The 63404-nt window shown below is 34.3% G+C and overlaps 9 protein-coding genes and 1 non-coding gene across 12 annotated transcripts in view; 2 read left to right on the forward strand and 8 right to left on the reverse strand.

Moving 5' to 3' along the window:
- Positions 1–7777, reverse strand: part of LOC120218713 (receptor-like protein 19) — a 13089-nt gene extending 5312 nt beyond the window's left edge. Inside the window, exon 1 of the mRNA XM_039215617.1 lies at positions 7631–7777. The gene's annotated coding sequence lies outside the window, so the exon portion shown is untranslated. The remainder of the gene's footprint in view (positions 1–7630) is intronic.
- Positions 7778–11981: 4204 nt separating this feature from the next.
- Positions 11982–13053, forward strand: LOC120218732. The gene is made up of 3 exons (XM_039215637.1): positions 11982–12176; positions 12246–12483; positions 13018–13053. The coding sequence occupies exons 1-3, from the start codon at positions 12007–12009 to the stop codon at positions 13051–13053; spliced, it is 444 nt and encodes a 147-aa protein (XP_039071568.1). The 5' UTR covers positions 11982–12006.
- Positions 13054–14146: 1093 nt separating this feature from the next.
- LOC120114223 lies at positions 14147–15483 on the reverse strand. The gene is made up of 3 exons (XM_039135194.1): positions 15334–15483; positions 14964–15150; positions 14147–14859 (listed from the first exon to the last, which is right to left on the reverse strand). Exons 1-3 carry the CDS (start codon positions 15466–15468, stop codon positions 14246–14248), a joined length of 936 nt encoding a protein of 311 aa, XP_038991125.1. The 5' UTR covers positions 15469–15483; the 3' UTR covers positions 14147–14245.
- A 968-nt stretch (positions 15484–16451) lies between these two features.
- LOC120114233 lies at positions 16452–17848 on the reverse strand. The gene is made up of 2 exons (XM_039135202.1): positions 17629–17848; positions 16452–17255 (listed from the first exon to the last, which is right to left on the reverse strand). The coding sequence occupies exons 1-2, from the start codon at positions 17777–17779 to the stop codon at positions 16681–16683; spliced, it is 726 nt and encodes a 241-aa protein (XP_038991133.1). The 5' UTR covers positions 17780–17848; the 3' UTR covers positions 16452–16680.
- Positions 17849–28226: 10378 nt separating this feature from the next.
- On the reverse strand, positions 28227–30911 carry LOC120218742 (pathogenesis-related thaumatin-like protein 3.5). The gene is made up of 3 exons (XM_039215644.1): positions 30425–30911; positions 28909–29191; positions 28227–28368 (listed from the first exon to the last, which is right to left on the reverse strand). The coding sequence occupies exons 1-3, from the start codon at positions 30909–30911 to the stop codon at positions 28227–28229; spliced, it is 912 nt and encodes a 303-aa protein (XP_039071575.1).
- Positions 30912–32645: 1734 nt separating this feature from the next.
- LOC120114251 (actin-related protein 2/3 complex subunit 4-like) lies at positions 32646–40518 on the reverse strand. 2 transcript variants are annotated; one of them, XM_039135221.1, is made up of 9 exons: positions 40235–40516; positions 39827–39892; positions 39164–39216; positions 37964–37991; positions 37138–37212; positions 36497–36601; positions 35824–35913; positions 35217–35252; positions 32646–33028 (listed from the first exon to the last, which is right to left on the reverse strand). In XM_039135221.1, the coding sequence occupies exons 1-9, from the start codon at positions 40235–40237 to the stop codon at positions 32810–32812; spliced, it is 675 nt and encodes a 224-aa protein (XP_038991152.1). In that variant the 5' UTR covers positions 40238–40516; the 3' UTR covers positions 32646–32809. The 2 variants fall into 2 exon arrangements, with proteins under 2 accessions (XP_038991152.1, XP_038991158.1); XM_039135227.1 differs by lacking the exon at positions 32646–33028 and having other exon boundaries at positions 35002–35252; positions 40235–40518.
- On the reverse strand, positions 40471–40563 carry TRNAY-GUA. Its single transcript has 2 exons — positions 40527–40563; positions 40471–40506 (listed from the first exon to the last, which is right to left on the reverse strand). It is a non-coding gene; the product is annotated as a tRNA-Tyr (tRNA).
- Positions 40564–42234: 1671 nt separating this feature from the next.
- Positions 42235–46325, reverse strand: LOC120114242 (uncharacterized protein At4g04980-like). Its single transcript, XM_039135209.1, has 5 exons — positions 46105–46325; positions 45854–46019; positions 44994–45161; positions 43795–43944; positions 42235–42416 (listed from the first exon to the last, which is right to left on the reverse strand). The coding sequence occupies exons 1-5, from the start codon at positions 46248–46250 to the stop codon at positions 42237–42239; spliced, it is 810 nt and encodes a 269-aa protein (XP_038991140.1). The 5' UTR covers positions 46251–46325; the 3' UTR covers positions 42235–42236.
- A 2671-nt stretch (positions 46326–48996) lies between these two features.
- LOC120114267 (O-fucosyltransferase 1-like) lies at positions 48997–53869 on the forward strand. The gene is made up of 9 exons (XM_039135234.1): positions 48997–49143; positions 49243–49405; positions 50406–50484; positions 50585–50655; positions 50892–50980; positions 51716–51839; positions 51944–52227; positions 52771–52900; positions 53002–53869. The coding sequence occupies exons 1-9, from the start codon at positions 49136–49138 to the stop codon at positions 53617–53619; spliced, it is 1566 nt and encodes a 521-aa protein (XP_038991165.1). The 5' UTR covers positions 48997–49135; the 3' UTR covers positions 53620–53869.
- A 1978-nt stretch (positions 53870–55847) lies between these two features.
- LOC120114276 (protein PHR1-LIKE 3-like) lies at positions 55848–58898 on the reverse strand. Of its 2 annotated transcripts, none has more exons than XM_039135249.1 (6): positions 58563–58898; positions 57180–57256; positions 56864–56922; positions 56682–56780; positions 56526–56595; positions 55848–56421 (listed from the first exon to the last, which is right to left on the reverse strand). In XM_039135249.1, exons 1-6 carry the CDS (start codon positions 58750–58752, stop codon positions 55984–55986), a joined length of 933 nt encoding a protein of 310 aa, XP_038991180.1. In that variant the 5' UTR covers positions 58753–58898; the 3' UTR covers positions 55848–55983. The 2 variants fall into 2 exon arrangements, with proteins under 2 accessions (XP_038991180.1, XP_038991175.1); XM_039135244.1 differs by having other exon boundaries at positions 55849–56421; positions 56682–56751; positions 56868–56922; positions 58563–58897.
- Positions 58899–63404: the final 4506 nt, after the last annotated feature.

The following is a 63404-nucleotide window of genomic DNA, read 5'->3' on the forward strand; positions in this document are numbered from 1 at the left end:
ATCAAATTGTAATGTTTTTATCTGGCAAGTTGACTTTATTTTGGTGACATGGATCTTATTTTAAAATATCAGATTTTATAATGATAACTCTTTTGCTAATACTGCTCGGTTTATTGTGATATTGAATTTGAAGACATGTTTTAAATTAAATTATTATTTATTGGTACTATATTTACGAGTTGGATTTTGATAGTATAATTTGTTTATAATTTCATGTTATTTATAATGTGATTTTATATTGATGGAATAACGGTTTCGAAAAATGTTTAATAATCATAATGTGATCTACTAGATTTAGTCGAAACGCATAGGCCGGGTCTAGGGGGTTACATTTATTGGTATCAGAGCTTTTGGTTTTTAACCCTCGGATTGTGTATGAGTCCACATTGAAAATACAGTTTTGAAATATTTTACAAAACGAGTTACTAAGGCCATGTCACAAAGTTATTAAGATTTTAACTATGTTCGAGACTCCAAGTACTTATCTAACCTTAAGTTTATCTTCTGTAGTAATCTCGAGATCTACCAAAATGAGTGCTAGACGTGGTCGTCGAACTAGTCGTGGACGAGGTCGAGTAGCTAGATTTGCAGATCCGATTGATGAGATACGAGTAGATCCCCCACCTCCAATAGGTGATCCTGCTCCTACGACACCAACGAATATGCCACCTACCGATGGTATTGGCATGACTACACCGATCATAGGAGCGACCGATATTGAGTCAGAGTCTACTGGAGTTGCATTGGATGAGAATTTTAGTAGACAGTTTCTGCAGTTAATACAGGGAGCAGTTAGAGCTACTGGTGTTGTATCTGAGGTTCCTATTTCACAGACGTTGATTGCCAATGGAGTTAGAACTTTTGGGGGACAGATTGGTGGAGCTCCTACTGAAGCTGAGGATTGGCTCCAGGATACAGAGAGACGCATGGATCAGTTGGGTTTGGACTCAACTAAGAGATATCTGGGTGTTGTAGCAATGTTAGATGGTAATGCCTACACTTGGTGGGAGTCAGTGACCAGTAGTGTTCCTGCCGATCGTTTGACCTGGAATTTCTTTAAGGATCACTTTCGGAGTCGTTTTCTGGGAGAGCGCTACTTAGCTCAGAGACGACAACAGTTTCAAGACCTGGTTCAGGGAGACATGACTGTTTCTGAATATGAGATCGAGTTCCTGAAATTGCTGAAGTATGGATTCAGTATGGTACCTACGGAGAGAGATCGATGTCGTAAATTTTCCCTTGGACTCAGATACGAGCTGCGTAGGCAAGTTGTAACCCATCAGGATGAGATATTTGATGTGCTTGTGGGCAGAGCCAAAGATGCGGAAGAGGTGGAGGTTTTAGCTTCTGGTAGAGAGCGTGTTGATCAAGATCGATCTAAGAAATTTTCAGGCCCGATGGAGTCATCAGCACAGTCCGGAAAGAGGACTCGTACTTCAGCCCCTCAGAGAAGCAATACACGTTTCAGGCCTGCAGCATCCTCACCTTTAGCTGTCAGTCGAGGCGGTTCCTCGTCGTATTATAATGGGCCTCTTTGTGAGTATTGTGGTAAACAGCACTCAGGAGAGTGTCGTAAGAAGATGGGTCTTTACTATCAGTGTGGATCTAGTGGTCATTATCGGAGGGATTGTCCTCAGTTAGTTTCGTTTGAGCAGACCACTACCCAAACTCCTGTGCGTTCGCAGACTACAGTACAGACCCCAATTAGAGATCGTAGTCAATGAAAGACTCGAGGATCAGCATCCAAGACAGTCAGTAGAGCCCGACCTCAGCAAAATTGAGGGCCAACAGCTTCTGAGGCTAGACAGCCAGCTTTGGTTTATGCAACTAGACGTCGTGATGACAGAGATGAGCCTGAGGTTATTGCAGGTACATTTACTATTTATTCTACCCCATACTTTGCATTATTGGACAATGGTTCCACTCACTCCTATGTATCAAGCTCAGTATCTCGAAACCTTCAGATTCCGATCGAGAACACTGAAAATACTGTTACAGTTACAAGTCTAGTAGGACAAGCGGTATTACTGAATAAAGTATTCCGGCGTTGTCCTCTCGAGGTTCAGGGAGAAATTTTTCTCGCTGATCTTATGGAGCTTCCTTTAGAGGAGTTCGATCTAATTCTTGGAATGTATTGGTTGAATAAACACAAGGTAAAGTTGGATTGCGAATACAAGCGGGCTACTCTGAAAAATTCAGATGGTCAGACTATTGTGTTAATTGGTGAACGGCGTGGTTATCTCTCCAATATAGTTTCAGCGATGGAAATTGATCGTATGATCCGGAAGGGATATGAGACCTTCATTGCTTGTATTTTGAACACCAAGGGTGCATTGTCCACGATCGAGGAGATTTGTACAGTTAGCGAGTTTCCTGATGTTTTTCATGAGGAGTTGCCTGGGTTACCTCCTGATAGAGAGGTAGAGTTCGAGATTGAGACTTATCCGAGATCGTCACCTATTTCTATGGCACCTTATCGTATGGCTCCAAGGGAACTTAAAGAGTTGAAAGTCCAATTGTAAGAATTATTCGATCGAGGATTTATCCGACATAGTACTTCACCATGGGGAGCTCCAGTTATGTTCGTGAAAAAGAAGGATGGGTCGCTAAGATTATGTATTGACTATCGGAAATTGAACAAGATGACGGTCAAGAATAAATACCCACTACCCAGGATTGATGATTTATTTGATCAATTGCGAGGAGCTACTGTATTCTCTAAGATTGATCTTTGTTCGGGGTATTATCAATTGAAAGTTAAAGGATCAGATATTGCAAAAACGGCTATTCGCACTAGATATGGTCATTATGAATTCTTAGTGATGCCTTTTGGTTTGACGAACGCTCCTGCAGCTTTCATGGATTTGATGAATCGGGTGTTCCGACCATATTTGGATCAATTTGTGGTGGTCTTCATTGACGATATTCTGATCTATTCTCGTACTGAGGCAGAGCATGACGAGCATTTGAAGATCGTTCTGCGAACTTTGAGAGAGCATCGTCTATATGCCAAACTAAGCAAGTGTGAATTTTGGCTTCAAGAAGTGTCGTTTCTGGGGCATATTATTTCAGCGCGAGGTGTTCAGGTCGATCCCAGCAAGATAGAGGCTATTATGAATTGGAAACGACCTAAGAACGTATCTGAGATCTGCAGTTTCTTGGGCTTGGCTGGTTATTATCGACGTTTTGTTGAGGGCTTCTCGATCATTGCTTCTCCTTTGACAAAGTTGTTAAGGAAGAATGTGCCGTTTGACTGGGGCGAGGCACAACAGGAGAGCTTTGAGAAATTAAAGGCGGTTTTGACTCAAGCACCGGTGTTGATTCAACCAGAGTCCGGGAAGGATTTTACAGTGTATAGTGATGCTTCACACTCAGGACTTGGCTGTGTTTTAATGCAGGAAGGTAAAGTGGTGGCTTATGCATCCCGTCAGCTGCGACCTCATGAGTGTAATTATCCTACTCACGATTTGGAGTTAGCAGCAGTGATTTTTGCCTTGAAGATTTGGAGACACTATCTTTATGGAGAGAAGTGTTATATTTTCACGGATCATAAGAGCTTAAAGTATCTCCTGACCCAGAAGGAGCTTAATTTGAGACAACGGCGCTGGCTAGAGCTTCTGAAGGATTATGATTGTGTGATTGATTATCACCCTGGTAAAGCTAACATTGTAGCGGATGCTTTGAGTCGAAAGACGGTATCGGAGTTGAGATCTTTAATGGCCAGGATGAATTTATATGATGATGGCACTTTGTTAGCAGAATTGCAAGTTAAGCCGACCTTGGTTGATGAGATCAAGGCTAAGCAGCCCTTTGATAGGTCCTTGCTTCCCATCTTTGAGCAAGTAGAGCAGGGGACAAGCTCAGATTACGCCCTTGACCGGGATGAAGTTCTATGCTTCAAAGGTCAGTATTGTGTGCCTGATGATGCTGATTTGAGACAGACTATCCTTACTGAGTCTCATAGTAGTCCATATGCTATGCACCCCGGTGGAGATAAGATGTATCGGAATTTGAGAGAGAGGTATCATTGGATCGGCATGAAGAAGGACATCTCAAATTTTGTAGCGAGGTGTTTGACTTGTCAACAAGTTAAGGCAGAACATCAACATCCATCAGGTTTGTTACAGCCTATTAAGATTCCTGAATGGAAATGGGAGCGTATTACTATGGATTTTGTTACTAGCTTGCCTATGACTCCTTCGAAAAAAGATTCAGTTTGGGTGATTGTTGACAGACTTACAAAGTCAGCTCACTTCATTCCTGTGCGAGTAAATTATACTTTGGACAAGCTGGCAAGATTGTATACTTCAGAGATTGTCAGATTGCATGGTGTTCCATTGTCTATTATTTCTGATCGAGATCCGAGATTTACTTCGAGATTTTGGAAGGCGCTACATACGGCTTTGGGAACAAGATTGGATTATAGCACATCCTTTCACCCACAAACTGATGGTCAATCTGAGAGAGTGATTCGGATACTTGAGGATATGTTGCGGGGTTGCGTAATCGATTTTCATGGTAGCTGGGAGAAATTTTTGCCTTTGGCTGAATTTGCTTACAATAACAGTTATCAGACCAGCATTCGTATGGCACCCTATGAAGCACTCTATGGGCGTAAATGTCGCACTCCGATCTGTTGGACTGAGTTGCGTGATAGGAAAACGTTGGGACCTGAGTTAGTGCGAGAGACGGAGGACACAGTCAGATTGATACGTGACCGTTTGAAAGAGGCATTTGATAGGCAGAAGTCTTATGCAGATCAGAGAAGGAAAGATATACAATTTGAGGTTGGTGATAAGGTCTTCCTAAAAGTTTCACCGTGGAAGAAAGTATTGAGATTCGGGCGTAAGGGTAAATTGAGTCCACGATTTATTGGGCCGTATCGTATTCTGAAGAAAGTTGGACCTGTTGCTTATCAGCTTGAGTTGCCTTCCCACCTCAGTCGTATTCATGATGTTTTTCATGTGTCTATGTTAAGGCGATACCGTCCAGATCCAGGTCACATTATTCAGGTTGAAGAAGTAGAGCTGAGACCGGATTTGTCATATGAGGAGGAGCCCATTCAGATTTTAGAAAGAAATGAAAGAGTTCTTCGGAATAGGCGAATTCCAATGGTCAAAGTTCAGTGGAGTAATCGAGGCCCCTCAGAAGCTACTTGGGAGACATTGGAGTCAATGGAGGCTCAGTTTCCTCAACTATTCTCATAAGGTAAATTTCGAGGACGAAATTTCTTGTAGAGGGGGAGAATTGTAACAACCCGAATATTTACAAAATAATATTTAATTGAAATTGGACGTTAATTGTGAAAAATGGTGAAATTTAATGACTGAACTAAAATTTATGAAAAGTTATAGGCCATTTTATAAGTTGAAGGAAATTCAGGGACCAAACCCTGAATTCCTCCAAGGAGTGTAGGCTTATAATTTAAGCGTGGTTTCTCATTGTAAATCAGAAAACACAATTGAGAATTTGCTCCATTTTTCCTTCTCTCGTACCCTTACTTCCAAGTCCGATTCCGACGCCGTTCGACGTCCAATCGTAAAATTGAAACCACCGTTGTGTTCATCATCAAGCGAGGAACAAACCCTTCAAATTAATTGAAGTGAAACGCTGCCAAACGTCGGGAATTTTCAGTCAAAGCATCGTTGTTTTTTTTAGCTCTATCGCCGGGAAAAACTTAAATTCACCGCCGATCGTTGTTCCGTTTACGACACCTCCTGCACCATCGTGTTCCTTGTGTCGTTGCGAGTCCGCCGGTGTCAACCTTGTTCGCCGTCGACGGCGGCGCGTGAGGAGGTGGAGCAGTCAAAGATTCGGCCGAGTTGAAATACGAGCTCTCCGCCGTTCAAAAATTTGAACCGATCGTTGTAAGTATCTCGAAATCGCTCAAAATAATTTTTAGAAATTTTTCCGGGAATTTTCCGACACCGTGGCACTGTTCACGCGCCGCACGCGCCGCCGTAGGGAGAGTGAGCTACTGGAAAACCGGTTTGACCAGTTTTGAACCGGTTTGACCGGTTCGAACCGGTTTGACCGGTCTGAACCGGGTTGACCCGACCCGACCGTTGACCGTTGACCATTGACTGTTGACCGTGACCGTTGACCGTTGACTTTCTTTGACTAAAACTTAAAATGGCTTTGTCCGACCCTTAAACGACCGTAAATCTTTTCCGAGTATACCTATCCTGATAGTTTTCGACGTGCCAAATCCATTTCCGCAGTTCGTTTCGCCAAATTCAAACCCGAAGGTCTCCAAATCTACGGTCAAAGTGGTTGACTTTGACTTTGACCAAGAATCTAAATTTCTGAAAAGTCATACTTTATATTTTTCGATGTCCTGATTCCGTTTCCGCAATCCGTTTGGCCAAATTCAGACTCAAAATACCCCAAATTGATAGTCAAACTCGAAAAATGCTTATATACTTAAGAAGACTAGCTTTGAACAATTAAATAGGATTTGGGACTGATAGATTATTATTGTTTGAAGGTACAAGAGACTATCCGGATCGTTCGACAGCTCGACCCAGCTCTTCTAGATCAGTTAAACCACGTGTGCCAGTATTCACCCGTTCGAAAATTGTAGCAGAGCGTGGTGAAACCAGCAATCAGTAAATTTGTTATTTGAACCTATTGTCGAGGTGTGTTCCCTACTTATTATTGAACTGTTTTATTGGTTTTAATATGTGGTACACCGAATTCATTGGCTATTGTTTTATGGATGCACCAATTTAATGTGACAATTTATGGAATATGGCTGCTATCTAATTTTTGTTTTGAAATGGTATATGATTACCATGTTTTTGGATTTATGGAATTTATGTCACGGTGCAATTGAATTTTGGAATTGAAATACGATGGAATAGCTATGATCAAGCTAACTGGGCCTAATGTGACTCTTGAGGGCCCCAAGATGTTTCATTAGGTCGGCTTTCCTTTGCTGTGTGCTTAGGGTAAGCTATATGGACTTATTGACTTGGGCTTAAGGATACAAGCTTCATAGCCTATCCTTAAGTCGGCTTTCTTTTTGCTATGTGCATAAAGTAAGCTATATGGAAAATACTTTTGGGAACTACTGATGGTGTACCAGAAAAGGGTTTAAACTATGATTTTCAAAAAGTTAAACTCTTTTACGAATTTGTGAGATTACTGGACTATGATTTGTACCTATTGTGATTTTATGGAAATGTTGGGACACACTGAGCCTAGCTCACCTTTTGAAAATGTTTTCCCCTTTCAGATACTATTGGTTAGATACCTTGGTTCGAGCACTTGGAGGATCAACATATCTCTTGAAGTAAATCAAATTGTAATGTTTTTATCTGGCAAGTTGACTTTATTTTGGTGACATGGATCTTATTTTAAAATATCGGATTTTATAATGATAACTCTTTTGCTAATACTGCTCAGTTTATTGTGATATTGAATTTGAAGACATGTTTTAAATTAAATTATTATTTATTGGTACTATATTTACGAGTTGGATTTTGATAGTATAATTTGTTTATAATTTCATGTTATTTATAATGTGATTTTATATTGATGGAATAACGGTTTCGAAAAATGTCTTTAATAATCATAATGTGATCCACTAGATTTAGTCGAAACGCATAGGCCGGGTCTAGGGGGTTACATCAAATTTGGAAGAGAAAGTAAAATTTGGGGCATAGTAAAGATCCAGCTGCAGTTGCAACAGAGGAGATCTCTGGTCATCAAGGCAATATTGCTTTTGGAGATCAGCTTGAGATAGGGAAATGGAAAACACAAGAGAAAAGAGAGAGGAGAGTGAAACTAGGAAAGGAAGAGCCTTCATGTCTGCTGGCTATGGCTGTGAAGGAAGACTGTTCCCAGACAAATTATTTATAGACAAATCCTCATTGTTAGACCCCTCCCCTCCATTATTTTGAATACTTGGAAAAGAATCTTTTTCCATAGTTTATTCTGAGGGCATGAATTTTCTATTCATAAACTTTGCTTTAATATGTCCTTGTTTCACACTTTGCTTTAGGTCCTAGCATACTTTTGTTGACTTCTGTCCGGTCATAGGGTATATTGAAGTAGGTATTCTCGTAGAAAGAGACCTTTGTTGTTACAACAACCTGCATGTGTGACTGTCCATATAGAAAAACAAACACCTTTTGTTCTTTTTCAATGACACCGAATTTGTATTGTTTTATGCATTATATATATATATATATTTGGATAGAGATAAAAGAAAATGAATCATAGAGTATGGCAGATCCAAACAGAAGAAAAGTGCAGTTAAATGGGAAACCATGATCTTTTCCCATCAATACATAGAGCAGCTGAAAGAGAATCCCAGAGAAAGACAAACACCTATGTCCATATATACAGAAATACAAACGCCTCTGACCACATGTACAGAAAATACAGACTATTTTCTAACAAAGCGAACCAATGAAATTCGAGGGCTGCATTTCACTAACGTAGCGACCAGGTAACTAAAAAGAAAATGAAGAACAAACAAGTGGGGAAAGGGTACAAACCAATGCAAGTCATGTAATGGATGACGGTGTAGGCTCCTCTTTTGGTTATGGCGGATCCTTCGAAAAGCTTATCAACTCCTCTTTAGGGAAGTCTTTCTTTTTCTTCTTCCTTGTCTATTGGCGGATCCGAAATCGGAAGAATTGGGTTCTTGAAGGAATTCATCGCCTTGGAAAAGCCATGACCATGGTGATTTGGAGGGTTTTCTTCTCGGTTCAATTCCTTCAACCTTTGTCTTTGCATGCAAAAAGAGGTCGTGTTCCAATTGATGTTCAACTTCAACGAGAATGCGTGGATGAAATGGAAACATACATTCAAAGAAGAAGAAGATGATGAAGAAGAATGGGAAGGTGGATCGAAACCCAAGCCTTCAATTGAAGTTTGTAGCAGAAAGGAAAGGGGAAGAGAAGTAAAATGAAAATAAAATCCTAAACATTATATATGTGGTGATATTTTTGTTAATAAGTTAATATATAGTATAATATAGTTAAAATTATTTGGGATGAGTCGGGTCAGAGTTTTTTAACCTCAAATTCAGTTTCGACTCGAAATTGATTTTTTTTTACATTCTACAAGATCTTACCCAAACCCGAAATTCTTTTAAAAAATTTATTTTTATTGAACCGAGTCGAATCGGAGTCTATCATATTCGATTTAAATTGCCATCCTACTTGTACATATTCACATGCACGGCAACACATAATTAGTCAGCAATGTTCTGGGCAATTAAGTTTTAATTATGACCCAAGTTGGGTGAATTCACGAGATAATGTTCTCGAATTTTTTTTTTCACGATATGGTGCACATCCCAGATTAATTGCTGGAATGGGGTGAATTCAACAGTGATCGCCATAGGACGCCATGCAATCCAGGCGATCTTGTAGGACGCCATGCAATCCAGGCGACATACGGGGTGACATACGAGGGTGACATACGAGCCATATACGAGCCATACGAGCCAATGGGGAGGGTGACATACGAGCCATATATGACCATGGTGATTTGGAGGGTTTTCTTCTCGGTACAATTCCGTCAACCTTTGTCTTTGCATGCAAAAAGAGGTCGTGTTCCAATTGAGGTTCAACTTCAACGAGAATGCGTGGATGAAATGGAAACATACATTCAAAGAAGAAGAAGATGATGAAGAAGAATGGGAAGGTGGATCGAAATCCAAGCCTTCAATTGAAGTTTGTAGCAGAAAGGAAAGGGGAAGAGAAGTAAAATGAAAATAAAATCCTAAACATTATATATGTGGTGATATTTTTGTTAATAAGTTAATATATAGTATAATATAGTTAAAATTATTTGGGATGAGTCGGGTCAGAGTTTTTTAACCTCAAATTCAGTTTCGACTCGAAATTGATTTTTTTTACATTCTACAAGATCTTACCCAAACCCAAAATTCTTTTAAAAAATTTATTTTTATTGAACCGAGTCGAATCGGAGTCTATCATATTCGATTTAAATTGCCATCCTACTTGTACATATTCACATGCACGGCAACACATAATTAGTCAGCAATGTTATGGGCAATTAAGTTTTAATTATGACCCAAGTTTAAGGAAAATGAGTATATTGCTGATCTGGTGATAAATATATGTAAGGTAAACTACGTGTTTGGTAAATAAGACGAAAAATAACCCTGGAGAAACTTAAAAAAATAAATAAAAAGTGAAAGGCTGTAGTTTAGTTAGCTTCGTTGAAACCCCAGGATCTGATTTGTTTTAAAAGGTTAGTTTCCAATTCAAGTTCCTTTCATCTTTCTTTATACTTTTTTATGTATTTTGTTTTAATTTTTATGGTGAAATATGGGCAATTCTGTTATTGAATATCCGTTTGATTTAAATTTTTAGAATGGGTCTTAAAGGATAAGGTCAAATTTCAATGGGATGTTTGTTTTTGTTGATGGGTTCTTAAGGATAGTACATTATGATGTTTTTGTTTCCTCAAATTTATAGTTTATGTATATTAATTTGCTGTCAAACTTTGATCTTTTAATGATGGAAAAATGAATCAGGAAGGAACTAAATGGTGGACAATGCTATGTTGTTTAAATAGGGAATTTAAGTGCTATAATTTTAGGGTATCTTTCCTGAGTATTAATTTAGATTTTGGGGGGGGGGGTTCCCTATGAGATATTCAGTATGTTGGGGCCAGTTTTGAACTTAGGATCTAGGCTTTGGTTGAAGATCGGATGGAATTTGAAGTGCTGGATCTTTTAGAAGATGCTATTGACCTGATTCTTTAGGCAAAATGGGTTTAAGGGAGGTTTTAAAGTGATGAAATGGGAGTTGGGTCGCAATTGGATTGATTAGTTAATTACCTATTTTTCGTTATTTGCTAGAGTTTTAGTGCATTCTATTCTAGGACTTAATAATTAGAGTAGATAATGATTCTAAGCTCGATCTCAGCGTTCACTTAGGAATGCTTGAACTAGAGTAAGGTGCTGTTGCGGTATCAAAAATTTAGTGGAATTTGATACTATCATGATGTTCTTGCGGGGTTTATAGAAGTCTGTTTATGGCTGAATTGTTTATGGCTGAATTTGAAACTTTATTTTGGTCGGATCGGGTCTCGGATGGAGGTTCCTTTGTTCTCGGGTCGGGTCAGGTGGACCAAAAACCTGACCCATGACCATCCCTAATTGGGATGATTTTAACTTATGATGTTTATTAGCATGATTTTTATAATTTATTAAAATGAATAATCAATCAATAAAATTAAAATTTAATTTTTTAAAAAAATTTATAATATATTGCTACATGTAATTTATAAAACAAACTAAAATTAAGTAAAAAAGAAGAAGGGTAATATTGTCATTTTATATTATTGAAATAAAATTCATCTGACATGTCTGCAAACCAAACAAAATATGGAATTGGATTCCAATTCAATTTCTTGCCTACCAAACAGAATATGAAATTGGATTCCAATTCCTAACAGATTCCAATTCCTTCACAGATTCCAATTCCCTCAGAAACATTCCAGTGAACCAAATGCCACTTTAAGAGTCTTTAGGCTATGGCTTTAAGTCCTACACTGTTCTTAATTAGTTCAATCTATTTACGGGTTGATTTTATTTTATTTTATTCTTCCATTTGTATACTGAAATCTGAATGTATAATTTTCTGTATTTATTGAGGATTCTGTTATTATGATTGTTGGATAAAATAGCTTACTGCAAAACGAAATGATCATAGTTTCTACTTGTAGATATTAACATAATGAAAAAGAAGAAAGCTTTGTTATAATCGTGTCATGATCGGTGTTGTTAATGCACCTAGTCGCAGTTCGGCATTGCATTCCGGCAGATTGCATTTAATAATGTAATCTTTCTCTAGGACGATAGGCTGGGACAGACACAGAATCTTATACTGAGGGCGAACAAATAAAATTTTAGAGGGAACAAACTTATAAAACTTAACTACACGTACTGTGCTTCACTCGAGTGTCTCGTGCCATATACAAGTTCTAGTGCATCTAGTGCTCTTGGCAGTTCCTGTTATGTTCGAGTCTAGAAGTCACAGTTTGTTCTTTCTTTTCGGGAACCATCGACCGGTTTATTGGTTTATTATTGACGTGACTGATACACAGGCTGCTGAATGGATAAATAAAATGAATGGATCTGAACATGATGAAGTATTGGAAGTAGAACCAGAAGCTCGGCCAGAAAGGTCACTGTGACTATCTTCTATCATAGCCGTATTCTGTGTTCATGCACCATTCTGATCGGCTTATAACAGGCTTGGACTCGGAGCAAAGGTTCCGCGCCAATCGAAAGTTGGACTCTCTAATGACCCGGTTGCGAGAAAACTATCTTCCAAGTGGGGTGCTGGAAAAAGAAAAGCGTCCAAGAACAAGAACTCCACTACCCCTTCTTGTAAAGATCTGGTTGAAGAAGATGACGGTGACGAGGATTTAGATAGCCGAAGCAGTGCATTTTCTAGGAAGAGAGCCGGTCCTCCGACTTCACAATTACAGGTAAAGAAAAAACTGAAGTAACTTGTTGTCTTGAAGTGCCTGAATGTTGCAAAATGTTATGTACTTTCTAGTGTATTTAATTGACTTGTAAACACTTTTCCCAAATGGAAATATGAAAGAAATTTTGAAGCTTTTGTTCTTTAGATCAATGTATTAGTACTGTGTAAGATTCTTTTGAGAAATTACATTATAATGGTCCTCGTGTTTCCCTTTGTCCTCATTTTTGAGAAAATGCCCTTGTTTGTGTCTTGGGGGCGGGGGTGTTCATTAGAGCATGGCATTAGGTGAAATTTTGACCTGGCTTCTCTTGGGTAATTCAATGGTGTTCTTTATTAAGTTCCAAATGAATGGTTCTGTTTGAAAAACGTTTCAGATGCCCTTTTTTCCATTAATGGCTTGAATTTTATGGGTTTGGTTGCTGCCATTTACTAATAAATTCATGGGTGGTTGTTCTTTTATAGGACCATGCTTAATGAATTTTATGGGTTTAGTTGCTGACATTTACTAATAAATTCATGGGTTGTTCTTTGATAGGACCATGCTTTCCCATGGCATTTGACAGCATTTTAGTTGTCAACGTGGGCATGATGGCATGATGATGAGTTAGGTAACATATCAAAATTCAGACTTATTTAGGTAGTCAAAGGATCGTAAAAAGGCATAAGAGGTACCTATATTTTTGCAAAAAAAATCAATATGGTATTCGTATTATTTTTTCTTTCAATGTGATCCTCCAGCTCAGAAAACAAACACAATGTAGTCTTTTGACTAACGTTTTTCGTCTTTGACCGTTATAGTACTGACGTATCAATTCACAAATTATACTGATGTGACAGTCCATGATGTTGACATGACAATCTTTCTCCCGTTATTAATTTTGTCAATCTACTATGTCATCGCGTTAATCTATCACCTTAATTATTATATTAGTACCGTGAATTGTCATGTCAACACCGTAACAGTCATCAACGAAAAAACGTTAGTGGTCAATGGGTCACATTAAATTTATTTTCTAAGTTAAAAAACTAAATTGAGAAGAAAAAAATACAAAGACCACATTGATTTTTTCAAAAGTAAAGATACCTTATGCCTTTTTGCCTTAAAAAAATAAAAGAGCTGAGTTATATAGTTCTGCTTTTACCCTCATATTTGGTTTTTTACATGTTCGCTGTTATTATTTTCAGCAATCATAGCTTCTACGTGTGCATACATGGATACATACATACACACGCATATATATATATATATATATATTATCAGGGATATGAAATCTATAAAAGTAGTCAATCATTCCACACATATACACTCAAAGGAAGAAAAACAGTTGGCCAAACTCTAGGAGTGGATGAAATCAATCAAAGAAGACACCATTCACACAAGCAAATGCAAACTAAACACTATAAACTCCATCACTAAGATTTAGCAGTTTTCGAAATGACACTGCAGTGTAGTTATTGATTAAACTAAACCAAGAAAGGCCTCTGAAGTCAGGTGTTGGCTTTGCAATGGATCTCTGCACATGAAACAATAAGCTTCGAAGTCGCTAGTAAGATCTCCAGGTTGATGGTTATTCAACGTGGCAAGATTACAAAAACGCAGTCGTTGCATCTGATAAAAAGACTTGGAAGGGAGAGTTAAATGAATCCCTTCTCGCTTGTTGGACTTGATTAGCTTGCTTTTCTCCCATTCCAACCTTCGGAGAGAGGCATTATTCGTATGAAGTATGAACAAAACCGAGTCAACTGCCCTGCACAAGTTGATGTCACTCTTCTAGCCCTCCAGCATGATATTCACGTTCAGGGCTTACATTTATGTAGCTTGTGATGGTGTCTTCGACTAAGTTGTCAAGGATATCTTCAGCAAGCTCAATACTGATAAAATCTGCATCGAGTCGAAGATCCATCCATGTTCCCGACTTGGACAAGTCTTTTCTGACTACCTGGTCCAAACTACGAGGCAGTGGCATCGGGAACACGTGCCAATAAACTCTTTGCCAGATCTCTTCGATGGTATTTTTCATGTTCGGGAGAGGCCGGATGTTAGTTTTAACAAATGACATGCCGGGGGAACCGAAATAATACCCGCATACCTCCACGAGAACTTCGTTAATGCAGTCAAAGAGCAGTTTTTTTTCATGACAAAGTTGGTTGGGTAAGTATTCTACCTCATCGAGCAACAAAGGGTCAAGAAGCTGGTCCGAAGAAAGTGACCTGATGTAGAGTTCGTCCCAGTCGAAACTTGAGGCTTGTAGCACTGCCTTTACATGCTCAAATACCGTTTCCTTGTCATCCATACAAGTTTTAAAACGACTACTGATGTTTTCTGAAGAACCATGTTCTTCGAATCGAATTCTTAACGGTTGGATGGATGTTTCACCTGAGGATTGGTAAAAAAAATGGCATTATCCTAAATGTGGCACAACAAAGTTGAAAACAAATTCAGGATATGAAATGAACATAAGGCTTTTCTCAAATGCCTACCAGAAATTGATCTGAAGCTAGCAGGGCTGATAACGTCATCTGCGAATATTGGCTCAAGAACAGATACCGGACTTGGCCGCTCCTGTATATCTCTAACACTCTCTAGACCTTCAACCTTTTTGGCGACTGGCGAATTTGATGGAGATGCTAACGGAGAAAATGGCTGTTGGTCCTCTTCAGACAACTCCTGGAGATAGAAAAAACGAAAACCAGTAGGGCGGGATGTAACTTATACAGTTCATACAACAAATCGTAACAGCGACAAGATAATTAGAAGAGCCTCTATTTTTCGAGCATTGCGAATATTCGTCACTATGAACTACTTTATCACATCACAATATATATACACAAGCGAGTGGCGTTACTCTACCTGTTTCGAACATTCCGGATATTGTTTTTCATTATGAACTTCAGATACACCAACAATTTTGTCATCTCTAGTAATTGAAGAGTCACTTGCCCCATAAGAGGTATCTGAGAGCTTAGTTTCTTCCTGAACCATCATTTCCGTTTCTTTAACAGTACTCACAGCACCTGCATAATTGTTTATGAAGATGAACTATTAATAAACCTCAATATTCATGATTGCATCATAAATTAAATAGATGCAAAATGATACCTCCACAACTCGTCGTTTCATCTTTAGTAGAACGATCATTTTGATCCCCACTCTTATCATTCACAAAAGTGTCAAGTTTATCTGAAAATATATCATCTCCTTGGACTATATCATCGGTTTTGTTATCTGAAATGCAAAGCTGGATCTCCAGATCCTCAGCTGCTTGAGTTGTATGACTGACATTGTTGAGTTCATTGTTTTCATCCAGTTTCAGGAATTTGTCAGAGCCAGTAAATCTCGTCGGTGGAGTTATAAAACTAGGCTCCGAGCTCCTTCTAGGGCTGCCTACAGGGGAAGAGTTATAATCAGGGAGACCGAGAATACTCCCCAAGGTTTTTGGGACCTGTCTGCTTGAAATATCCACACTGTTGCCTCCATTTGTTAGCATCTCGGAGAGATGTTTCTTTGCCTCGATATATATGTTCGAATGCCTGGAAAAATTAGTCTCACAATCTGTACTCATTTCGGAGTCCTTTAGCTTTCTTGCCCTCTCTCCTCTTTTGAGAGTAGTGGAAGGTTTGGCAACTCTTTCAATAAAGAAATGATCTTTAGTTGGAGAATTCATTGTGATATATTCCTTAAATCCTCTGGCATCCCCCGGATTTCTCCGCTCACCCGGAACTCTTTTGGATATTTCATTGGTGGGGATTCTATGCTGCTCTCTTCCCATTGCATGTTTCCACTTTCTTTTTATTTCAGCCAGAAGAAAGTGGGAACCAGCTTTCTCATTTGGCTCTTGATGTCTGATGATGTGCTTAGGTTCCGGCAACGAGCCATGGCTGCTTCCGGTTTCAGGCGATTGTGAGCATGTTGTCGGCGCAGGCTTCAAAACTACAATTCTAGTGGAACCTTCAGAAATCTTATTTCCATCCGATAAGTCTCTTTCCTGAGACTTGGACCTTCTTCTAAAGAAATTCCGCTGTTTTCTATTAACAGGTTCGTTTGATTGTTTTAAACCAACAGGCTCCTTCTGAGAAAAGTTGGATCCGGCAAGAGGCTTAGACTCTTCATCTCGAGCATCCGGCAAGTCTTTAACATACTTCACCAGCAATGAGTTCGGATCTCGAAGAAGTTTCAAAAACAATTCCTCGTCTAAACTCAAAACTTGAAGTGCATCCATGACTTCTTTCGAGGCTTGGAGTTACCACCTTCCATAAATTGGTTCCTGTTGATAAGCTTCTGGCTTACTAAGAACTTGATAGCCTCACTCAATCTTTCTTCAAAACCATAACTCTTGGGGCTTCGCTGCACATGGTCTTTGGCAGGCTGGTCATGATTCACGCAATTATTTCGTTTTTTATCGATTTCCTGACAAAACTCCTCTACAAGATTGTCTACATCAAGACTGTTTGTAGGTTGTTTCTCGGTTTTATGCTGACAAGATACTTCCAATGCCAAGTTCTTGGCAGCATCGTCATCCAGATTGATACCGGAACTTTTCTTGCGAGTTTTGTTTTTTCTTTTCCGGTTCTTCCTTATGTTGTCTCCTTCCCCCGAACCAAACTCTTTTGCTTCATGTTCAGTATTATTTGCTTTTTTCTTAGTAACATGCTCACTCGACATTTCTTCTTCTAGGAGTGTCTTCACACTAGGCTTACATGTATCCGTCGCCCTTGCCTTCCCTTCACCCGAACTAGTTGACATGTCTAGTTTTTTTCCTGAATTTCCCATACCTGCAAAATTAAAAGAGTGCTCAGAACCAATGTTGCTCCGACTCTTCATTTTCTTCAGCTCCCTCGATGAAACACTTATTCGGACATGGGTATGTGAACATGTCCGATGTGTATGGGTATGTGAACATGTCCGATGTGTATTCGTAATCTGATATTCACAACTATGTCCGAGTAAGATAACTTCAAACCAAATTTCTAACTACATATAAAGAAAAGCACAGATTCAAGATATAATGATCCGAACGAGCCAAAAGATCTATAAATGCTACATGGACAATCCGAAAGGCCGCTTATAAATCACTTTTGCAACTTCAAACAAAGCAAAAATCCACTTCTAGTGAAAAATGCTTTGAAATTCCTTAAGAGAACTTACCGGCTGCATCCTCATTCTCCCGTCTTCGATCCGAAAGCAGTCTCTGAGTCATTCGACCATGGCGGAAATCGAACATAGTGATCAATCCCCAGATACAGCCCAACTGATCCTTCTCGTATTGAAGACGGCGACTATTCGATCTTTTCCCCATGATAAATAGTCTTTATTCGAGATTATAATGCTCACGGAATCAAAAATAAAAGTTCGCTGAGGCGACTCCGAATCTGATAAACAGATAGAATCAACAGTTGGGACATAACAAGGAGACCCAACACAACATAAGAACAAAGGAGACAAAGGGGCACATCTTGATCATAGAATTCATGAAATTGCAGACAAATTCATCATTCACAACAGATGCATCACATGACTGATCTGCTAGAAACTGGACATTGATAGTCAAAAAACCAGACAAATCCTTGAACAGATCAGGCTTTAGAGACACCAGTTCATAACTTTCCTTAAACAATGCTAAACCCTTTCCTCGTAAGCCCTTTTCTTACTCGAATATGACTCTAATTTCCTTCATGCAACACCCAAATCATAATCCATTAATGTTACATAAACTCGAAAAAAAAAGTGTAGAATCAGAAAAGAAAAATAAGACCCCCAAACCAGAAAGAACAAGAAGAGAGCAACATACACAGAAAATGCAGCTGATGTGTTATTACTATAAAAGGTTAAAAAATAATAAAAAGATCCAATTTCAACAACTCAAGTTTCCCTAAAGTGGAGTAAACCACAAGCTTCACAGGGCAAAAACTTCCTTTGGATGCCAAGGTATATCATTAAAGTACCTTTCGTTTTGCCTTAAAACCAGTGGAAAAAAAACCGGTGCCTCAAGGCTCAAGGAAATGGTTAACTTCTTTTTCCCTCCCTTTTTTCTTGGATCTTCACTTCAATGGAAAGGATCAGCTGAAACTGAAGATTACAGATTGATGAGCTCTTGAAATCAACAAAAAGACAAACAAAATCATCAACTTGGGGAAGTGATCAAAGTCTTTGATAGAGTGTGCTCCTTGAAGACTGCTTTTTTTTTTTTTTTTTGAATGGCCTAAAGCTGAATTCCCATAGATGAAAAAGGTCAGAATCAAACTATTTTTGTTCAATTAGCATACTTGAAGTGCTTCAAAAACTGGGTAGTTTCTCTTTTTTGTCATTTCCAATGAAAAAAAAAGAACTCTCCTTGAATGCCATATCTCAAATTACTTCTTCCACTGGTAAGCACCCAATAACCAAGCTTTCCATGAACACCCAAATCAGTATTTTGTTGAAAAAATATAATGAAATACAAATCAAATATGATCCTTTTTTCTTTTTCAAGGAAATTTCTACTCCAATTCTTCAACCTCAGAAGCTAGAATCTAGCACAAACCTTCCCACAAACAAACAAAAAAACAGAGTAAAAAAATTAAAATTGGAATATAAGAAATAACAGTAATCAAAAGAGAGGAGACGAGGAGAAAAAGAAGTTGTGGGTGGTGATGGTAACATGTTTTGACAACCAAAAAACAGGAAGAAAATAATGGCTTTTATCGAGCACCGGCCCTTGAATTCTTCATGAAGAAAACTGGAGATTGGCAGGCATTATGAACCGGGAAAATCAGGTGAAAACAATACTAGTTACGTTGTACAGTAATCTTAATATACTGATAATAAATATCATATCGAAAATATTATTATTTTTTAATATATCTGTTAAATCATTGTCTAAAATATTATTTTTTTATCGAAAATGTTATTTTTGCTAATTAATTTTTTTTGGTAGAATTTAATATTAATATTTTTAGTAAAAAAAATAATGTTTTAGGTATCACTTTACCGGAAATAGTAAACATTTTAGGGAGCGTCTAATATTAACATTTTCGATAAAAAAATAATGTTTTAGATAACGTTTTACCGGAAATGTTAAAAAAATAATAATATTTTCGATAGTCTTTCCTTAGCCGTATATTAAACTGGGAATTTAGATTTAATTCGAAGTAATTTTATAGCTTGAGTTACTATAAAAATATGAAATTAACTAATTTTGATATGATTTAATTTGATAGAATTATATTTTAAAATTAAATTTTGAAATATAATTTTTATTAGAAATTTTAGGGTTAAATAGGATTAGATCAGTTGGTAAAGGTTTAAATTTGTACAGAACTACAAATATAGATTGTCAGTATATATTTAGTATGGATACACGTGTCTTATTTTTCTTATTATAAATATTGAACTTATTAAATATACTAAAAAAATTAAATATAGTATCAAATATACTATATAAATTATTTTCATTGTGTCATGTTTAAATATTATTATTTTTTTAAAATATTAAAAATTAATTAGTCCAGTGAAATGAAAAATTAAATCTATAAAGTAAGATCAAGGATTTAGATCATACGTTATGAATATAATAAATTACATTGAGAGAATTATCTCATTAGAATAATCATTTTTATAATAAATATCCGTAATAATCAATCAATAGATCAAATGTAATATTAAAAGTTCAAATTATAACATTATTAATAGAACAAATTTAATTAAAAAATAGTCTCCATATAGAATTAAATATTTAATTAATTTATGGGATGCTTTACTTCAATTAGTAAAGGTTAAGATCTTGAGATTTTGAATATTTTGAGTAAGTTTATATGTTATAGTATATTGTTTTTCTTTTTGAATCGACAATGAATTATTTTAGTAGGATGAAACACTAGATCCTTTAAATAAAATTAGGAGTTCAAATTTTAACGTTTTGTATATGGGACAAATTGGATTGAAAATGTCGCCCTCACCTCTATAGTACTTGTTCGGATTAATCAATTAAGAAATCATATATCAATAGTTATATAAAACATATTGCTTTTTGAAAAGATTTAGATTTAAACTCACATACATATATAAATTATACTGTTTGAACTCGTATCACTAAAAGAGAAATTCCCTTTAATCATTGAAATCATTCCAAAAATTTATATTTTTAAATATATTTCACATATTAATATTTTAATTAATTGAGTTAATTGTAGAGGAGGAGGTCAATAAACTATTATCTCATGTTGAATTAATCTTTGAACTTAAAATATTTTTATGTTGGTCCCTAAACTATGACTTTTATTTTAAATTGGTCATTGAATTTTAAAATATTCTACATTAATCCTTAAACTATCAATATCAATATATTTTGATCATTTTGTTAATGTGTCATTGACTCTAATGGTTTTTTAAGGTCTTAAGAAATGAACACATGATTGTTGATGTGAACAATGAGGTTGTGACAGTCGTATATTGTTCACCCATTTTGATTTAGACGAAGAGTCTTAATTGATTTTTTTAGGATGTGTAAAAGATGTTAAGTCGAGAAAGAGTGATAAAGAAGACGAATAGTTCTGAAGGGTTGATATCTCTTTCAATCTTACATGAGGCTTATATATATTAATCTACATTGTTGATGTCAGGCCTGAAGTTATCATAGTTATTCTACGACTAACATAGTACATGAATACAACCGTTAATGACCTTGTCAAGTGTTTATGGTTGGACGATAGATATGGGACACCCAAATGCTTCGTCTTATGGAATAGTTCGATTGAAGGTTGTGATAGGCGGAGAGATTGTTGTTCGCGAAGGAGTATATATGGAAGTATAACATTTGTGTTGCTCACGAAGATGTATCTTCGGAGATATAACATATTACATTTTTTTTATTAATCTAGGGTTCTTACAAGTGGTAGTATATATTCTAAAGACTCTAAATCATTTGACAATAAACGCTCAAATACTCTGCAATCGCTAATGCTCAAACCCAAAATCTTTATATTCCTTTAACCACTAAAATTATTTGATTCGTGCTACTTTCAACCATTAAATTAATTATATCTTTACAAATATGTATTTATTGTTCATTGTAAATGTACTCATATGGGTATATGTATACCTACCTTTATTTTAAAGACTATCCCTAGACCAATAAAATAAAATTGTTACATGGAGTACAAGTAGAGTATTAGTGCAAATTTTATGATGGAATTATTTTGAATTTAAATATTCTAAATTTTATATTAGTTATTCATTAGGATAAATAGTATGTTTAGTCATTCATCTATTCTATTGGTTCTGTTTAATCACTAAATTTTTGTATCAAAATTATACTCAACGTTACGTTTTAATTCTATTCTGGTCATTTTTTTAAAAATATTTTATTATAATTTTATTTATTTATTTAATAAGATCAATTATTCTTATTACTTTAAAAAAATACAAGCGTCGAAGGCAAGGGGATTGCTTGTGGGGGGAAAATGCAAAAGCAACATTTTTCCGAAAGCAATGAGCTTTAATGGTTGACCAATGCGCATGTGATGTGAGGAGCCGGCGAGGAGCAGCTGGGCCGGCAACCGGCCGCTCCACCCTCCCCAACTCTCACCTATATCCTACAATTTTTATACCAGTATATATTTTGTATCATAATTATAATTTACCGTATATATAAAATAAGGTTAAGTACACAAATCGATCGGTACTATTTTATAAAATCTTTCGACTATTAAAAATTACAAAATAATCATTCGATTATAGAGTGTTGTTTTATTGAGTCTCTCAACTATTAAAAGTTACAGAATAGTCACCGACTATAAATTATGTTCCATACTCATCCTTTTCTGTTAAAAAAATTGACGGTATTCTGAGTTGAACGTTAATCTATTGGTTGTGATATGATAAAAATTGATCTCATAATCTCAAACAATTGTCATATCTCAATCATCATGATAATGTCCAGTTTAGATAACCGTCAATTTTTTAACGGAAAATGACGAGTTTGTGATATGATAAATAGTTGGGTGACCATTTTATAATTTTTAATAGTCGAGGGACTCAATAAAGTAATATTCTATAGTTAGAGAACCATTGTTTTAACTTTTAATAGTCTATGAACTTAATGAAACAATATCCTATTATCGGGGACCATTTGTGTACTTTACCCTAACTTTTTTCATGTAACCCAGAAATAAAGCATATAAATGGTTGGCATTTAGGTGATAAGGTGAGGTCATAATTTACATTAATTTGCATTTAAGAAACCAATTTATAAACTATGATTTTATGGCCATGAAAGTTCATGAAGTTGGTGGTTGTCTAGTGAGAATTGATATCAATTTGCTAAAGCATATTTGTCTAAACAACCCCTCCCTTTTTATTATTTATTTATTTAACTAATCCACTTTTGTTAAATAATTGATTATTAAAGAATAATATTTGATGAAATAATTTATATTATTATACGAACCAAATTTTATCAATAATTAAATCTTTTATATAAATTCATAATATTTTAGATATAAAAAATACAATAAAGTATGGATGTTCAGATATCAACGCATCAATTGATTTCACTGATTAAAAGGAGTGTTATTATCTCTAAATGTTATATATTCTCGAGCAATTGTTTTTGCAGGGTGAGTGTGCATTTTCGATGACTAAGAAAATTTTTGAACAAATATTATCATATAATCACTCTAAATTATTTCAAAAAAAAGTTCAGATATCAACAAATATAACACTTTAAATTTAGTGCAGCTGAAAATCGAATAAAAAGTATCACATGAATTATTAAAAACTTAATCAAAATCATACTAACATGGGTTGATTCAAGTGATAAGTAGCTTGGTGTCGTTTAAGTAAGGTCTCGAGTTCGAGTTCTTGTGTATGCAGAAAACCCCTATTGGGAGACTCACCCACAAAAATCAAGTGTGCGATGGGGTCAGTTCGAATTAGTCAAGACGAAACATTGGAATCGAGAGAGAAAAAAAACTTAATCAAAATCAAATTAAAACTAAATCTTGGAGATTGTGTAATGCTTACTCTTAAACGAGAACACAAGAATAAAGAGCAATAAGGGGTAGTACTTTATTTTATGTTTTGTTAATTATTTTATTTATAAATTAGTATAAGTGATTTTTTGTCGTTGTTGTTTAAATTAATTTGTTAGTTAGATTCATTTTAGATTAAATTATTTTTTAAAATTAATATAATAATTATAGTAATTTATTTTTATTAAAAAGTTTTTTTTCCTTACAGATTCATCCAAATGGCAAAAGAAAATAAATTGCTTTTTCTTGATGTTCATTATATCTCAAGCACTTTGCAGAGCAATGGTGTTATTATTTTTTAATAAGATACTATATTTTATTTTTAAGAACGAATCATTATTATTAAATAGTATAAGTTTCTTTTATGATTAATTGATTAATTTTATTAATTAATTAATTTTAGGAAGACGAGCATCGGGTTCTTCTTCATCGGATCAGTATTCCAAACAAGTCACACGAGTTGATTGCAGAAAACTTGCGAATGGTTGGATTTTACTACGTAACATTTGTTCGAGAATACAAGTTGGTATCGGGTTTGATCAGTGCACTGATTGAATGTTGGAGACCAGAAACACATACATTTCATCTTTCGTGCGGAGAATGCACGATAATTCTAGAGGATGTGGCGTTGCAACTCGGGATCCCAACAAATGGGATGTCAATGGTGTTGAAAAATGATACAAAAAGGCGGAACACCTTTGTGAAGAATATCTTGGGTAGATTGTAGTAAATCCAAATTTAAAAGGGTGGCGTATGAGGCTATCGTGGTTAGAAAACAAATTTAAGCTCGAAAGAAATAATATCGAACTAGAAATTTTATATGCTACTCGAGCATATATATTATAGTTGATTGGTGGAGTTTTGATGTCGGATAAATCTAGTAATTTGGTTCACATATAATATCTCCCGTTTTTTAGTAATTTTCATATTATCCGTCAATACAGTTGGGGATATGCGATATTGGTGTTATTGTATTGAGAGATGTGCAAGGCGTCATTAACCACAAATGATACTAATATATAAGAAATCGGTGGATGTTTGATGTTGTTATAGTCTTGGTGTGCCATAGACTTCCATTTATAACATCGATTAGTCGAACGAAGATTGATTTTCCTCTTTCCAGAAGGTAATATTTGTATATTTTAATTTTAAATTTTAATTAGAATTTATTTATTGTGATTAAAAAATAATTAAAGAATATTTTTTTATCTATATTCAGATTGAGGCATAAAATAGAAAGACCAAAGTTGGTTCATAATAATGTTAAAGAGTTTAGATTGATGATCGACATTTTTAGCAAAAAGGAGGTAAAATAATATTAATATATCAATATATCTTTCATAATTATTGAGTTTATTAATATAATATATTATGTTAAACATCAATTATAAAACACAAATTGATAGATACATGTTGAAAATAAAGTTTACCCATGCTTACTATCTCGCTACGAACGCGGACGTTATAAAACTGATCGATACTATTCTTACCAATATAGCGGATGCAGAATGTGGGATATGCATACGGAGGTATCCAACGACTTTCTGGTCATTCAATTGCCGCCAAAATACTAGTTCCTCGATCGGATATCAAGTAAACTCTATCTTCTCGAATGACGTATTGACGTAGATTGGTAAAAAAGAGATCCTAAGTCTCAGTTGTCTCTCCTTCAACAATGGCGAATGCAATTGGGAAGATATTTCAATCACCATCTTGCGAGATTGCTATCAATGATACATGCTTATATTGATCATATAACCATGTACCATCTACTTAGACTATACGTTTACAGAATTGAAATACTTCTATGCATGACTTGAATGCCCAAAAAAGTCTATGAAATATTTTATTCCCTGGAACAAGATGACCTTCTTTGTCGTATACATGCATGGTTTGTGACTTCACTATGGTTCCTGGGATGAATCATTTCATTGCTTGTAAAAATCTGGTAGCTCATGGTACGATGCATCCCATTCTCCAAACGTCAGCCTCATTACCTTCAACTTCGCATGTCAAACCTTGCCATATTTTACTTGATATCCCAACTGGCTTCAAATAGATGCAGCTAACACTGAACAAGGAATCCTTGGATTTTTTTCAACCATCACCTTCTTGTATTGACATATTACATCAGAGTCCAACAGTCGGTGGTCTTGTTCGATTAAGTTTCACAAACTTGTGTGAGGACCATTGTGCCTGTGAATTTTTGAGATTCTGATCTTCCACTTGCACTCTAGGCCATATTTAACATATTTCGTATATATGATTTTCTGGTTTGACTCTGCAATATGGAAATCAACATGGCATTTGATGGAATACTCTTTAATCGCCAATGTAGCTTCATTTTTTCCTCCAAATTACATCATAAGTGAAAATTCACCTGAATTTTCAAATGATTAAGCCATGTGGTATGGAGTCAAATGTGGCATGTCTAGGTATCCAGGTGCCTTCATTGCATCATAATCAATATGGTACATGCGAGGGATAGGTTGATACAGTGCTGAAACTTCATCCATGGCCAAATCAGATGCGCCACCACCAAAAAAATCACCATTGTCATCCAAAATCGATTCCTCGGTTTCTTCATCTTCGCTGGAATCATCATGTATTTCTCCCCATCGATTTTCATAATCAACATAAACAACAACATTCAATTCCTAATGATGTATAATTCACGCCCTATACTCTGCTGTCGCGGATGTCCCACTGACTTCATTTCTACTTTCCAATAGCGCCATAAAACTGTTTATCGCTCTGTATGTTGGGTCTTAAACCTCACTTCCGAAAGCCATTTGAGATGAATTTTCAGTCACATTTCTTGATGACCCAGGAACATCAAATATGTTGCGTATATCAACAAATAACTCAATAACAACAACATTTGTTGACTCATGTAATCCAATCATGGTTCTAATAACATCATCTTCTTCAATTGGTATTGCAACATATATAACCGGATTGAAACATACCATAAATCTGTACCTCAAACCATACACGGTAGCTCAAATTTTTCTTTCTATCATATGCTTCATTTCTACTAATGTGATGTCCCTATTGAACATCATATTTATAGGTCTTGAAGATTGAAAAACAACTTCGATGCCATTTTCCATAATATATCCATTATAATGGAAAATCATGAAAAAATTGTTGCTTATTTTATCTAAAATTTTTTAAAAAAAATTAATTTAGAATAAAAATAAATATGTATATATACTATGAAAAAATTACTAATCATAAAATACTTCAAATAAAAATTCTTCACACTTACTTGATCGTTTCTTCTAACACCTTAATTTGGATGAAAAATATTTCAGTCACTCTTCCTCTACGAATTTCTTTCTCTCCCAAATGCTCTCCCTTTCAATCTCCTTCAATTGCTTCCTCTGTAACCAGTAAACCCTTCATTCATACAAACATATAGCTGAGAATTAGCTTGTTATATTAAAAATATATTATATTCCCGTGCCTAATCCATATCCTGCTCTGCTGCCTAATCTATTGGTTGTATGCTTTCATACAGTCGTGGCGTGGTAAATTTTTACTAGCCTTTTCCATTTCACGCTGCCATGCAACTTTCACGTGAAGAGGGCAGAATTGTGGCACAGGGGGAGATGCATGGACTGCATGGTGTCTCCCAGGTGAAGCCTTTGACGCTGGGATTGCACAGCGTCTTATCCCTTTGACGCGAGGACTGCATGGCGTCTTAGCCATGAACACCAAGGACGCAGGGATTGCATGGCATCTTCGATTGTTACTGTAACATTAACATTATTTCATGAATTAATTTCGTGAATGGATTATTTTAAAAAATAAAAAACTAAATGTATTATTAAAAAAATTTCCCTAATTAAAATATTATTTTTTAAACAATATTAACATGGTAGGCTAAACTCTCGAGATAACGTTCTCGAACAAATTATTTCACGAGATAATGCTCTCCCAAGATTAATTGCTCAAATAGGGTGAAATCTACAGTGTTGGCCGTTGGTTGCCATGCCATCCGGGCGACCTACTAGGTCGCCATGTCTTCCTGGCGAGCTATGAGAGAGATTGCATGTGCCATGCACGTTCCAACACGCTGGCATCCGTGGCCATCCGAGCGAGCTATTCGAGGGCATTCGAGGGCAAGAGGAATCACGCGAGGAGCAGGAGGGAGTGCATGGCGACCTACAAGGTCACCCGTAGTAGTTCGCCCGGAAGGCATGGCGACATACGGTCAACACTGTAGATTTCACCCTATTTGAGCAATTAATCTTGGGATAGCATTATCTCGTGAAATAATTTGTCCGAGAACGTTATATTGAGAGTTTAGCCAACATGGTACGGTACATAATATTCATGTATACTTCATGTAAGTGTTATATTTTTTTTATTCCATTAAGGAATTTCAGTGGTAAAAGAAGTGTTATTTTCTTTAAAAAAAATCGATTTCAAAAATTATATATGCAAGTTGTACATGCCTTTTCAATGACTTAAAAATATTTTGAACATACCTTTTCATCATTTTTAATTTTCTAATAAATTTACGAAAAATCCTCACCCTTACATGTGTGTATAAGGTATTATTTCATTCGTACTCAAACATGTATGTACAAATACGATCTTTTATGTATTCTTGAATTTACGAAATAAATTTACATGTATTCGACGCCTATACTCGAATCCAAATAATAAATAAATAATGTATATAGAGCACCTCATTGCGGCAAATAAGGCTAGCAGATGGGATTAATTTCAAAAGAACCCATTAACAAGGAGGATAAGGAGTGGAAAAGGAAAGAGTAATAATGTATTTGATGAGGAAACTATCTGCACCTTCCCCTCGGTACCATCATCAACATTGATTGGTGTAAACTCACCCTCTGTTCTATTTGCCCTGCAATTCCATTGTGTTCTTAGCCATTAGGATTCAAGAAATACATACATACATATAAAAAGATGGCTTAAAACACAAATGCCCCCTAAATTTAGTGAACTAGATTAAAAAGTTTAGTCAAATTGGCCCCCGGGACTTGATCGGTTGTTGTAAGAAGTTTAGAGGCCAATTTGAACAAACTTGTCAAGCTTAGGAGAAATTTTGTGTTTAAAGCCTAAGAATATACCTTGGAAATTGAGAATTTTAGAGAAAAATGATGAAACATTCATACATGTATGCATGCATGCATCAATTATCCCATGAACTTTTCTTTCGAGCAAATTAGTTCCTTGACGAGTTTAATCAATTTGACCCTTGAACTCGATAAGTTGTAAGAAGTCTAGAGACCAGTTTGAACAAACTTGTCAAGTTTAGGAGACATTTTGTGTTAAGTCTAAGAATATACCTTAGAAATTGAGAATTTTGGGGACAACATGATGAAACATACAAGCATATATACATGCATGCATGCATAGAAACATACATACATTAGAAAAATACCTTTGGGATTGAGAATTGGGGCAGAAAATGATGAGATAATCTAGGGCCTTGCAGGTGAAAGTGCTGGTAGCATCATCATAAGCATAGCTGTAAGCCCTGGGGCAAGCTTTCTTGAAAACTGAAGAATAGAAGGAAGGCCTGCATGTTGTTGGGTTAGCAAACTCCCCACTGCAGCAATATTGATATTGTCTAAATGCCTCACATGCACTTTTGCACCCTACCACTCTCCCTCTCCCTCCCCCTTCTCCATCTCCTCCCACAACTTGCAGTTCTTTAGGGCAACCTGTCTTACACACAGATACACATTAGGGTTCGAATTCCGAATCATACTAGATGTCGGTTTAAGAACGACCGAATAACCCGAGCAACATCTATAATTAGTGACGGATTTTGACAAAACAATATGAAGCTTAATGAGAACTTTAAAAAAAAACTTTAATGTTCTAATCTTAATTTAAGAATGATTGAACGAATTCGAACAACGCTCATAGTTCAAGTCAAGTTATTTTAAACATTATCATACATGCACGTATATTAGGGTGCAAATTTGAAAGAGTTAATTGCATCATATGTCCCTAAACTATACATTTATTTTCAATTATAAACTTTTGAATATTCTAATTTTCATCCTCAAACTATGACTCTTATTCTAAATTAGTCATTAAACTTTTGAACATTCTAATTTCATCCCTAAACTATAACCCTCTTTCTTAATTGGTCCCCAAACTTTTGGATATTTCAATTTCATCCCCAAATCCATGCAAATATGTAATTAGTTTCAACCATAATTTAACCTAAACTTTGTTTTTTCCAAACATATAATGATATAAGTTGGCCTAATGATTTTATTAACGAGGGATATGATTAGAATATACGTATAGTTTGTGATGAAATTGGAATGTTCAAAAATTTTGGGGACCAATTTAGAACAAATGCCATAGTTTGGGGATAAAATTGAAATGTTCAAAAGTCTGAGGACTAATTTAGAATGATAGTCATAGTTTGGGGATAAAATTGAAACATTTAATGTTTAGGAACCAATTTAAAATGAGACTCATACTTTGAGGACATATGATGTGTGATTAACTCAATTCCAAATATAGAATTATAGTTGTTAAATATAAGGGTAAAGTACGCATTTAGTACCTAAACTTTAATTTTTTTTAAAACATACATAACATTTAGTTTTCATTTCATTTTAAAATTTTATGTTTAGCATCTAAACTATCAGTTTTTATCCATTTTAGTACGTAAAATTCAATATTTTTCAAAATTTAATGTTAAATTTTGAACATGGGTACTAAAATGAAACAAAAACTAAAGCTTTTAACAGAGGGGTACTAATATAAAACAAAAACTAAACTTCAAGTATGGTTTTGAAAATTTTGAAAGTTTAGGAACTAAAACGGACCAAAATTAATAGTTTATGTACTAAACTCATAATTTACCCTAAATTTAAAGGTGATTGAATGAATTTTCTTGGAGTAATATCATGAAAGAGAGTCTTAGTTCTTACCCATATTAAGATCATAAGCACACCCTGTGGCATTACATGCACCATAAACTCCACGAGGAGCAGCAACAACCGGCAGATTATAGCCATCGACAATGCTAACATCGTAGAAATCTTGTTGATTCCCAACACCAAACGTTATTTCGAACAACGAAGCCGGTGGAGTCGCACCCATGCCTGCACATTCGAGCTTCCCCCCGCAATCCCCGGTCTGGCAAGATCCGACACCGAAGGCATCGAATGAGCACCCTGTCCGGCCCCAAACCCGACCCGACCACCCCGCAGGAACCGGTATCCTCACACTCTGGCCTGCATCCAACTGGAACCCCGTAGATGCGAGCTGTGGAGTCCCCGAACCGCCGAGCGTCCCGGGCCATATCGTGTAGGGGCAATTGTTTGCAACCGTGAAAGTGTAAGCATTCGAGGTGTAACAAAATGTGAGGAAAACGACGAAGATGACATTAGAAATGGGGCAACAAGAAGTTGACATATTAAGCAATAAACTTTGGGATTTGAGGTTCAAGAGAAATCAAAGTGTTATTTGATATTCAAATTATGATTATATATATATATATATAGGTGTGTTTGTATATATAGGTTTAGCCTAAAGCCTAAAGCCTAAAGGGATACGATTACGTTGCTTTTGTAGGGTTGTAATGAGCCGCAAGATTGCCTTTTGGGGTTTAGGATTTCCTTTTTGTGTAAAGGTTTTGGCAATGCATGGCCTCTTCAATAAGCAATTCTTTGCTTTGGGATTTGTGCAGGTAATACCATGGCACTAAATTAATGTATGAATTAGTATTTAGGGTAAAATATTGATATTTGTTTGATCGAGTGTAGGGATGTAAATGAATTGAAATTATAAAATTATATCCGTATTCTATTATATTTTTAAAGTGTTCATATTTGGTTTGTATTAGTTTAAATGTTTTAATATCGTCCTCGTTTAACGTTGACAAACGTATTCATTTAGCCAAACATATTCATTTATATGTTAAGAAAGTGAAATTATATCACTAGTCCTAAAACTCCATAGATTTCACAATTTAAACTCTAATGTTCACCTCGTGTTCACTTCAATCCTTATTTTCACCAATATTTAAAAGTGTAAATTACAACCAACAACCAGTTGATTTATTGGGATGAGGCACTAGGTCTCTTAAGCAAGGTCAAAGGTTCAAATCCTGAAGTTTGCGAATGGAGCAAACTGGGTTGGGATGGTTGCCCTCGCCTCTGCAGTACCCGATCTGGTTAGTCGATCAACAGATCGGATACCGTTGATTAATTCAAAAAAAGGTAAATTACATATTTAGTACTTAAACTATCAATTTTGGTCTGTTTTAATGTCTAAACTTTCAATCTTTTCAAAACAATACCTAAAGTAGTTTTTGGTTCATTTTAGTACCCATCATTAAAAACTTTAGTTTTTGTTTCATTTTGGTACCCGTTCAAAATTTAACGTTAAACTTTAAATTTTTTTTTTGAAAGTTTAGGTACTAAAACGAATCAAAACTGATATTTTAGGTAATAAACGCGTTAAGTTTTTAACGACGAGTACTAAAATGAAATGAAAACTAAACATGAGGTATGATTTTAAAAAAAAAGTTTAAGTATTAAAATGGATTAGAACTGATAATTTAGGCACCAAATGTATAGTTTACCCTATTTAAAATGCAAATGTAAAAGAAAACATAAAAAAGGGAATCAATAAATAAGTTTATAAACAAATCGATAGACGAGCTAGTCCGTGAACATAAACGAATATAATACGCTTCTATTCATGTTCGTTAGTTCGTTCTTCTATTAAATGAACAAAAAAATTATTCATACATTTATTTTACTTAATAACAAACATAAACAAATGGTTTATAAACAATTCATCAAACATTTTATTCATTTACCCCTCTAAAATTAGAGTGATTAGAAATTTGATGTATTCCAAGTAAAGTACTAGATTCCAGCTTAACACCTTATTTAGAGGTTTGAGCTGACTCGACTTCCTATATAATAAGACCGGTTCAATCGATTTGTTCCGGTTCAACTGGTCTGACAGACCGGTTCGGTTCGGTTTGTTTTGTTATTCCGTCATTAGGAGATTGGCCAAGGCACATGCCCTGATGCAAGAATCTCGCAAGTGCTAATCAACTTTCAAATTCCAACATGGTCCAAAGTTCCAATTTTAACAATTATTTGAAATGAAGCGAAGGTTCAAACGTTAACCTCAAATTGAACTTCAAAATCAGCATAAAGTGCTAATGGCCCGTATCTGTTTGTTCCTAGAAGATGCTGACCTTTCGGATATTAAAATGACACCAGCTCGGACTCTAAACCATACACGCAGAACACGTCGAGGACAACCACGATCTGTATATGGTGGCAAAACGATCATCATGGGAGAATTCTGCGTCTTCGACGTGGTGTCTCTCGTCTTACGTACATTTTCTCCACCTCATTGAGTGGTCGACTAGATCCGTCTGGTAAACTTACAAACTTCCACCCGCCACCATCTCCGCGTTTTCCTTTTGCGCCCATTTTCTCCACTGTGAAGTTCCAACCTTCAGTGGGGAGCCTCCGACTGTACTTATGTCGCTTTACTTGACCAGCGATCTATAAATAAACAAGACCAGATTGGCATTAAATATTAATATAGACTACAAAACAGAATTAACAGAAAGCTAGACAGTCTAATTCCGTACGTCAAGTGAAGTAAACATAGATAGAGAAATGCAGACATCATCCTTTGCCCTACCCGCCTGTGTTATATGTGTATCCCTACAAGTTACTGAAAACATGGTTCTTCGGGCGGATCCATATACCACCTTTGGCCGAGGGAAGGGAAAAGGTTAACCTAGCCTTTGAATAAACAGCTCTTGGTCTAGGGAATATCCAAGGAAGGAAGGCAATCTCTCACACGAAGATGGATGGGCTTAATCCAAAAGCCAAAATTGTTGAGAAGATACCATTTGAATAAAAGTAGGGAAGGTGGTGAACATTTGTTCCATTGGTAGTTAAGATAGCTACTCGGATAGAAGAGAATCGTTGCGAGAGAAAAGGTTTCACATGAATTTCATCGATTAGTTCCGTTGAGAGAGAGGGAGGGAGAGAGAGAGAGAGAGAGAGAGATGTGACCATGAAAAAAGCTGTAAAATAGAAAATGTTGCAACACGAAAAATGGCAAGTGACAATTTGTATTGCAATTCTAATTTGTTTCTTTTCATGAAGGCTGAGAGGGAGGGTCATACCTTCATTTTATTGAAGTTAAACCTCTGAACAAATTCTTCATAAAGCATATCATCTTCTAAAATTTAGTTTTGATTATTTATTCTATATACATTTTCTGAAATTTTAGTTTTTTTGAATTTTAATGCAAAAAGTTTGTACTGTTAATATTATCGTATTATGTTTGTTTAGTTTATTATAATATTATATTAACATTAAATTTGTTTCATAATATTTTTAAATAAACAATTGTGTGTGTATATATGTGTAATATTAAGAAGGTAAAGTACATAAATGGTTCCTTGACTATAGGATACTGTTTTATTATGTCCCGACTATGAAATATTACAAAATAATCCCTCAATTATAGGATATTACTTTATTGAATCCCTCGACTATTAAAAGTTATAAAATGATCACTCGATTATTTATTATGTTCCAAACTCGTCCTTTTGCGTTAAGAAATTAACAGTTGTCTAAGCTAAGAGTTAACATGTTAATTGAGATATGACAAAATTTGATCGCATGATCTCAACAACTATCATATCTCAGTCAGCATCTTAATGTCCAACTCAAATGACCGTTGATTTTTTTTAACAAAAATGACAAGTTTGAAACATAAGTAATAGTCGAATGATCATTTTGTAACTTTTAATAGTCGAGGGACTCAACAAAACAACACCCTATAGTCGAGGGACCATTTTGTAACTTTCAATACTTAGAGGACTCAACAAAATAATATCATATAGTTAGGGTTATTTATGTACTTTACCCTCTCAATCCTATACAACCACATACTAAAAAGGGTAAATTATGCATTTAGTATATAAACGATCAATTTTAATCCATTTTAGTACCTAAAGTTTCAATTTTTTCAAACAATACCTAACATTTAATTTTTATTTCATTTTAGTATCCGTGTATAGCACCTAAACTATTAGTTTTAGTATGTTTTAATACCTAAACTTTAAAAAAAATCAAAATTTAATATTAAATTTTGAACAGGATACTAAAATAAAACAAAAAATAAAGTTTAGATACGATTTTAAAAATTTAGATACTAAAACGAATCAAAAATGATAATTTAAATACTAAATACGTAATTTATACTTAAAAACTAGTATAATTACTCAATGGATGAAAGCGAGCCATTTTTCGAATTTACTTTCGGACATATTTTGTACGCACTAGAATCTAAACCATAAATCCTAAATTCGAAATAATAAACTTTATTTTTTTTTATTTTTGTCGTAAATTTTGCTTGTAATTAATTGTATTAGTGTATTTCAACCTATTTCGATAAATATAGGTGCATATTGACTCCGGTTGGTATAAGATGAACTTTAATCTTATCCCACAAGTCTATTAACAGAGTACACAAAATATATGAACATAAGGGAGCAATTGTCTTCGTTTGATCAAGTATACCTAACAGTGTCTACTGATCTACAATGGATCACAATTGTGGGCAATGAAACCCTAGATTGATTCAGATATGATACTAATACCAAGATCGAATCAGTTAAAGAAACTGCTTTAAAAACTCCGTAGCCACCAGCCTACCTCGCGTACTTACCGACATTTTCAATTCAGTTATCTCTTTATCGATATCCTGCAATTTCGAAAACAATACAAAAGTTATCGACAAGAACACGGTACACACTACCTACCAGAGAAACCATAATAAGTATAGAGACATGGCCATCAAAATATAAGAGATTGACCATAGCAATGTCCGACACATACTCCTATCCAACTCTTCCATCCAGTCCGAGTGAATGGAACTGCAACAGAATAATGGAACCGCTGAAAAATAATTTTGGTTCTTAAGTTCAGTTCAAGGAAGGCTGGAAATTATAGTTAAAAGTTTTTGGATGGCAAAATAGTGTCCATAAATCACAGATGAGTGCCAGAGTTCAATGGTGGCCCAGAGTAAAGGTTTAAGTTCGTGTCTTAAGAAATATACGGGGGTTCTTCACGGTTTAGTACGAATACGATTTTACCAGAAGTGATTTTAGAACAAGGGAATGAGGGAGAAAGTAAAACGCAAAGTGAAGAGCAGAGGCAAACATACTTAAATATCCCTCAAAGCATTTCTTCTTAAATCTTTTGAAAGTGTTCATACTATACACACAACTGCAGAAGATGATGCAGTTGCAAACTCTGGAGTATATATATCTTACCTCCATGAATTGCACAATAAAATCGATGAGCTTTTTTTTCTGCATATCTTCACAGTGGTAGTTTGTGACAAGGAAACTGATGTCATAACCCTGCGTAATGAAGCAATCGATTGAAAAAGAAATGAAAATCGCTTGAAAATTCACTAGCACTTTAAACTATGAAGAAACGAAGAAATTTTTTGTTTACGTTTACAATAAGCCTGTGTCATAATCCAAGAACATGCTTTACCGACTTAACAAAACAATTAATCACGATATTGTTACTCTGCTCCCTATTTCGCACAATTAGTAAATGTTGATTATAGTTGAACATAAAGTGTTTCTGGAATAAGCGTCAAAACAATAATAAAGAAAAGGAAATCAAGTTATAAATAAGGCAGCCTCGGTTCATGAATGAAATCAAAATTTAAGAGCCATGTGTAGTTATAATCAGGAAGTAAAGAGACACCTATTCTAAACAGGTTTAAGAGGTTAGTGTGTATTAAAAGGAAAGAATTAAAAGTCTTTACCCACAAGTGGCAAAATGTAGTGATTGTCATGATTGCTTTTTGCAAAAATGCTGTATACATAACCATTTCTCAAGACAAGTTAGTTGTTTAATCACATCAAGTTGTCGAGCAACATAATTTAGAAGACAAATCAAGTGCCGACTATGAGATCAAAATGTATGTACCTGTACTGGTTTTCTTCTCAAAACTTGAAATGCTTCTGCCCTCATTGACAAAAATCTAAGAAACTTTTTAGCTAGTATATTTTCAAGTTCATCAGCCTGTTTTACCTATAAAAGAAGAAAGTACAATTATAAGAACAAAATGGGAGAAAAAATGCAAAATTTATCCTGATATTAGTAAAGAATGAACTTCCGTGACAATAAATATTCATCTTGAATCCAACAAAGTTAAATACAAGAGAAGACATCATCCTATGAAGAGTAGTTCAGTTTATGAAACAACAGATTCTTTTTTAACATTAGATGATTAGGAGAAGAAAATACGAGATATTTCCTCCCAAATAATTCATCTCAGGCTGGAAGAAAACTTCTCTTTGATAAATCAAAAAGTAGATTTCAAAAGTTGAACCAAATTCAACTGAAACCTGCAACAAATGGACTGAAAAATAGTTTGGGGGAAAAAGAAAAAGGGGGCCAATTGTTTATATTGAAAAATTCTACATCATTTTAAAGATAAAATAGTTGTCAGCATCATGCATGTGATGCTGTTTATTTAATCTAAAAGCAGGAAAAACAGACCCTCTTCGCAGCAATTACCTCTACCAGGCAAAAGAAACATCCAGGGAAAGATTATTTATTTTCACCTTGAGGCTTATCCGTAGTGAATTGATAGATGTTTCTATTAAGCATTTTTCGGCCTCATTTCGACATATCAAAACCTGTTTGCAAATGGGCATATTAAAATCCACAACCAGCAACCTAAAGGAAAGTTAGACAGGGGATAACTGAACAAATAATTAATCATTTTCTAGCTCTACCAATTAAATCACATAAAATCAACTCTATTGGATGCATGTAACTTGATGTCATTCTTCATCATTGCATTGCAGGACATGAATAGTTGAGAGATGGGAAAATGTCTAGGTGGAGGCAGACTTGTAGCATACCCCTTGATTTAGTAACAAATCCCTATGGCTTCATAATTTCAAGAAAGGTAAAATTCAACCTTAATTTGTCCAATTTACATTTTTCAATCCTCCAGTTCAAGATCAAAATCATGTTAAAGGTATGTAATGATATCAAGTGATTAATATAAAAAAAAAATCCATACTGGGTGGATTCTTGTTCGCCTGAAAACTTAAGAGTAAAAATGCAGAAAACACAAGGTAAGGTTCCATTCCATAGTTTCTTTGGCTGCTTTCTTTATACAGTTTGTTTTTTCTTCTCGACTTATATTGTTTCCTTTTGGTTCCTTTAATTGTTCATTTTTTATAAAGCTAAAGTAAATGGTAGAAAACAGGATAAACTGGAATAGAGATGAGCAAAGAATTAAAATGAAAAATCAGTAAGGTATAATTTTCAATTTGGTCGTTCTTCAGTGTCTGTGTGTGTGTGTGTGTAAAAGTTAAGCTAAAAAGCAAACAAGGAATAGTCTGCCTATGTATCTTAAGTCTAGAAGATGGTTCTTACAGGATTGAGTAGAAGTTCCGGGCTAGTCCTGCAAAATATGAAAAGAAAAAACATAAATAGTTTGTACTGGATGCAGAACATGAAAGTTTGCACAGTTAGATTAGAGAGGTAAGACTTCCACTTTGATCTTTGGTCAATATTAAAAAATATCACAATCAAATAAAGTTTATCACTGAATTTCTTTAGAGGAATTATTCATTACACTGCCAATAAAATGAAGATAGTATCATATGAAGTATTACTAAAAATGCATGAACAAGCAGAAAAAAAGCTTCAAATGCTTAAAATATCTAGTAAAATAAAGAAGCAAAGAAGAGTAGTAACTATTAACTTGCTAGATAAAGGCCCATGTAAGATGTACCCCCGCACTGAAAACCTTGTTGCAGAAAAGAAGAAACTAGAATTTTCAGTGTATGCCAATGTCTTGGGGAGGGGAACGAACATGGCAATCTAAATAAAAAAGATGGGATGAGAAAACTGCAAGACCAAAACATGATAAAAAGCTTGCATAAATGAATGGCTTCAGAGACTTGAAATAATGCCTGCATCTCAGAAACAGAAATCATTCTAAAATGACCAAAGAACTTATTTAACTTTAATGAAGCAAAATTAACTGGAGCTCCTACACCATGGCATTGGTACTATTTAGGAAAAAGGGGGGGAATCTTTTGAATAACAAATCTAAACAAGACCTTGTCAATTAAATGTAAGAGCATAACTACACGGAAAATCAGTTAAGACTGGTCTATGATCAGCATATGATAAGTAGCAATGTCTGTTATCATTTCTTATTAATCTTTCAACACCTCGTTAGTGGTTTGAGAACTTCCTATTCATGTAAATTTATACAAATAATAAAAAAAACTCAAATTCTTAAATAAGAAATTAAAAATGAAAGTGAAATCAATATACATACTTTTTGGTACTATTTAGGAAAAAGGGGGGAATCTTTTGAATAACAAATCTAAACAAGAACTTGTCAATTAAATGTAAGAGCATAACTACACGGAAAATCAGTTAAGACTGGTCTATGATCAGCATATGATAAGTAGCAATGTCTGTTATCATTTCTTATTAATCTTTCAACACCTTGTTAGTGCTTTGAGAACTTCCTATTCATGTAAATTTATACAAATAATAAAAAAAAACTCAAATTCTTAAATAAGAAATTAAAAATGAAAGTGAAATCAATATACATACTTTAGTTCAACTTCTGGCTTGTTATGCCTCTCAACTTCTTGACAAGGAAAATTCTGCAACCAAAATGTAAATAAGAGAGCGAGATTGAATGAGCACACATATAATCTAACCAAAAAAATCAAAAGAAATTCTTTGCCAATCAACACGTTTAATTGAAATACATCTTTCATTATGCATATGGTTGTTCAAAGGAACACCAGTCTGTAAAGATTAAATACACCTCGTAAGTCGTAACTAGAGTACAGAAATATTATACATGTAGGCAGAGAAGGATTATCCAAAAGCACCATAATATATGGTGGAATTGCTTTAAATTTTGTGATAATGTAGAAAGTGCATACATGAACTGGAAATTGGAGGAAAAGCCACCTCTATTCAATATCCAGAAGGACTTCAAAGACCATTCCCATGAACCAAACATCATACATTTCTAACCATTCCCATCTAACTACTTTAAATCCTCAGCTCTTAATCTATTATCATTATGTCAAACAAAAGGCTGGTGGTTAAACCTCCTTTTCCAAGCCATTCTAGCAACCGCAAATACTAAGATACAAAATACATTCATAGAACTTCAGACCATAAATTTCAGGCATTACACTTTCTCTATCGATACTCTCTAGCAAGTACTTCACAAAAAACTTATAAACTTCATTTGCATACCTGGAGACACATAGTAGCTTCAAGAGTATTCCTTACGCAAGTCAAATACAGCTTCAATGGATTTGCCTAATTTTTTTTAGTTAAAATCAATAAGAGGAATTACTAAATAATGCATTAAGGTTTTGCGATGAAATAAAGAATCTATTAAAAAATCATTAATCGTGTTTCGAGAAAAGCCGAAACAAGCGAGAAATCAAGCAATTGGATCCAAAAATAATTTCCAAAAAAATGAAAGGATAACAGAGGGGGGGGGAAGAGAAACTGATGTTTTTTTTCTCCAATAAGAAAAGACAATTGATCTGGAACTGATCTATAACGTAAATATCAATATTTGTTTACTTTTTCTAGTTACTTTCTAGGCAACCAAACAGATTCAAGTCGAGAAAAGGAAAAATTCGGAGTTCTTACCATTTTTCTTCTTTTGATTATTCGTGGATTGAAGCAGCTGAGTGATAGAAAGAAACGATTTAAGCAGTTGGACTTGGCGTTATCGCTTCGCTAATTGTTTGATTTGCTTATGAATGGAAGAAAAATTATTTACCTAATGAAATCTTCTTCCTCTTTTGATTTGAGATAACAAATATATCAAAAGCAAAATTGAAAAAGCAAAAGCAAGAAATGATGAAAATATGATCGAAAAGAGATCCGACCTGCCGGATTCGAACCAGCGACCTAAGGATTGGCTGAAGGCCTTAACCAACTACAGTCCTCCGCCCTACCAACTGAGCTAAGGTCGGTTTGATTAATTTGTCTAATTTATATATTTAGTCTATAATATTAAGCCCTAGTTTTACTCACATTTTTTTTTAAATTATAATGAAATAAATATTTACATATTATAGTTTAATAACAAAATATTAATTTAAATTATAAATTAAAATTTTCAAAACACATTTTCTAAAAAATTAATAATTTTATTAGAAATAGTAAATATTCAGAATTACAATAAAGGTTTATAATGGTTGTCCCTTGTTCCCATATGTAATGGGGTAAGGGGGAGGTGAGATAATAGGCTGCCCCCAATACCAGATTAAGAGCAGCTTCCGTAGGAGACCTCCAAGTTATATGAAATGCCCTCCATAGGACTCGATCCCACGACCTCAAGGTTAAGAACCTTGTGCTCTACCAACTGAGTTAGATGGTCATTTCATAAACATAAATTAAACCCATATTTATGATGTTTTTCTATAAATATTGATACAAGAAACTAGTCACTTAAGAGTTAAGTTAACACAAGAAAAAAGTTAAAAACCTAAAAAAACTCAAAAAATAGATATGAAGAAATCTGATCGTGTCAATAAATAAACCACAATATGATATTAAACTATTGAAATACCATAAACAACCGCAAATAAGAATCGAGCGTCTCGAGAAAACTATCTACGAACGCAAACTGCGTATCTAAATCTAATCTAAAAGCCCAAAATAGGAAATATCGATAAGATAACAAATAGGTGTCATATTGATTAGTTGAGAAGACATTAGATTCAACACTAAAAATTAAACAAAAAACAACTAAACCCTAAAGGCCGCGTATTTAAGTCCAATCTGATAGTCTAAAATAAGAAATATCAACAAGATAACAAATAAATGGCATATCTAATTAAAAGTTACGTACAATAATTTAAAATTTATTATAAAAAAACTTTTTAATTTCTTGAGTTATTCAACTTTCATTTCATGTAAAAAAATCATATTCTTTTATAAGATAATATTTACTCGAAAGTCCAAATGAACCAACAAAATAACAAAAGAATGATAACTGTACAAATCATATATAGCTAATTAAAACTAACCAATAATTTTGAAGGAAAAAAGAATGTAGATTGGGGGTTGAGGGGTGTGAGCAGGGCTGTAAATGAGACGAGACAGATCGTGAGCTACTCGAGATCGACTCGGTCAACACTCGATCAACACTCGAATCAAATGAACTTGACTCGAGCTCGAACTCGATTCGAATTCTTAACGAGCTAAACTGATCTACTTAATACTCGACTCGAAAAGCTCGTGAGCTACTCGTTATATTATAATTTTAGATTTTTTAAAATTACATTATTAAAAATATATTAAAAATACATTATTGATAATTATAAATTTTTAAAAAATATATTTTTAAATGTAATATAAGATTTTTGTAGGTTCAAATTCGAGTTTGAGTTCGAGCTTGAATCGGTCTTCAATCGAGTTTGAGTCTCGAGCTTCAATCGAGCTCCTGAATTTTTTTTTAGTTCGAGCCTTTTCGAGTTCGAGTCGAGTTTCAATATTATATTTCGATTTCGAGCTGAGCTTGATAATTTTTAGTTCGTGAGTTTTCGAGTCGAGTCAAGTCTAATTTTAAACTTTTCGAGTTCGAGTCGAGCTCAGCAATACTCGAGCTCGACTCGGATCGTTTACAGCCCTGGGTGTGAGGCTAAGAATCACTCAAAATTTCATTAGCCAATTCTCTGGCTAACTTGTCAGCACGATCGTCGTTGCCACCGGCAAATGAATAAACCCTAAACGCCATTTGAAAAGCTCTCCATAGCAAATTCTTATTCACTTTCTTTTGTACATCAGCATTGCATGTTGCACCTCTTGTTTCTCTCCATTCCTGCAAGAAAAAACCATAGTTCGAGAGTACAATACGAGTGAATACATCCGAGATGAATAGAATTTGTGAATAAACTTATTCAAGAATACGATTATCTATTTAATCCGACAGTTAAATTTATAAGATGTTTTTTTGAGTCAGGTGAAATCTATATGTATCTTTTACGAGCAGAGGCGGACGTACATGGCTTCATAGGAGAGCCATTGCACCATTATTTTGAGAAAAAAAATTTTAAATTTAGTTTAGTTTACTAATGAGAATAGGAAAAAATAAAAAAAATTGCACACCCAAATTTTTTTAGAATCGAGTATTAAAATTTCGAACCTCAAAATTTTAATTTCTAGATCCATCATTGTTTACGAGTATACTCGAGTTTGAGGATTGAACAAGACCTCTTTAAAAATTGTATTAAGCGACGAACAAACCCGCTAGAGTTAAACAACAATGCGGAAGCAAAACTCAATCGGGGCTAAGCCAAGCCACCTAAGTCAAACGGATCTCAGGTTAGGCAACAATGTGGAAGCAAAACACCATTGGGGCTAATCCAAGCCTCTAAGATTGGATGAATCTCAGCAACACAAGCACTGTATGAACTTTCTAAGTCACATATAATTATTGTCAGAGTTCGTAATCTAAATTTCTTTTAGTCTAATAAAAAATTTTGTAGTACAATACATTTGACCAAAAATAAGGATCTATAGTCGATACAGGGTCGAGGTTGTAGCCTACTATTGGTATTGTTGGGATATAAGGTCGGAGCCCTCGCGATATGAAACAATATTATTCAACTAGAGTTATGTGTCAGTATAACTATATATATAAATATAGGGTTCTTGAGTTTGGTACAATCCTCCTATAATATACCATCCACTATAGTTAGCGATGGCAAGTGGCAACGGGTCGAGTTAGGATCGAACTTTCAATCAATTTGATCCGACCTAAAAATATGTATCTTTTATTTGAATCTGATTTGACTTGAAAACTATATATCCTCCCTCTGATCTGATCTTACTCGAAAATATATATCCTCCACTCGACTTGACTTGACCCGAATTTTTAGAGTATAAATTTGACCCGACTCGACCCGATATAAAATAAGGACTTAATAAAAATAATAATTTTTTAAAAGAAATTACATTATTATCCTCGGGTCGGTTCGGGGTTTTTTCACCCTCCACCCGAATCCGACCCAACCAAATCACCTCACCCCATTAAAAATCCGACTCAACCTGAACCTGATTATTTTAACAAAAATCTGATTCTATTGGATCGTGTCGGGTCAGAATCCGTCAGTTTCGGGTTAAATGGCAACAATTATATATGAGTGTGTATTGAGCATAAATACTTTTAAAATAAAATGGCAAAAGAAATGGGTGACCTTAAGTACAAGCTCCATGCAGTTGGAAGAAACATCCACCATCAGCTCTTTGATGGTAACAAATATATTGAAGTCGAAATCAATCCCATGTCTCTTGAAGGTCCTGGATTCCTCATCTTTTGTCCTTTCAATTGCATCCAATTCTGTCTTAATCTTCACCCACAAGTAAATAAATATTTTTATATTTGTATCTAATCGAGTCAGATTTTTATTCGATGTAAAACTTTTTTAAATATAAGTCGGATCAAATTTTTAAATGGAATGAGTATCCTTTTGAGATCGGATCGAATTGATAAAAAAATCGACCCGTGATTATCTCAAAAAAAAATTGAGGACTCAGTCCCTCCTAGACCCTTTTTAATTTTGTTCATATTATCCCACGTTCATATATTTAGGGGTAAACTATACATTTAGTATCTAACCTATTACTTTTGTTCTGTTTTGGTATCCGAACTTTATTTATTTAAAATCATACCTAACATTTAGTTTATGTTTCATTTTGGTACCTATTGTTAAAAACTTAGTAGTGTTGACATGTCACCGTAAGATAATGTCATGTCATCATTGAAAACAATAAAAGAAATGTCACATCAAAAATTCTATTAATTTTTAACGAAGAGTATCAAATAAAAACCTAAACCAAACGTTATTAATGATTTTTGGAGAAAAAAACAAAGTTTACGTATCAAAATGGAACAAAAGAAATAGTTTAAGTACTAAACTTGTAGTTTACCCTATATTTAAAGAATCATATAAAAATATTAGATACAAATATTTTAAAAATAAAAAAATTGAAAAATAACATAATTAAAAAGGGTAAAGTATGTATTTAGTATTTAAACTATTAGTTTTGGTCTGTTTTAGTACCTAAACTATTAATTTATTCAAAATCATACCTAACATTTGGTTTTCATTTCATTTTAGTACACCGCTGTTAAAAACTTAACGCGTTTAGTACCTAAGCTATCAGTTTTTGGTCTATTTTAGAACCTAAACTTTCAATTTTTCAAACTTTAATGTTAAATTTTAAACGGGGTACTAAAATGAAATAAAAACTAAAATTTTTAACGACAGGGTACTAAAATGATTCAAAAACTAAATTATAGGTATGCTTTTGAAAAAATTTGAAAAATTAGATATTATAACGGATCAAAACTGATAGTTTAGATACTTAGCCCATAATTTACCGATTAAAAAATCACCTTGGTGAAATAGCGATCGAATCTGATCAACAGTTGTGCAGATGGTGACTTCACTTCCCAACTCTTTAATTTAGAAACTATGGAGTTTGCTTTAGAGAACAACGCGGCGGCTGCCCTTATCGTTTCCATTTTCTTGGTGGGGAAATCCTCAAACTTCGCAAGCACCTACACCTTAAAGCATTAACAATCATGAGGATTAAACAAGTTCAGACGTGAAGATAAGGATTAAAATGATCATTCGAATAAAAGTTGAAGGTTAATTTTGATATTATAAATTTTAGGGTAAAGTATATGCTCTCTAGCTATAAGATACTATTTTATCGAGTCTCTTAACTATTAAAAGTCACAAAATGATCCTCTAACTACATGAAGTTGCTTTACCGAGTCCCTCGACTCTTAGAAGTTACAAAATAGTCACTCGATTATTCATTATGTTTCGAACTCGTCTTTTTCCATTAAAAATTTAACGATCGTCTGAGTTGGACTTTAACATGTTGATTGAGATATGATAATCATTTGAGATTATGAGATCAGATTCTATCGTATCCCAGTCAGCATGTTAACGTACAGCTCAGAATGCTGTCAAAATTTTAACGGAAAAAGATGAGTTTGGAACATAATGAACAGTTTGGTGACTATTTTGTAACTTTTAATAGTCGAGATACTCAACAAATCAACTCTTTATAGTCGAGAATCATTTTGTAGTTTTTAATAGTCAAGTAACCCTTTACCATTCAAAAATAATAATAATCATTCGAATAAACGTTGGAGTCTTATTTTTACATTATAAATTATATATATCATCCATGAATCAATATATATATATATATATATATATATATATATATATATATGACCTGACTTTCATCGGTCAGATCTTCAAGGATGTAATCCATATCTTGTTGGAACTTAACCAGCTCATTCATGTCCTTCGTTTCAAAAGAGTTGATGGATGCTTTCAATTCCAATATCGTCTTGCCATACTTCTCAACATCTTCTTCAATTTGTTTGAAGAATGGTGATCTAAGACCCCAACAAATAAATAAATTCAATTTAGTCACTCGTCTTGAAAAAAGAAAAGAAGAGAAAAATAAGCAACAAATGTAACCTTTGCGTTAGTTCTAGCAACGAAGCTGCCAATCCTTCTTTTCCTCCGGCAGAACCCCCGAGTTGCTTCCTGGTTCGACTAGTTATCTTAATTTGCAACCTTGACCCTTCCAACTTTATCCTCAAATCTCTGAAGAGATTGCTCATTATGCTTGATTTCTTCAGTTTACCAATGGAGTGGTTTCGGGTTAACAATTTCCCTGCACTGATTGGCGGTGGCGGCGGCGGCCCACCACTACTTTTCGGTGCCATAGCTGGCGGAAGCTGTGGCAGCGGAGCTGCCGGTGTGGTTTTGGTGATGCTTATGTGTGAATATCGGATAGGTTTGCTTTATGGTGAACTTTGACGAACAAGGAGGAATACAAGTTTGCATGTTTATAAGAGATTGAAAATTTTGGAGATATAAAATAAAGAATGAATTAAATATAAGGATAAACTACATTATTAGTCACTAACCTATTATTTCATTGCTGTTTTAGTTACTTAATTATTTATTTTGGCAGAAGTATCATTAACGATACATTTTTCCTATTTTGGTCATCAGCTTTTAAAATTTAAACGACGATTTGACATGATATATTTTTTAAGGATAAAGTACATAAATGGTCCCCGACTATAGGATATTACTTTATTAAGTCTCTTGACTATTAAAAGTTATAAAATGGTCCACATACTATAGAGTGTTGCTTTGTTGAGTCCCTAGATTGTTAAAAGTTACAAAATAGTCACCCAATTATTCATTATATTCCAAACTTATCCTTTTCTGTTAAAAAACGGATGATATTCTGAGTTGAATGTTAACATGTTGATTGTGATATGATAAAATCTAATATCAGAATTTCAAACGACTATCATATCTCAATCATTATATTAACGTCCAGCTTAAACAACCGCCAATGTTTTAATAGAAAATGACGAGTTTGGAAAATTAAAAGGAGTAAAAAAAACACGTCAGTAATGCTGTTAATTTTTTAACGATTGTTGATAAAAATAGAAGAAAAATAACGTTAGTGATGCATTGGTTAAAAAATAATTAGATGGCTAAAAGAGGAAAGAAATAATAGATTACTGAATAATAGCATAATTTATCTTAAATATCAATGTATGACTCTCACCTGCTATTCAATGGCATATGTTGCATGCTATTAGGTTATTCAATGGCATATGTTGCATGCTATTAGCTTAAGCTTTGCTCTATCAATGATTTCCTTGTTTTGATCCTAACAATAAGCCAAGCATATATGATTAATCACACATAATTTACTTGAATTTAATTTTACAAATATTTCATTTGATTTATTTTAAAACATATATATATATATATATATATATATATATATATATATATATTAATTCAATAAATAAATAATCTTACCCATGACTAAGAACAACCTCTCATAGCCGAAAACGACGTAAGACGAGGTAGTTCTCATCTTTATAATCAATCGATCAATTATGTAACTCGAGAATAAAAAATAATCGACATTGTTTATAAAGGAAATCGAAATGTTTTGGTAAAAGCAATTAGGGTTCTTGAGACCCCCTCATCCCTCTCCCACCCAAGAAACAATCTCTCGTCACCAACAAACCAAAAGCAACATGATGGCACTTATGAATCCTATAAAATTAGATGGTAAATTTTCAAATTAGATAAATTTAAAGCCAAAAATGGAAAAAAGGTAGAAATTGGAGGAGAGGGAAACGGAGAATCCGAACATAATATAATCATGAAGAAATGGATGATGGAGGGAAAATGAAGAGAAGCAAAAAGAGAGAAAGGGAGCCTTAAATAGAATTTTAAAATAATCAAGTATTGAAACGTGTAATGCTTGGTAGTATTGCCTAGGGCTGTAAATGAGACGAGACAGATCATGAGTTATTCGAGATCGACTCGATCAAAGCTCGATAAATACTCGAATCGAATGGACTCGACTCGAGCTCAATTCGAGTTCTTAACGAGCCGAAATGAGCTACTCGATATTCGGCTCGAAAAGCTCGTGAGCAGCTCGAAAATATAATATATTAAGATTTTATTTTTTTAAAAAATAAATTATTAATAATATTAATATTTATGTATTGACTTTTTTTAAAAAATACAGTAAGATTTCATGTATTTAAGGTTCATGTTCGAGTTTGAGTTTTACGTTTCAATCGAGTTAAGTTTAAGAATTTTTTTTTCATTTCAAGCCTTTTCGAGTTGCTCACGAGCTTAAATTCAAGATTTTGAGTTCAAATCGAGCTTGAAAATTTTAAGCTCGCGAGTTTTCGAGTCGAGTCGAACTTCATTTCAGAGTTTTCGAGTCGAGTTTACACCCCTAGTATAGTCGAAGTACTTAATAAAATAATACCTTATAGTCCGGTACCATATGTATACTTTACCCTAAATATTAATATTATCTCTTTTAATAATGTCCACTTCAAATTTAGGCTTAATATACTTTTAGGTGTCGAAACTATACATCAAAATGATTTTTGGTGCTTAAATATTTTTTTGTTAAAAATAGGTGACTAATATTTTTTCTGTTACACTTTTAAGTGTATACCGTTAAAAAAACATGTTAAATGACATGTGTCATATTTATATATATATTTAAAAAATATTTAAAAAATATTTTTTAAAATCTAAACATGATACATATCTCTTGACGAATTTTTTAATAGTAAACACCTAAAGTATAACAAAAAAATAATAATAAATATTTATTTTTAACGAAAATATCTCTAACACAAAAAAGTTAATTTAAATATAATTAAGGTACGTAAAAGTATATTAAACCTCAAATTTATTAAACGTTCAACACTTGTTATTCTCTCATTGAAGGTTACGGGTAAAACCCAGACCCGGCTCAGTAAACGAAGGCCAATCAAACAAACCGTCGCATTTACCCAACAACCGCCAAATCCAGCTAACCTTACCTTCTCCAAAAACTACACTTTGATCAAATTCACTCACCAAAAATCCCAACCAAAACAGCATAAGATCTAAAACCCTCCAGATCTGGAAACACTCGTCTCTTCGTCCTTTCCTAGTTATGCGGAGGTAAGACTAATTATCTTATTCATCTTACACGAATTTTTTTTTGTTTTTCATTGATGCAAACAGGTATATTGTTGAACTCGGATCCTTTTTCTTTTGTAGGCCGGGGCTGCATAGGCAGCATGGAAAGCAAGGAGGAGGAGGAGGAGCGAAGGGAATTTACGTTAAGCTCGCGGTTTCTGTTGTGGTGCTTTTGATCTGCACGTTCTCGCTTTTCTTTTCGTCTACGATCGGTGGAAATCGAGGATCTCTCGAGCCTTCTGAGGTTAGTAGTAGTGTTTAGAATGTGAGATCTCTTGATTTTGGATAATGGTGTTTGTTCGTTTTCTGATGAATGTGCGAGGAAAATGACAAGAGAGTTTGAACTTGGAGTAATGACTGAGATCCGTTAGTGTTGTCTTTGTTTAGGAGTTTAATGGAGTAAATTTGAGCCACGTGTTTCATTTGATTATGATATGTTGAGATTAGTCATTGTTCGGAGCTTTAATTACTCTGTTCAATTAAAATTAGTGTATTGAGTTTTTGGATTGTTAAACTTAAAGTTAGAAATGTTATGATGATGAAAATTTGTTATGATTGGCTGCTAGGTTTACAGGACGAATGAATATTTAATAACATTAATGTGACATCCAATGCCAAAAAGATAGTAGAAAGCCTTGCATTTATACTGTTTGATAGTTTGGCCATTATAGGTGGTTTTAATTTTTAGATAATGTGTCGTTTATTTCTCTTTTGAATAGTCCCCTTTTATGTAATTATTTATGGTCCCGGTCAAGATCATAGATTTATTTGAATGTTGGGGCCTAAATATAAACTGAGGATTTTCTATCACATAAGCCTTCATTTGGTTAGTTGTGGATAGTCTCGTAATTGGCTTTTGTAATCTTCATATAGCTCATGCATTTACCTATTAATTACATAAAATTTGTCAAAGACTCAAAGTATAAATGCTTTATATATTGCTTTGGTCTGGTGTTATGTTGATTGCAAAAGAGAGTACCATTTCTTGGCTATCAGAAACTAATTTGTTTTTATGCATGGTTACTCTAACCAGATTTGTTGATAAGTTCTGTTACCTTTATAGGATGCTCTGTACTCAAGTAATGGTGCACGAGACTGGTTCTTGTAGTACTTTGAACTGTCTGCATGTGTGAGCTGAGCCCGTGATTAGGATTTATTATCATCCTTTTTAACTTTTACTTGTTGGTCAGCAGTGTTGATCCTTTGAGCATTTGACCATTATTTCATCTGACATGTTTATTCAGATTAATGTCGAAGAACTTTGGGAAAGTTCCAAGTCTGGTGGCTGGAGGCCTTCATCTGCTCCACGATCTGATTGGCCTCGTAACTACTCATAACTTTGTAGAAGAAAAACAAATCTATTTGACTTGGTTTCTGCAAAAGATGCAAGTTTCTGATAATTATAATTGTTATATTCTGGCAGCTCCTCCAAAGGAAACTAATGGCTATCTTCGAGTTCGTTGCAATGGTGGTCTGAATCAGCAGCGCAGTGCGGTTTGTCCTAAATTTGTCCATAAACTCTAATCTGATGCATTCTGTTAATGGCTTCTCCAATAAGATTATATTGGGTGCAAACCAGCTTGAGTTTTTATGTTAGATGTTTTAAATTCTTTACCCAAAAGTGCTTATGATTCATTACCCAAGTTTAAACTAGGCTTAGATTTTGGTTACACTGCTTCAATGGTGTACTTGGAATAAAAATAGTAAGTTCACTGCTTTTGATGTTTTAGATCTGTAATGCGGTTCTTGCCGCACGAATTATGAATGCCACGCTCGTACTGCCCGAGTTGGATGCAAACTCCTTTTGGCATGATGACAGGTAGTCTTGTCCTTTTTTCAATTTCCCTGAAATTAGATGGTTACCATTCGATGATGAAAGCAGTGAAATTTCAATGCTATTAACACTAAGATTTTAAATAAACAGTTCAAACACTTACTTGCAAATTCTAGGGTGGAGTTTTAGGATGTTAATTTGTCATTTGCTTTTTTCTTCCACAGTGTGGATGCAATATGTAGTGAGTGAAATTCTAATGTCTTACATTGGATAGCTCAACAAGGTTAATCGAACATTGTTAAATAACAGAGAGTGGTTTGATATTTTCCTCCTCTGCATAATTAGTGAAGATCAACATATGTTTGATTTCTATGGCTTTGGCTTTCCTAATCTAGGTTGTTTTCTCTCTTTGGCATCTTCTAAATAAACTTGCTATGGTTGCAGCAAGTTTGTGTTTATTTGTTTGGTATACTTATCATCATTTCAATTTATTCTAGTCAAAGTTAGCTGTAGGATGTTTTTTACTGTCGCTTCTCCTTAGAATTGAAAAGCTATTGAAGGTGTATTTCCAAAGTCTACATTGATTTGCTGCAAATATGTTTGATGTTTTATTTGCTTTGGTCGAGAGCATTAACTGTTAATCAGCCTAAACAATAACTGGAAAGATACATGTGTTTATTACGTAGAATATGTTTCCCGGATCTTCAATGCGGCCAATTGTCTATGTTTCTTGTGGATCTTTTGCAATTAAATGTGCTGATACCATCTTTATTTCTCCAGTGGTTTCCAAGGTATCTATGATGTTGAGCATTTTGTCCAGACACTGAAGTATGATGTACGAATAGTGGAAAGCATACCCGAAACACGGAAGAATGGAAAAACCAAGAAGATAAAAGCGCATCAAGTGAACTATTGATACCTTTAATTGTTAATTATACAAATAATGTTATATTCAGTTGTTGAAATTTTGTGCCTTTTCTGTTCTTGTTTCCTTTTCACTTTGTCCAGATTCGCCCCCCTAGGGATGCTCCTATAAGTTGGTATACAACAGTTGCTCTCGAGAAAATGCAGGAGCATGGTGCTATTTATCTAACTCCCTTTTCACATCGCCTTGCTGAAGAAATTGACAATCCGGAGTATCAACGTTTGAGGTGTAGAGTTAATTATCATGCTTTAAGGTTCAAGCCAAAGATTATGAAATTAAGTGAGTCAATCATTGACAAACTCCGTGCACAAGGTCATTTCATGTCGATACATCTTCGTTTTGAGATGGATATGCTGGCATTTGCCGGGTATGTTGTATCCCTTACCTTATTGTACCTATATTGCTTCATATGTAGCGGCCATAGATTGAGCGTTATGCACATAATTTTGCTTGGGATTTGTGCTCTTATTGTACCTATATTGCTTCATTTGTGCAATAAGATGTATCCCTTATCTTACTGTACTTATATTGCTTCATTTGTGCAAGATAAAAGAAATGTAAAGAGGTATTTTTTCTGGAAAAAAAATACATGAGATCTCGAGTATTGCAAGACCATTTAGACATGCATATATCTGTGTTTCAAACACACTCATGCTTTCGGTTGAAATGATTATTATTGCTTTAAATACGTTAAATACGTGTGCCCATTTCCTCTCCTCGTGTTGAGGCTGATGCATTTTGCTTGACAAATGATAGTAATTAGTAAATGCATCCATATTTCATTATTTTTGATCCACTGTGTGGCCTCTAGTTTCTATATTGTATTGACTATTAACACATGAGTTAACATAACAAATGTCATAATACACATAAAGACCTCGATTGGCTGACGTGCTCGGATGCTTTACAGGTGCTTTGACATATTTAGCCCTGAAGAGCAAAGTATATTGAAGAAATATAGGAAGGAAAATTTTGCAGAGAAAAAACTTGTTTATAGAGAAAGAAGGGCCATTGGGAAGTGCCCACTGACTCCAGAGGAGGTAATCTATCATGTTAATCGTTCCTCCAATGGTTTTTCTCTCGCTACTTATACACAAAGTGGCAATGGTGCTTTGTACATAAACGAGCGTTTGAACTGCAGGTTGGTCTTGTCTTACGTGCTATGGGATTCGACAACTCTACCCGGATATACCTAGCAGCTGGTGAATTATTTGGCGGAGAGCGGTTTATGAAACCATTTCGTGATCTGTTCCCTCGCCTTGAGAATCACAGTTCTGTGGACTCTTCAGAGGAACTAGCTGCAAACACGAGGGGGTTGATAGGCTCTGCTGTTGATTATATGGTCTGTCTTCTTTCAGACATTTTTATGCCAACATATGATGGACCAAGTAACTTTGCCAACAATCTACTCGGTCACCGACTCTATTACGGTTTTCGGACTACAATTAGGCCAGACAGGAAAGCTCTTGCTCCAATATTCATCGACCGAGAGAATGGACGGACTGCTGGTTTTGAACAAGCTGTTAGGCGAGTCATGCTTAAAACAAACTTTGGCGGACCTCACAAGCGGGTGCCACCCGAATCGTTTTATACAAATTCTTGGCCAGAATGCTTCTGTCAAGTGTCACCTAAAATTCCTGCTGACCAATGCCCACCGGATAACGTTTTGGAAATTTTAGACAGACAGTTAGAGAACGAAGTAAGTAGTGACCTAGCACCCATGGCCGGAACAAATTCAACACGCCAAACGGAAGTATGAGAGTTTCGATTCGGATTTTTATATGGTATGCATCTCCTTGGAAACCACAGAAAGGAAGTGATTTGGTCTGGCCTTGTTGAGTTATGGATGTAAGCTTCATGACTGTTTTCTTCTTTACTTATGCTCATTTTGGCCCTTGAACTATACCCATTTCTCCTCAGTTAGGATCCACTTGTACCCAATGTAAAATTAAGAATTTTACACCATTTTAAGACCGTTGGATTGAAGGAAATTAAAAGCCGAGATTAACTCTTTTTTTCCAGTGAATTTCTTCTCATCTTCTACTGTTAATTTCTGCCTTTGATTTCTCATCTAATGCTCCTAAAAAGGTAAGAGTTTTACACTAGGTGTGAACGGATCCTGTCCCGTGTGTATATATCAAAATCAAAAAGCGGGTATATAATTAAATTTCTGAACATTTTGTAGGAGATCACTAGAACAGATTGGTTTGGAGCACATGACCCTAGTTTTTAATTGGGAAGGTAAGTTCTACAGTTGAGATTGTATTTGTTTAACATGCTGTCCCCCTAAAAAAGAAAGAACCTTGGGTATAGTGATGCCTGATATCTTTAGAATTACGATGATGATGTTTATTCGTTTTATTTCCTTGTATTTCAAATATTTATTTTGTATACGACCGGCCTGCCTTGTTAAACTTTCAGATCGATTAGCAATTTTATACAAATGAAAAAGAAAAGCCATTCCGCTGCTCGACTTAGTTCAGTCATTTTAACCCTTAAAATTTGATATGAACGAGGTAAACTCAATATTATTCTGATTCTTCGTATATTTTTAGATATTTTCTATGTATTTTCTATTAGAAACAGTTTTGATCTCTTGAAATTTTAAAAATTCAAGTTCACCCCTAATATAAAACATAAAATCTAGCATCCGTCACTGTTTGTATGCAAAACCTAACGCTGCAAAATCAATCCACCATGAGAAAACAAACGCTGCATAATTCTTTCCACTTCAACACAACTCTAATGGAACAGTAACATTAATGTTATCCTCCTCTGCCTGCGTGTTAGCTCTTACTCCCAACCAATTTACACCCACCAATTTACTTCACAAGCATCGATTCTTTTCCTTTTCTCTCTCAAACCAAAGAACAAAAGGGTTTGAACGGAGGGACCGATGATAAAAGAACACGACATGAATAAGCTTTTTAGCCTACGGCTTGTGAGCGCAACTTGTTCGCAACATACAACAAATGACCGATGTTTGCCGAGGGATAGTTTTGGAGAAGCTTAAGATTGGAAGTGAAATCGCCCGCTAACAAGCGCCTGGGGATGAGAATCAACATCGCACGGCATACCCGAAGCAATGTCTCCTGCAAATACATATGCATGTTTGATGTTTGAATAAATCCAAATCCAATCTAAAACGGTGCAAAATCAACTGTTAGTTTTGAAAGGCTATAATATATCTTTATTTTCCATTAAATAATGCCTAAAGTTTTAAATTCAAAGTAGATGCTTATATTCCATCATCTTATCATTTTACGATTGAATCGTTAAAATCCTTTAAAAACCCATCACCCAATTATTTCTCGACACATAACACAATTTAATTACCTTTTATTTCTTCAAAATAAAAAATCCTAAAATTTCTAATTTTTCAAAAAAACCCTAAAATCCCATCCACAATTTTAAATATTTATTGAACGTTTCCTCTTAGCTATAAGCAACATGTCTGTTATCTGAAAAAATATCAATGAAACTTCAGCTCATCACGAAAATTTGAAGATGTCTGAATCAATGAGAAAATTTTAAATATTTGCTATTTATTTGAACATTTTTAGCATCTTTTGATAGTTTTGTATTACTGAACTTCCCAGAGCTCATTTAAAAAAAAATAAATTCACTAAAACTATCAACATCAGTAATGGGAGTTCTTTCGACTTTGTTTACAAAATATGATAAAAGTGTAATTAAGAGACATGTAAATCATATTTGATTTTTTTTATATTAAATCTAGAACTTGTATAATTTTAATTCTGTTTGTAATATATGCATGATTTTTTGAACCTGCATTTTAATTATAAATTATTTTATAATTTTACATGATTTTACAAAAAGATTAATTTCTGCTGAATTTTTATTGTTGGTCGCTCTGATATCATAATGTGACACATCGGATCGGATCGGGTCATCCGTATTGATTTGAGATTTGAGGGTGTTACACATCATGTATGTCTACTTTTTAAAGTGATGTTCAGATCGATTTGATTCGTGGGGAGGAGATTTCGAGTTTTACATGTAATCCCATATTCAAAAGGATCTGCCTCTGGAATATGCAGACCATGGATAATACAGTAAACAAGAGGGAAAGTACCATTTCTAGAGGGCAATGTCTTGGAACTCAACGAATATTGGGCATCACCCATTCTATTTCTTGCCTTATGTTGCCACCCAAGGGCAAAGGGTCTCCGATACCGAATGGGGACCTCGGCCTCTTCATTGTAACGGCTTGTGAACCGACACCCATTGGAGATAAAGGGCTTCCAGTCAAGCCGCTTTCGACAGAGCAGTCACCGATTAGGGCCGGCATATTGGAAGCTGGTTGGTTCTCTAGAGCTGCAGCTAGTTCGGATAAGGAAGGCAATTTTATGTTATCGAGAGGGATCATCCCTTGGCAATCGTTCGAAACCTTGATAGCCAGTTCGGAAAGCTCGTCTCTGGCTGCTTCTAGACCGGCAGAAGCAGCGGCCTGATCATTCAGAGCTTTACAGGCTTTCTCGAGTATCGACTGTAGGTATTTACCTTGTGCTTCGATTCGGATTTGAAGACGACGTTGTACCTGCCAGGTGAAACCACAAGTATTCTGAACTTTTTAATATCAGCAAGTGGAATTTTTGGAAATATATTTATTTGCTAGCATATAGACATTAAGAATTAACCAACCTCCAACTGTTCATGCAGTTTACGTTGAACTTCCATCTGCACTCGAAGTGCTTCAGTAACCTGGTAACCACTGTTCGGAAAATGAAATCCAGCATTCATCCGAAATTCAAAAAAATAAACCAACAAGATCTTCAAACAAGTGCAAAAGCAACATACTCATTCACATCTTGTGCAACCATTCTCGATGATTCTGTCGTAGATGAGCCAGTGTCCTGCCTTTCCGCAACTGAAGAAGCATAAACGCCAACGAAACATCTCATTAGTGATCAATTAAGAGGGTAGTCGTTGTCAGGCATCTATTTGGTCACATGAGTAATAATTTAAACAGATCTAGACACATACCATCCTTCGAATTCTCAGTTGATTCCTTGGAAGATTGCTTTCCTAGTCTGTATTTCTGCAAAAGATTAAAGAAAACAAGGTATTCGTAAAGGTATTTCTGCTAAAGCACACTCCTTTCAACAACAAAATACATGCAGGTATAAGTGGGTGCACAGAAAGGCACACATTAAGCTTCCTAATTACAGTAATCACATAGTAAATCAGGATCCATCTTCGGTATAGAAACCCCGGGAGCAAAGACATGAAAGCACCAATATAACAAGGGAACAACTTTAAGTCGTGATCATTCATGAGATGGCTGTAATAACGAACCTGAAGGTGTGATTTCAAGTGATACAGGGTAAGGCCTTTTACTCCCATTGTTCTCATAATAGTCTTGGGGGTTGCTTCTGCAATGCATATCGAGACAAAAGAAGTAAGTTACGTCAAGATCTGCAACTTATGACAACAAAATGCTAGAGCAAGACATAACAGAAGGGTACACAAAACTCGAGTCGTATAATGTCTTCATTATCAGCTAGGTTTAGTTCACAGTTCACACGGTATCACTCCGAGTTCCAAACAGAGAAACATGTATGATCAGCCTGCTTCACGAAAGAGTTGTTCTCTCGGAACCAGGCTTGTATCCTTAAAGCATTTTCGGCTATTTTTAACAAGCTAGCTCACTATAGATAGAATGGATAAAGGGTTACAAATGCAGAAGTTTGTGGCACAGTCCTATTCCTCAGCAGTGGTAAGCATAATTTAAAATGAAATGAAGCAAGCATACATCGGAAAGAAGGAAAGAGCATTGCGGTATGATGTTCAAAAAATCATTTCATATCGCTAATCCTTTGGCATAATTTTTATGGAAGAAAATACAAAGACCAAGGATATTCTTCCAGACCAAGACAAAGAACCACAGTTGCTCTAATTTGTCTTCCCATAGCAAGCATGCAGACCAAAATAATTCATCTTAATGGCTCCGAAACAAGGTTTTGTCCTTTCGGTCGTATTTTATTGCTAGATAATTACCCCATAAACATATCCTGGCCACAAGAATCTTCATGTTTATGCAAATATATGTTGCTCATACAAGTACATGAAGAAAATCCATGGCCATAAAATATTAAACAAGAGGTCAAGAATATAGGACCAGCAGATATTTGCTCGAAAGAAGGAGCCGATAGCAATGAGATAAAGAGAGTTCCGATATGCCATAATCTAGTTTCGATCGATATTGGTAACAATAAAAACATTATTCTTAAACCATATGAAAGATTATAATGGAAAAATTTTGCAGCCTGCAATAAAGTCAAAGCTGATATGAAGAACATGGTAAACACATATCTTCTTCATACAAAAACAAGGCAAAGAGCACAACTTTAATCACTTCCATTCAACTTACGAAATTAACACCAATTGTTAGTTCCACAACCAAACTAAGATAAAAAATGACAAAGTGAAACTAAATTTCAAACAACATAGAAACTAGAATTCCAATCTTATCAGAAAATATATATATATATACAGCTGCCAAAGCCCCCAAAGAAACTCAATGACCAAATCTCAAGAACAAAAGGCTACAGAGAACTTTGATTAATACTATAACACATTATTATAACCCAATCAAGCAAAAGGTAAACACAGCAAAAATCACATTTTTACAGCTAAAAAGCAAAAGGAAAAGATAACCCGGAGAGAGAGAAAACTAACTGTCAGGGCCACCGAGTTGAGTAACAGCATCGACAAAACGTTCATGGAGCTCAGCAGTCCACCGTAGTCGAGGCTTGGGGTCCGTCGTTAGGACCAAGCAAGCATCACCGGGCAAGTTGGTCCCGTCAAGCGACCCTTGGTAACCCCCCACACATCCATCTAACGGTAACGACCGAATAGCCGAGTACATTTTCTTCTCAAACTGTTGTTTTTTTCCTCGAGAAAGTGATGGAAAATGCAGAGGAAAATCAATGAAACGGTATGAGCTGAGAGCCCTTTCTCTCCGGATACGGGTTCAGGGCTCGGAGCCCCTAAACTGAAAGGGGAAGAAGAAAATGGGAAGAGAGAGAGAGAGAGAATTACAATAGCGAAGTGAGTGAATATTGAGGCATGCAGAGATTAAGACAGCAATGTGTTGTTGTGTCTTTGTCGTTGTCTTTGTCTTTTGCTTTCAATCTCTCTCTCTCTCTTCCTCTTAATATTTAATTGATTTTTCTTATTTATATTAAAACAAAGGGTAAAGTATACGTTTAATGCCCTGACTATTACTTTTATTTTGTTTCAGTCATTCAACAATTAGTTTTTTTCAAAATGGCTTAATACAAAAAAAGTGTCTATCATTAAAAAAACTCGTTAAGTGACATGTGTAATATTTATATTTATATTTTTAAAAATAAAATATTATTTAAAAATATTTTTAAATATAAACGTGACACATGTCACTTAGCAATTTTTTTTAATTGTAAGCACCTAAAAGTATAACGGATAAAATATTAGACACCTATTTTTAACAAAAAAAATTAGGCTTCAAAATTCAATTTGAGGTTTAATTTAGACACTTAAAAGTGTATTAAGCCTTTTAAAAATCATGTCTAGCGTTACGGTCTGATTTTATTTTGGTCATCTATTATTTAAAATGTAACAGAATTGCTGACGTAATATTTTCAAAAAATTTCAATGATGATATGAAATTGTCTTATGGTGACATGTCATCATCACCACTAATTTTTTAAAGGTCAGTGACTAAAATAAAACTAAAATGTAACGTTAAGTATAATTTTAAAACAAAAAAGTGAAATGACTAAAATGGAAAAATAATATTTGGGGGGTTAAACTGTAGTTTTCCCTAAATTTTAATTCATTTAAGAATTAAAATATAAAAAAGTATTTTATTTGTTTTATTATTGATGGGGACCACGTAGTTGAGTTGGCTATTTTTAAACTATTTTCATTTAAAAAAAAGTTTACTTTATTTGGCTAAATTTATAATTTTAAATAATTTGCTTGAGTATGTTATAAAAATGTCAATTACGGAGTAGAATTATAGAGTGGTTGGAGAGACGATTTTCAAATTAATTTTAATTGTTAGCAAAATTAAGATAGAATATTCTTTAACGCTATCGATTTGTTCGATTATAATCTCTAACATTATCGATTTTTAATTTCTCAGTCATTAACTCACGTTCGATTTTAGTCCCTCAAACTTGTTAAGAACTTAAACAAAATGGTGTTAACGAAAATTAATGGCCGAAGGATTAAAATCGAATGGATCGATAACGTTAGAGACCATTTTCCTTAATTTTTAAATTGGTGACCAAAGTCAATCATACCCGAAACATAAGAGACTATTTGCATAGTTTACCCAATATTTAATTATATTAAAATTTTAATTTTTCATGTTATTTTTTTATATTCGACGTTGATAATTTAATTGACATAATTTAAATAATGGAGTGATTTGATTCATAAAATTAATTTAAAGAGAGATTATTAAATTAATTTTTTTATAATTAGTGATCATAAATATAATTTATTCTATAAATAATTAAAGATTAATATAAAATATTTTATTTTTTCATCATAAAAAATCAAGTGTAAGATAAAAAAAATACATAATTTTAGGGTTTTTAAGTGAATATATTTAGATTAAATTTAGATTCTAGTAGAATTTAAACGTGACAAAATAATTTCTATTTTAAATAACCTATAGTTTTAATTATCAATAATTTTTTCTTATATTTGTAACATTTATTTTTATTTTTTCACCATGTTGGTTGTATTAATTTTCTTACATAGACAATACCAAATTAAAATAAAATTTAAACAATTATTATTCGTACTTAACTATTTTCAAATCACAAACGCCTTCGCTATAAAAACTGATTTTGATTAAGACTAGATTATATTATTTTGATGATTTTATTATTTCAAGGGTAAACTACATCATATACCACCGAATTTTAGGTCTTGTATCGATTATACCACTGAACTTTCAAATTTTCCAATTATAACATCGAATTTTGATTTTGATTTTAATTATACTACAGAACGGTTAAATCGTTAACAACATGATAATGTGGTTGACGGCTACTGACATGGTTGACGACTGTCGACGTGCACACCTCACCAAAACGACGTCGTTTTAATCCGACTGTTGGTGATTTTATTATTTTAAGGGTAAACTATATCAGATACCACCGAACTTTAGGTCTTGTATCGATGATACCACTGAACTTTCAAATTTCAATTACAACACTTAATTTTGATTTTTGTTTCAATTATACCACTGAATCGTTAAATCGTTTTTGACACGATGATGTGGTTGACGACTACCGACGTGGTTGACGACTTCCACGTGCACACCTCACCAAAATGACGTCGTTTTGATCTGAATGTTAACGGTTTAACGACTCAGTGGTATAATTGAAACAAAAATCAAAATTTAGTACTATAATCGGTAAAATTGAAAATTTAATGATATAAACGATACAATTCTTAAAGTTCGACGGTATCAAGTGTATTTTACCCTTATTTTAAATTTGAACTACTATGTTATTTTCTATATGAGGTTGCATTGGATTTTAAATTAGTGTAATACGTAACCATGTTTGTATTAATAAACTTCAAGTTGACATTATTTAATAATTTATTAAGATTAAATAACTATATATATATATATATATATATATATATATATATATATTGTTGGTAATGGAAAGTGGAAATCTTATATTGATAAGAGTATTAATAATTATGAATGTTTAGATATAACATTCACACTTTGTCTGCAAATATTATTCATGTTCGTGTTTACATGTATCTATAATATTTAAATATTAGTGTTTCATGGATAAAAAATTATAATATTTTTAAACAATAAAATATCTTTTATCAAGATTTTATGTATTTTGATCCGGGGTGTTAAAAGATATTAGATTAGATTGATTCGATCTGTCAATTCATCGATCTGGTTAAAGAATATCGGGTATTTATAATGAAATACCTGGTTTTTCGGGTCAGGTACCCGACGCGCTATTTTTTTCAAGTTTTCGGGTCGGGCTCTGGTCACAAAATGTTGCTTAACTAGGTACCCACCGATCCGGTACTCGGTTTCTTATATATATATATTAAATTTTTTTATTCATAATTATCAAATTATTTCATTCTAACATTCTAAATTCCTAATTTCTTAAATTTTGTCACCATAATATTCTAAATTTTTAATTTCTTAAATTATTTCACATTAAACTTCTAAATTATTTTTTAAAAATATTTTAACAGATATTACACATAAAATTTCAAAAGAAATATTTTAAAAGTATTTAATATTATAATTAAAAAAATCTTAAATCCACCACTGATCAACCATAGTCGGTATGTGGTCATCACCATTGACACCACCAAAAATGTTTTATGGACGATATCAAAATCCAATCCCCCACCTATCATGAAATTACGTCGATCATCGTGAAAAGCACCGCAGAAGGTTGTTGATTTTCTAAGTTTTTCTTTGTTGTTTCCGGTGATTCTGACGGTTATAGCTGGTCGTACGTTACACGATTGTCGGAATTGAGTTTCTCGTCCTGCTCCGAACAAAACTCAGCTTGTGGTGACCCTCGTCGTTGGAGGTGGGGGATGGGAGGGCAGGGACGACGAGTGTTGATTATTTTTTAATTTTTCATTTTTTAAAAAAAATAATATTTTCATTATTAAAAAGATAAAAAAAATATATAACACTAGAGACTTAAAAATGTAAAGGACAAAATGTTAGACACCTATTCTTAACAAAAAAATTCTTTAAACATCAAAAAGTCAATTTGAGGTATAGTTTAGCACCTAAAAGTGTATTAAGCCATTTTTTAGAACTTTTAATTAGATTGAAATTGTTTAAGGGTAAACTATGCAAATAGTCCTCTATGTTTAGGGTATGGTCGATTTTGGTCACCAATTTAAAAATTAAGGGGAAATGATCTCTAACGTTATTTATTTGTTCGATTTTAGTCTTTCAGCAATTAATTTTCATTAACGCCTTTTGTTTAAGTCTCTAACATGGTTGAGGACTAAAATCAAACGGGATTCAATGTCTGAGAGACTGAAATTGAACGGATTGATAATGTTAGGGACCAAAATAGAACGGATCGATAACGTTAGGGACCATTCCCCCTTAATTTTTAAATTGACGACCAAAGTCAATAAGACCGAAAAACATAGGAGACTATCTGCATAGTTTACCCATTATTTAAATACACTATTACGCCCTTAAATTTATTATTCTTCAAATTTCTCCTCCTAATTTTTCTTTTTTCAATTAATGTACTTCAAATATTTTTTTTGGTTTGAACTTTGAACCATGATTGTCTCGATCTAAGCATACATTTGTACCAATCTATCATCTCCTTTTCTCTTTCTTAAAGTTCCTAAATCATGGATGAACTCATTGAGTTTTAGAGTGAGAGTTAAAATTCTTCAAAACTTGAGAAATCAAAATTAAATTCATAAAAAATAGTTGAGTTACTATTCAGTATCACTAACCCTAGTTTCTAAGCTTACTAGTTTTTCCAT

This window comes from Hibiscus syriacus, unplaced genomic scaffold, assembly GCF_006381635.1.
Source record: "Hibiscus syriacus cultivar Baekdansim isolate YM2019G1 unplaced genomic scaffold, ASM638163v2 tig00000778_pilon, whole genome shotgun sequence".
Taxonomy (NCBI): domain Eukaryota; kingdom Viridiplantae; phylum Streptophyta; class Magnoliopsida; order Malvales; family Malvaceae; genus Hibiscus; species Hibiscus syriacus.

Excerpts from the sequence above, each read along its gene's own strand:
- LOC120218732 (XM_039215637.1), top strand. The coding sequence starts at position 12,007 with ATGTTCGAGTCTAGAAGTCACAGTTTGTTCTTTCTTTTCGGGAACCAT. Across the intron at positions 12,177-12,245 it reads CCAGAAGCTCGGCCAGAAAG|GCTTGGACTCGGAGCAAAGG; the intron begins GTCACTGTGACT and ends GGCTTATAACAG. Across the intron at positions 12,484-13,017 it reads CTCCGACTTCACAATTACAG|GACCATGCTTTCCCATGGCA; the intron begins GTAAAGAAAAAA and ends GTTCTTTGATAG.
- LOC120114223 (XM_039135194.1), bottom strand. The coding sequence starts at position 15,468 with ATGATGGTTCAGGAAGAAACTAAGCTCTCAGATACCTCTTATGGGGCA. Across the intron at positions 15,151-15,333 it reads ATCCGGAATGTTCGAAACAG|GAGTTGTCTGAAGAGGACCA; the intron begins GTAGAGTAACGC and ends TTCTATCTCCAG. Across the intron at positions 14,860-14,963 it reads TAGCTTCAGATCAATTTCTG|GTGAAACATCCATCCAACCG; the intron begins GTAGGCATTTGA and ends ACCAATCCTCAG.
- LOC120114233 (XM_039135202.1), bottom strand. The coding sequence starts at position 17,779 with ATGGGGAAAAGATCGAATAGTCGCCGTCTTCAATACGAGAAGGATCAG. Across the intron at positions 17,256-17,628 it reads GGAGAATGAGGATGCAGCCG|GTATGGGAAATTCAGGAAAA; the intron begins GTAAGTTCTCTT and ends TTAATTTTGCAG.
- LOC120218742 (XM_039215644.1), bottom strand. The coding sequence starts at position 30,911 with ATGTCAACTTCTTGTTGCCCCATTTCTAATGTCATCTTCGTCGTTTTC. Across the intron at positions 29,192-30,424 it reads TGCTTATGATCTTAATATGG|GTTGCCCTAAAGAACTGCAA; the intron begins GTAAGAACTAAG and ends TGTGTAAGACAG. Across the intron at positions 28,369-28,908 it reads CCCAATTCTCAATCCCAAAG|GGCAAATAGAACAGAGGGTG; the intron begins GTATTTTTCTAA and ends ATGGAATTGCAG.
- LOC120114251 (XM_039135221.1), bottom strand. Across the intron at positions 37,213-37,963 it reads CGGAACTTCTACTCAATCCT|GTTTTGATATGTCGAAATGA; the intron begins GTAAGAACCATC and ends ATTTGCAAACAG. Across the intron at positions 35,914-36,496 it reads TGAGAAGAAAACCAGTACAG|GGTTATGACATCAGTTTCCT; the intron begins GTACATACATTT and ends TTCATTACGCAG.
- LOC120114242 (XM_039135209.1), bottom strand. The coding sequence starts at position 46,250 with ATGAGCAATCTCTTCAGAGATTTGAGGATAAAGTTGGAAGGGTCAAGG. Across the intron at positions 45,162-45,853 it reads ATCTGACCGATGAAAGTCAG|GTGCTTGCGAAGTTTGAGGA; the intron begins GTCATATATATA and ends TTTAAGGTGTAG. Across the intron at positions 42,417-43,794 it reads GCATGGAGCTTGTACTTAAG|GAATGGAGAGAAACAAGAGG; the intron begins GTCACCCATTTC and ends TTTTTCTTGCAG.
- LOC120114267 (XM_039135234.1), top strand. Across the intron at positions 51,840-51,943 it reads AGAAGATAAAAGCGCATCAA|ATTCGCCCCCCTAGGGATGC; the intron begins GTGAACTATTGA and ends CACTTTGTCCAG. Across the intron at positions 52,228-52,770 it reads GATATGCTGGCATTTGCCGG|GTGCTTTGACATATTTAGCC; the intron begins GTATGTTGTATC and ends GATGCTTTACAG.
- LOC120114276 (XM_039135249.1), bottom strand. The coding sequence starts at position 58,752 with ATGTACTCGGCTATTCGGTCGTTACCGTTAGATGGATGTGTGGGGGGT. Across the intron at positions 57,257-58,562 it reads TCAACTCGGTGGCCCTGACA|AAGCAACCCCCAAGACTATT; the intron begins GTTAGTTTTCTC and ends TATGCATTGCAG. Across the intron at positions 56,923-57,179 it reads ACTTGAAATCACACCTTCAG|AAATACAGACTAGGAAAGCA; the intron begins GTTCGTTATTAC and ends AATCTTTTGCAG.